At 54.7% G+C, this 68130-nt stretch overlaps 4 protein-coding genes across 5 annotated transcripts in view; 1 reads left to right on the top strand and 3 right to left on the bottom strand.

Annotated features, from left to right (window-relative positions):
• Window positions 1-7836: 7836 nt before the first annotated feature.
• On the bottom strand, window positions 7837-11394 carry VRTN (vertebrae development associated). Of its 2 annotated transcripts, none has more exons than XM_050897763.1 (2): window positions 11309-11394; window positions 7837-11112 (listed from the first exon to the last, which is right to left on the bottom strand). In XM_050897763.1, the coding sequence occupies exons 1-2, from the start codon at window positions 11365-11367 to the stop codon at window positions 9084-9086; spliced, it is 2088 nt and encodes a 695-aa protein (XP_050753720.1). In that variant the 5' UTR covers window positions 11368-11394; the 3' UTR covers window positions 7837-9083. The 2 variants fall into 2 exon arrangements, with proteins under 2 accessions (XP_050753720.1, XP_050753721.1); XM_050897764.1 differs by lacking the exon at window positions 11309-11394 and having other exon boundaries at window positions 7837-10733; window positions 10874-10965.
• An 11726-nt stretch (window positions 11395-23120) lies between these two features.
• On the top strand, window positions 23121-38915 carry ABCD4 (ATP binding cassette subfamily D member 4). Its single transcript, XM_050897098.1, has 19 exons — window positions 23121-23167; window positions 23282-23406; window positions 23535-23662; window positions 23881-24020; window positions 27208-27324; window positions 27611-27736; window positions 28622-28672; window positions 31214-31308; window positions 32293-32414; window positions 33263-33354; window positions 33534-33620; window positions 33893-34101; window positions 34400-34491; window positions 34703-34739; window positions 35925-35974; window positions 36251-36303; window positions 36657-36733; window positions 37927-38042; window positions 38209-38915. Exons 1-19 carry the CDS (start codon window positions 23121-23123, stop codon window positions 38302-38304), a joined length of 1860 nt encoding a protein of 619 aa, XP_050753055.1. The 3' UTR covers window positions 38305-38915.
• Window positions 38916-39301: 386 nt separating this feature from the next.
• On the bottom strand, window positions 39302-51363 carry LOC127016873 (acetyl-coenzyme A synthetase 2-like, mitochondrial). Its single transcript, XM_050897632.1, has 14 exons — window positions 51051-51363; window positions 48942-49038; window positions 47504-47703; window positions 46855-47030; window positions 45805-45957; window positions 43553-43700; window positions 42979-43116; window positions 42684-42776; window positions 42170-42282; window positions 41577-41703; window positions 40759-40886; window positions 40134-40197; window positions 39669-39790; window positions 39302-39580 (listed from the first exon to the last, which is right to left on the bottom strand). Exons 1-14 carry the CDS (start codon window positions 51361-51363, stop codon window positions 39404-39406), a joined length of 2049 nt encoding a protein of 682 aa, XP_050753589.1. The 3' UTR covers window positions 39302-39403.
• A 3476-nt stretch (window positions 51364-54839) lies between these two features.
• The window catches only part of VSX2 (visual system homeobox 2), a 24010-nt gene continuing 10719 nt past the window's right edge, over window positions 54840-68130 (bottom strand). The window contains exons 4-5 of the mRNA XM_050898341.1: window positions 56249-56429; window positions 54840-55171 (exon numbers count right to left, since the gene is read on the bottom strand). Of these exons, the coding sequence (XP_050754298.1) occupies window positions 54840-55171; window positions 56249-56429 (513 nt within the window). The remainder of the gene's footprint in view (window positions 55172-56248; window positions 56430-68130) is intronic.

Genomic DNA, 68130 nt, shown 5'->3' with positions numbered 1-68130 from the left:
CGTCGCAGCGGTGGGATGTGATGCAAAGGGCAAGGAGTGCAGAGACGGTCTGTGCCCGTGCAGAGGGGCAGTGGTGGAGCGGGATTCCTGGTGGCTGGCGAGGGAGGATTTGGGGTTCTGTGAGCTGGGGGGGTGGAGGGGGTTGGTTAAATAGTGATGTCCTCCTACAAGGGTGTACACAGCAACCTGCTGTCCTTCCCTGCACCCCAGATTTTTCTAAAAAATAAGCACAAGAGGTGCTTAAGGGTCCCATGATATATCAGAACAAGCCCCCCTTCTCCATTCATGAGTAGTTAATTATCCATAAATTAGGACACCTATTTGCAACTAAGCTCCTTGCCAGCGGGCTGCACGTGCCTGTCTCTGCAAATGCAGGTGCTGTCTGGCACCCCCAGCACAGGCACGGTCCTGCAACCCCTTGGCCCCAGCAACCCTGTCCCATCGCCCTCCTGCCCACTGCTCCCCAAATGCCCCTACCCTGGCTCCATGGCCCCACCAGCACTCCCAGCCCTCACCCTAAGCCAGTGACACCAAGAGACAGACACAGAAAGTCACCAGAAAGCCCATTCCCTGCCCCCTCCCCATGCCCATGACTGGATACACCTCTCCCGTCTCACACACTGGCCAGCTTTTGGATTGCAAGAAGTGTGATCACCAGGCATCCCAGATGCCCTCCTGCTGTGAGGAGACGACCCTGGGGATGGAGCCAGCCCTGCTCCCTGTGACTGGCTCCCCTGCCCTGGAGATGCTCCTCGCTCAGCCAGGAGCTCCGGGCAGTGCTGTCTGAGGTGCGCTGGCCTTTGGTTTCTTTTCGCAGCACTGGAAAACATCTGGTCTTCCAGCTTGGGCTCCTTTCGTAACTTCCGCAACATCAAGGTGAGCGCTTCCCGGAAGGCATTTCTCTTCGGAGGCAGCTAAGGACGGGGCAGATGGAGCCTGTGACAAGGGCAGGGCTGGCCTTTGTGTATTGCCTCCTTCTGGGACGCAGCCAGGGAGAAAGCTGCCAAGGAAAAAAGCACCGGCGCCTTGGCCGCAGATCTAAGCAACCAGTTCATCTGAGCCACCGCCTGCTTCCCCCAGCTCTGCTCGCACTGCTCGCCCCTCGGCTAGTGCTGCGGCGTGCCAAAATGGGGCCACTGGCTACAGACGGGGATTGGGGAGCGGCAATGATGGATGCAGGGATGGGGCCATGCTGGATCTCACTCCTCTTCCCACAGGGATGAAGCGAGAGGACAGAGGAGAAGGGAAAAGAAGCTGGTGTGGTTTGTGGGGGACACAAGACCCCTGCGGGACCCTGTCCCCAGCTGAAGGGATCCACTGGGACACTGGTCCTCCTGCATCCTCCCAGCCAACCTGCCTCTCCTCGGGGTCATCCCCGAGGTGGGCGATGTGGAAACTACCAGTGCGGGACACAGGGTGTCCCTGCTGTGCTCCTTCATCTACCTGGGAGCAGGCAGCCCCTCGCAGAGGCAAAGCTGCTGCCTGCTCTCCGAGCAGTGCCCGTCGGTGGGGTGGGACTGCAAACAGTGCTGGTGGGGCAGAAATGCCTTGATTCTCCCCCCATCTGTCACAGAGTCATAGAATGGTTTGGGTTGGAAGGGACCTTAAAGATCATCTAGTTCCAACCCCCCTGCTGTGGGCAAGGACACCTTCCACTAGACCAGGTTGCTCAAAGCCCCATCCAGCCTGGCCTTGAACACTTCCAGGGATGGGGCATCCACAACCTCTCTGGGCAACCTGTTCCAGTGCCTCACCACCCTCATAGTGTCCTCTGGAGGCTGGCAAGAAAAGAGGCACAGGGAAATAAAAACAGAGTAAGTCCTTTGCCTCACTTAATGGCACAGTCAGTGTTTTCCCTTCACAGCAATCCAGTAAGGAAATAGCTAATTATCTGAGACAGGGCAAATTTTCTATTCCTGTCCCAAAAAAATTTTAAAAAGCATTTAGCAGTGCATCTCTTCGCCTAGCTTATCCTTTCGCCTTTGCTCCCCAAAAACAGCCTGCAGCAGAGAAAGCACGGAGAGGCACAGCCTGTGGCAATGCCATCTCTCCTGGGGCTGGCAGGAGATGATTTTTGCAGCGAGAAGCCAATTAAGAGCCATCATTCAGGCATCAGCTGCTGTGAAATCAGGAGGCTCATTACCTCTCCTCTCCCCGCAGATGCAGGCACCAGCTCCCTCTTCCACAGCCTCCGGTAGCCACATGTGCAGGAATGCACTGGTGGGGCCGAGCTGTCCTCACGGGGCAGGAGGACAAGTGGTGCCGAGAGGGGACAGAGCGCTAGGTGGGGACACCTTGCTGGGGACAAGGCAGATACTGTCCCCATGGCCCGCCGTGAGCCATGGGGCTTGCTGCAACATCTGAGGAGGGGTTGGTTAGCGAGGGTAATGCACCGGAGGGAGTTAGCATCATCCTCCACTGCTCTTCTGTCCCCCTGCGGTGCCGAGGGGCTGTATCCCTGCATGGCCCCCTCCCCACTGTCCCCCTCCACATCCCCACAGTGTCCAGGTGCAGGGACATTTGAGGATGTGCTGCTCCTCTGAGCTGACCTCAGTTTTGCTGTAGTTGGTGCCCAGGCTGTATCTCAGAGCCAAGGGCTTTGCAAGAGAACTGCAGCTGCCCTTTAGAAGGTGTATCTTAAAAATGCAATTTAAATATCCTCACAAGTCATACTTTGGGGGCTTTGGAGACTCAAGACTAACAAGTGCCAGAAGCGCCTGACTTGTGAGCTCCTAGGCCAGACAGGGCCTGTGTCCCCCCACCCCAAATGTGCAGAAGCTCCCCTCGGGCCAAGCTCACCCGAGCAGAGGAGCTGGTGCTGCCTCTCCAGCCATGCCAGAGGGCAGGATGGGATGGGGGTAGTGGTGGAAGAGCCTTTCTTCTCTCCCTACCCCTCAACACTCTGCATGGCCAGGATTTTTCCACCTCCTTTTCTCAGCAAGCAGAAGAAGCCACCCAGGCCTTCAGGAAGCAGTTCACATGGCTGATTTCCACTGACATTGAAAACGCGCTGCTTCGGTCCCACATGCGTGGGGCTCCTTTCTGCTGCCAGCCCTTCGCCCTGGTGCCACCGGGGTCTGCCCAGTTCCCCCTCCCTGTGCTGTCATCTCTGCTGCCTTGAAGAGGTTGAGCTGCTGGGCTCGCTGTACGGCTCGTCTTCCCCACCTCCCTTCCCCTCCTCTCTGAAGCTCCCTGGTTCATCCGAGCTTTTTCAGATTACTCACTTCCAAAAATGCCATGGTGTCCTGCAGTGACCGCTCTAGTGCTGGACACAGACAACAGAACCCTCCTGCCCCCAGTTTCTGCTCCGGAGCTTTTCTGGCTACAGGGCTGCGCTCAGCTCAATCCCATCCTTGGGAGCCTTTCGGAGGCTTCCCAGAAAAAATACCCCCGCTCCGCAGGGGCTCCCTCTTTACTTTTGGAGACAAGGCGCTTAACTGGATTTTAATCCGTTCAGTGTTTGCTGGCTTAATTTTTAAACCAATCTTGTTGCTTAATCAAAATGTCAAGCAGGACCAAACCCAGTGTCTCGCAGAAGTTGCTGTGCATCACAGCAACACCATCACCTCTGGTGACTAAACTCTCAACCTCACCTGTGAAGTTGGACTGGCAGCTTTGTGGTTCACAGGCAAGGGGTGCTTCGCCTGCCCTACACCTTCGTGTATGCCGGCATCAGCCGCAGCAGGATAGCTCTGTCTGCACACTGGGAAAAGGCTGCCTGCAACATCTCCGTGTCTTCACGGATGGGTGGACAAGTGTTACAGAGCTCCACAGGCCAACAAATGGCCAAAATCTGTGGTTTTAACTACGGCCCTGCCCGAAGCATGGTGCTTAAAGTCATCTGTATCATCTGCGATTCAAATGTGTAACAGGCATGTGAAATCTGGTTATCAGGGGTTAACCCCTCACAAGCCATAACGGCATGGAAAGGAAGAAGGCCACCTGACCTTTGGGGACACTCAGCCCTGCAAGTGCCCCACAAAGGGACGGCTGCCTTGTCCTGGCACAGAGAGCTGAGGGAGAGCCCAGCAGGCAAGGGAGCCTGAGCCAGCACCCTCCTTCCCGCTGCATAGGCAGGCTCTCTGCCTGCCCCCTGCCCAGACTCACGCTGCAGGAGAAGTGCTAGGAAGATGTAACTTTATTTTCAAGCATCTGAGTTTGGCAGGAGGTGTCCATCCCGCCGCAGCTCTCCTACCTTCCCCCAGTGCTGCGGTTACTGAACTGATGGAGGAGGGATGGGGAGAGCGGCAAAGGAAGATGCCAGGGAAGGAGAAATGAAATGCAAATAAATGCAATATCTGCCAAAATGCCATCCTCAAAGTAATATATCAAACTCTATGCGCAGGCAGTAAACTCTTGACAGTATTAGGCTAGGAAGATGGAACTTTTTCGTTCCTGAAGTGCTTTCATATCTGAGTATTCTCTCCAAAACTCTGGCGTTTTCCAGATGTTGACTGTGCTAAATTAGCATTACACATCAGCTCACTTGTTTTCTAGAAGACGAAAGGCATGGAACACTGCATCTGGACCTTGGCCAAACCACTGGGATGGTGCCACATCGACAGTTGTCAGGTGGGGGCTGGTTCAAGAAAGCTAAGACGGGTATTAACGGGTTATTAATATTTTAGAAGATCTTTTGGGCTGGAGGGCAAAATCCTTGAGGATCCGTATGAGGATTGATCTTCCATATTTTCACTAGCAAGTTGGCATAGGAAGGAGGGGTGCCGTGGTGCCATTTGCTAATGAAACAAAATCAGGAGGGTTTGGAAATTACAGAAGAAGAGTAAAGAAAGTGGGCTGCCTTGAAGGCAGGAGGGGTGGAGATGGGATGAAATGCAAGGAGACGCGATGGGGGGTTGCCAGCAGGAATTGCTGCAGCAGGCAGGGAGCTCCTTGGCCGGCAGGGACTGGGAAAGGCCTGAGCCATGGCTGCAGCGTGAAAAGGGCAGATCTGATGTGAAGATCTACAGGGCAAATTGGTTCAGCAAAAATATTCATGAAGGACAATGGCAGGGCAGCGGTGGGCCACAGCTGGACTCCAGGCGCCATTTTCAGCCACAGTACATGAGAGCTGGGTTTTAATGGGAATGAGGAAGAGAGGGTGGTAGGAGAACGGGGAACAGGGACCTGGCTGTGGCTGCTGTAACCTGCTGGGACGGAGGCAGATGGTTCCCCACAAATACCACAGGAGGAAAAGGACTCTCATCTCAGCAGCTGGGTTGGCTCAGCAGTGCTAGTTGCTAGTAGCCTGGACCTACGGAAGGAATTACGCAAGGGACTGATCCAAAAGATCCCTTTTTTCCTTTTTCTCCTCATCTTCTTTCCTTCCCTCCCCACACAGATATTCTTGATAATGAATTGCTTTTGTGCTTGTCAGCTCAGGAGCAGTTTTGAATGGTGGCACTGACTTTTCTGTCCTCCTGCCGCTGCTACCTCTCCACTCTGATGATCCCAGCAAAGCACAGGAGCTATCTTGCAAACCCCAACCCTTTCGCTACCTTGAGATGCTTTTAAGACCAACACTATTGCTCTTTGCACCAAAAACCAGCTGCCTGTGCAAAATCTGGAGGCAAAGCGGTGCTTGAGCTAACACATACCAGCTAAGTGCCCCAAAGCTTTGCTTGGGCATAATCAACTATTCCCATGGCACGGTGTCCAGGCAGGCTCCGCTGTGCTGCATTGCCCACCTCCTGCATCTGCAAACCCCCTCCCACAGACACAAATGGGGTGCATTAGTGGCAGCCCCCCAGCCTGTGCCTTTCACTTACCTTTTAATTTCCATCTTTGCTGGGGTCGGTGCTTTTAAGCACCCACCTGTGAGGGAGTTTGGGTGGCACCTGAGCTAAACCTCACTCCATGCATGCAAAGGGAGAGATTTATCGGCCGGTGCCTGGCAGTGCGATGCAGAGCAGCTGAGGCTGCCTAAAATTCATCTCCCACCACCAGCTCAACGTGAGAGCAGCATGACAGGTACGAATCAAGTGCTACAGTTTCCTCCCCATTTAAACTCTGCTCAGCCACAAATTACATCAGTAAATAACGAGCACCCACCATTTAGGTGCTGCCAACTGGCAGAGACCCACCATGACCCTGCTGCCATCAAGGCACGGGGAGGGAGAAACAGAAGGGCACTTGTAAAAGCCCTCAGGGGGATGAGTATTATTTTCCCACCATGCCCCACCCAGGCATCCAGCTAAGGGCAGAAAAACCATCATGCCCAGATCTCTTCCACCAGGGCTCCTCAAAAATGTCTTGCAAGGGGGTGGTGGAGGATGGGGGAAGAGAGCCCAAGGCCAGCACCCAGGAGAGATTCATCCTGCAACCGCACCCCGGTGTGAGGCACGCAACACTCCCAGTTCAGGGAGAGTCAGGGGATGGGAAGCAGGAGAAGCCATTCCTCTGCCCTGCAGAGCACTGGATACCTCCCACCACAGAGGCTCCCCCAGGCTCTCCTGATGCCCATCTGCCCCCAGCAGCAGCTGGCAGCCACCCACCATGCTGTGCCATGCCGATGGATGCCCCAGCCACTACCCTGCTGCCAGGCACAGTCTGCCCCAGCCTCAGGGCCACCCAAATAGGGCCTGTGTTAGCACTCACAGTCAGAAAACCCACCCTCCCTGCCTCTTCCCTCAGCTCAGCCAAGGAAGGAAACGCTCCGGGGCTCTCGCATCCACCTTCACAGCCACTGCTGCCACCAAAAGCAGCTATCTCCAGCCTCTGGCAGTTTGGAGACACGGGTAATAATTCTGGAGTAATTACCAGCTTACTCCCTTAGAGGAGTTTGCTGGTGAGAAGCTGCTGGCAGCTAATTACTCCAATTACTTCCTGACACACAGAGACCGGGCACCCAGGGCTCTCTGCAGCAGCACACAGCACTGCTCGGCAGCTCCCGGCTCCCCGCGTGCCTCCCTCCCTGGGACACCCGCTGCCCCAGATCCCCTCCTCTGGGGCCGCACAGGGTACGCTGGGGTGGATGGGTGGTGGTTAGAACCCACCGGCACCAAGGACATGGAGCCAAGTGGTACGTGAAGAGATGCCCCACTGGCTCAGCACTGCTCCTCCGGGGCTGCCCCACCACATAGCTCAGGCCCAAGGATGCCACAGGATGACCTTGACCCCCCTTTCTCTAGCAGGCTGATGCCCAGGAAAGCTCAGCAGGGCTCTCTAGCACAGGTCCCCCTCTGCCTAAGAGGCTGGTGGTCAGTGAAGCCAGAATGCATCTGGAGCAGGACTGGGCTGCAGTAGGGACTGAGAGGTCCCAGACATATTGAAGAAACAAAAATAAGTTATTTGCGAGTGAGGCTGGGGGTTGTGTGTTATTGCATCTCAACTCCTAACAAGGTCAATAAAGTTCCCTATCCCCCTGCGAAGGCCTGAGGGTAAGAAAGACAAGACTCAGCCCTGGTGTTAGACCCAGCCTCAGGGGCTGATCTTGTAGGTGCAGGGCTCAAGAGGCTCTCCCCCTGCATTTGTAGGGTGCTCTGACTCCCAGCAGCTTTGTGGCAAATAAGAGCAGGTACTGAAGTTGTCACCACGCTCCTCAATGGTAGCAGCCAGCCCCAGACCCCCTACAGCTCAATCCTGCACAGACATGCTGGCAGATGCCATAGGGGAGCTCACACACTAATGAGACAATGCTTTTTGGAGACCCCCAACAGATCCTGGGCAGGCAGGGACCCCCACAGCCCTGCACCCCGAGGTGCTAGCAGGGCAGAGGTGCAAACAGCTGGTTTCAGCCTCCCAGTACAGCACCACCACTTCAGGGCAGGGCCACCTGCTGACATCTCAGACATTGCCACTGCGTCCCTGCCATCACACAGGGCTGTGCCCACTGCATCATCCCCAGCCTCACGTCCGATCTGAGGTGAGTCCTGGCCTCTTGCCATGGAAAGCACAGCTCCTGCCAGGCCTCCAGAGCACTACTGAGCAGATGGTCCCCACCAGGTCCCAGGAAGCAGAAGAGGACCTTCACAGAAGCAGGGATTGAGGTGTGCACAGGCTCTCCCCGCCCACAAACCAGTTTTAGAAGCAGACATGGAGGGGAAAGCCTTGCCCAGAAATCACACAAGCAAGAGTAAGAAACCGCACAGGACTAGGAGTGGAAGAGTCTTTATTGCTTTGGTTTCTTATACAAGTGAGATATATGCATCTAGGCTTGCTGCAAGGAGACATCCACGTTGCATTCAGCTTGCAGCACGGCACAGGGGACACAGGGACACTGGGCACACAAGGTTCAGTCTCTCTGCCTTCTCCCAGGCACCAGGGAAGAGAAAGACTAGGAAAGTAATGCAGCTGCCAGCTGTGAGAGAGTAAAGGATTGTGTGAAAGGTTATTGCTACAAGACCAGAAAGGTCAGGGACAGCTTCTCCAGAGCCTGGAAAGGACACCAGCTCCTAGCTTAGCATTCCCAGCAGACAGACTACAGTGGGGACACAAACAAGTCCCCTCCTCTACCAGCCTCTGCTCCCTCTAGGGAGGATCAGGGCAGCCAGAGGCAGGTATTAAGAGCCAGAAAGCCAAGGTGGCATTGGTGCTGACCCCAAGTTAAGCTTTTATTCTCCTTAGCTGGGAAGAATCCAGACCAAAGATGCTCCTCCCGTGAAGCTGAGCACTCCCCAAGCCCCTCCTCACCCACAGCTGAGCCAGCGCTGCTCTGCTCACCGAGGGGATGCTGGGCACCTCCACACTCATCCTGCACATGCACATTACTCATTCAAGTAAGTGCCTGGGGCAGAGACACCGTCACATCCTCCATCTCAAGAGGCCCAGCACCATCCTGTGACACTGGCATGGTCCTCCCTCACTTGCTCACCCTCCGAGCACAGAGAGGATAACCCCCAGCCCCTGCCCATTGGGGCAGCTCAGTGCCTTCTCTTTCCACTCCTCCTGTCTCTGGGAACAGGCACTGCGCAGACGCTCCCATACCTGATTGAACCACACAGAAAAGAAAACCAGAGACTAGGAACAAAACAAAACCAAACCGGAACAAAAGTTAGAGCAGGGCCCCGGCCTGGGCACCCCACCGGAGAGCCAAAGGGCACGTCAGCAGAGGAGCTGTGGCCAAGCCGGCTGGCAACCGGCACTCAGGCATCCACGAGCGTCAGCCCATCGTGCAGGGCGCGCTTCCACATGTAATAAGTGGAACGTGCCGTGAGCGGGAAGCGGGCACTGAACTCCTTGTAGGTGGGGAAGGTCTTCGACTCAAAGCGCTGCTGCAGAAACAGCTTGGCCTGTGCCTTGAACTGGGCACTGGCGATCACATCCATCACAAACATCCGGCTGTTGGCTCCCTCTGACATGGCATAGCCCGAAATGGTGGCGTTGTACGGCGTAGCTGGTACCAGCCTGTGTAGCTGCTTGGGGGCTACCTCCATGTGGCACTGGGGCTTGAGGCCTGGCTCCACTCTCAGAGGTGCCAGGGAAGCCACCCGGTTCAACGGCCGGCTGGAGCTGGTCCAGGGCAGGCGATGCCGCCCGAGAGCCCGGCCACTGCCCTTCCAAAACCAGTAGGCTGTGGAGGAGAGAGACGGGTAGCGCAGGCGGTACTTGCAGAATGGCAGTCGCCATTGCTGGACCTGCCTCTTGGCCACATCTCGCAACTGCTTTCTCCAGCACAGAGAGGGCTTGAGCTGCAGGAGACTCCTGGGTGCTGGCCGGTCCCCGTTCAGCCTCTTCCTAACAGGCACGCTGCTTGGCTTCAACTGCAGGAATGGCTTTGCTATCACTAGAGGTTTCTGGTTATCCAGGGGAGACTGGGAGGGTTTGAAGTTGGGGTTCTCCTTGATTGCTTTTCTTCGCCAGTTGTAGTAAGTGGACCTGGAGATACCAGGGAAGCTGCGCTTGAAGCACCTGTAAGGCACCAGAGTGTTCATGGAAATGCACTTCTCCAGATAGGATTTGGCTCCTTGCATGAAGATTCCTGCTTGGATGGGGTCTAGGGAAGGACTAGGGGATCTTAAGCTCCCCCCTGAATTTGCTGGCTCATCCACATCAGCCTTTTTTGGGACATCCCTGTGAAGCTCCTGCAACCTGTGGGCCTCAACCAGAGCAGAGGCATCACCGTTGACCATGCTCTGCATCTCATGCTTCCAGGCGTAGTACGTGGATCGAGAGATTTCTGGAAACATTTGTCGGAAGTGCTGGAGGGGGATTATATTGCCCTCCTGAAAGCAGGACTGGAGGAAGTGTTTAGCTGCAAACCTGGCAGCTGCTTTCTGCCGGTGTTCACGAGACTGGCGCTTCCAGCGGTAGAAGGTGCTCTTGGTAATGCTGTACCGGTCACGCAGGTTGGAGTAGGTCAGCTGGGGGTCACTGTTCAGCAGCTCAAGGGTCTTCATGGGCTGGACAGGAGGCTCTGGTGAAGGTATTGTGGGTTCTAGCTCCTCCAGGCCAACCACAGCCACAAAGTACTGCGCTTTGAAGACCTGCCGGGAGAGCTGCTGCCCTGACCACATGATGTGGAGCGTGGAGGTTCGTGGGCCACACTTCCTGGGCCGGATCAGCCGGTTGAAATAGGGCCGGATCTTCAAGTTGCTCATGGGGTAGATGGAGTAGATGTTACACTGCAGTACTGAGGCAAGAGCATAGACGTGCCACATGTTGGCAAAGGTGCCAGGAAAACAGGTAGCTTTGATATCAGCATCAAAGATGGCCTCCAGGATAGCCATGGGGAGGCTGGTCATCTCTGGGGTCTCCTCAGTGCAGAGGGAGTAGCGGGCAGCCTGCAGCATCACCTTGGAGTCAATCATGCCATTCAAGTAGTATTGCTTGTGCAGCAGCATCTCCACCACTGTACGTACCTGCAGCTCCAGGCTGAGGCTGGGGTTGCCCCAGAGCAGCACACTAGCAGCCTCAAAGAGGTGGTTCCCCTCACCTTTGCAAACGAGAGGCAGCATGTTACTTGGGGCATCCTCAGGATAGAGGCTCCTGGCTACCCGGTCAACCTCCAGCTCCTCTTGGAACTGTCTCCCACAATAGCCAGGCAGGGAGAAAGATGACAGGGTCCTCTCCGCCTCCAGCGCGGCACTGGTGAGGCCCTCCAGACCAAAGCATTCGGTGGCTTCCTGCAGCTCCTGCAGCACAGACTGCACCAGCTGGTGCCGCTGGATCATCCTGACGGATGGCAAAAAGAAAGAAGTCACTGGAGATGAAGACAGTACAGGCTCCAGACTGCCAGGGGCCTGGCCTCCAGGTCCAGCTCTTCCCCAAAGGACAGGATGGGGGAAAAGGGTAGAGGAAAGGCCACCGCTCACCCCTCCACCCACACTCCCAAGGACAAAGGAAGAAGCCTGGGTCCCCACAGGCAGACCTGGGACAGGGACATGGGCTCAGCTTGCTCTCCAGTGACCTCCTGTGGGCAGCACACATGGCACACAGCTTCCAGAGACACTTGTCTAGGTGAAACTAAGGAGTGACTGCATTCATCAGGGTGGGAGGCCAGGTCACCTCCTACCCCTGTGCACCCGGCCTCACCCCTACACCCGTCTCTCCCACCAGTAGCTCCATCCCTTTCATTTTACCACCCCGCTCCCAGCACCCAGAGAGAAGAGAGCCTCAAAGGGGAAACGTTTGTCATCTCTGCAGGAAGGGACCTGTGACAGAGCAACACTGCGTGGGGGCGTGGAGGGACCTGGCTCAAGGTGTTCAAACCCAACAGAAACAGGGGCAAAGAGCTTGCCCCTCCCTCAGAGCAGGGCACTGCAGCCGCACCCATTGCATGCACCGAAAACTGCTGTCACAGAGCCTGGGATGGGAAGAAGAGCCGGAGCCAGCCCAAGCCACAGTTACCGCTGCCTGAGCTAACACTAGATGTCACTTGCTGCTCAGCAGACACACACCACCAGCCAAGGAGAAGCCACAAAAAGAGGGCTTCTCCTAGACGCTACCAGGCAGGAGGCAACCCAAAAGTGCAGCGGGAGCATGAGCGCTAGGTGGGTAGTTCAGAGGCTGTATGGAGCACTCTTCCCTGCATGAGCCTGTCCCAGTCCTGTCCTTCCTTCCTCCCTCTGCATGCCAGTTCCCACTCAGGCAGTCCAAAGGGTCAAACCTGCATCCCCCCCTTTGTCAGCTTTTTGACACCTATGTGGCTCTGCCCCTGCCACTCCAGGAACTTTCATGACGACTGCACAGTCCTTACCCCACGATCCAGCTCCATCAGTGCAACCCTCTTCAACACCTTTTCGCTACCAGCCAGCTCAGGCCCCTCACCCCAGCCAGCCCAGTCTCTCACTCTTAAGCCAGTTTTCCCCCAGGGACCGCAACACTTCACTCAACTAGGGAACCCGATCTCCTCCATTTTCTCCTAAGGCTCATTCACATGCCACCCTCAACATGTAGGGCATCACTTTGCAGTCTGCTCTATTCACATCCCAGCCAGAGCCCACCTTCTCACAACACTTCACAGTATCACTACGCACTCACAGCTCTGTGGGGAGATGAGGAAACAGCAGAGCCAGGCAGGAAAAGCAGCAGCTCTGCAGTAGAGCAGATGTCCTGCCTGACCTCTCCCAATTCTCAGCCCTGCACACTGCTGCAGATAAGGTTGTTACTGCCGTAGCATCTATGGCCCCTGGCCATGACCAAACAGCAAACAAAATGAGGTGCCACAGAATCACATGGCCGCATCCCAGCCACTTCACCACAGGGAGCCTCTGTGCTGCTGCTGCCCCTTGCCTTTAATCAGGCCACAGCTAGTCACCAAATCGACTCCCTTCCCCTGCTCCAAGCTCCTCCACCACCTCCTGCATGTCAGGGGCCAGGGCCCTCTCTTACAGCTGCTCCCACAGCTGTGGGGCATCAGGTATCAGAGACAATGCAGGAGAATGCACACAGCTGTGAAGCAGAGGAGATAAACTTGTCCTAAAATCCTGGTCCGAGCAAGCGTGGGGTTGTCACTTCAGGTCAGGTCTGTATTGTTGTTCTCCTGGAAGTTCGTAGAAATTTATAGAAGTTTAGAGAAATTTTGACTAAGCCTGTGGCAAACAACATGTGCTTGAGGAGCTGAAGCAAAGGCATCCCTCAGGAGAGCTGCAGGGCTGGCAGAGCCCAAGTCCTCCTTCTCTGTGGCCTGCCAAGCCATTTCAGGGCCGGCCACCTCCCCCTGCAGCAGCTGCCGCCCGGCTGAGCGCTCGCCTGCCGGCAGAGCCAGGAAAGGCAAGACAAGCTTTTTCCCTGGAAGGGGTGAGAAGCTGACACAGGCTATGGAGCATCAGCAGCAGTCCTGGTCTTTATGGCCTGGTGGGCATTTCCCATCCCCTTATAGCTTGGGGTGAGAGAGAGGGAGAGCTGGAGGGCACAGGATTTAATCCCTTCCTTCAGCGTTAACCCCACGGCCTCAATGTCACTGCCAGCTCATGCTGCCCAGAGCAACAGGACCTCGAAAGCAATCCTAAGGCAAAACCCACTGCTAAAGCAGCACAGATGAGCTCCCGGGGCAGGGCTGAGAGGGGCTTGGGTAAGCCAGGAGCAGAAGTCAGCCAAGCTGGGGGCTTCGGTTCATCACCAGATCAAACCCAGCAGCTCTCAACACAGAGGACCTGCTGCAAAGGGAACATTTTTCCTCCACACACCCCCAGCAAAGCCAGCTGAACACGACAGACAAGTGCTCCCTAAACTGCCTCAGCACTAAGACTCAACCAAGGGAGCTTTTCACCACTGATAAAGGAGGCTTTACCTAACCTGGCTGCTTTTGCATTGTAACAGATAAGCAAGTACTTGCAGATCATGTTCCCTCGCCTAAACTGATGGGCTGGTGGCATCCAGTAGTGCAAGTTCCCTGAGCCAGCCCCAAAAATGCTCCCGCCAGCAGGAATCCAAGAGACCTCAGCCCCTGCCGCCCTGGCAGCCCAGGACCGCCAGTGCCTTGCAAGAGCAGGGGTGTCCATGCACCCCAGCCCAGCTGGGTTAGGTAGCTCACTTCCCAGCCCCAGCTGCAGGCTCGGGCCACCCCGGTGGTAAAGGCTCTCATTTGAGAGGAGGAGGCTTTGAACCACCATAACGGCACAACAGAATCGGTAATCTCAAGGAGCTATCTAGGCTAGAAATATCACCACTAGCAATCCCAGCGGGGTTCTGGTGGGTGAGCAGCACTGGCAGCCCAGGCAGCAGGAGAAGCCTGCTCCATCTGCCAACATCCACATCTCCACTGAAGCCCAGAAATGGGGCAACACTCGCCTGGAGAGAGAAAAGCCACAGACCCGCCTAACCTAGGCCAAAGCGCTGCAGCTAAGCCTGGTTTCAGCCGTCTCTCGGGCAAGGACACTGACTGCTCGAGCGCAAGCGGCGCCTGACAGCCGCCTCCAGCCCCGTCCACCCGTGAGCGCGCACCCGCGGCCGCCCCACGGCCGCTCACACCTCTCCCGAACGCGGCGGAGGCGGCTCCGTGCGGCCGCCCCCGGGACGGGGACAGCCCCGCGCCCCGGGTGGGAGCACGGGCGGCCGCTCCCCTCGCCGGGGAGACAAAGGGACGAACAGCCCTGGGGCGGGGGAGAGGTCGCCGGTGCCCGGGCAGCCGCCGAGCAGGGACGGAGGGCAGGGCGGGACGGGGCGCCCGCCCGCCGGGGGAAGGTGCCCGCTGCGGCGGGGCAGCCCGCGGGGTCAGGGTTAGGGAGGGACGGCGGGGTACGGCGGCCCCGACGGCGCCCGGCCCGGCTCCGCACTCACCTGGCTCCGCGGGTCGGGTCGCGCCCCGCCCGCGCCCTGGGCCGCCCCGCACCTTTAAGGGCGGCGGCAGGAAGCGGCGCGGACCCGCCGCCGCCGCCGCCCCGGTGCCAGCCCCGCAGTGACCCTCGGGAGCGGGCGGCCGCGTGCGGCGCCGGGCCGGGCCGAGCCGGGCCGGGCCGCCCCTCCCCGCCTGCCCCCTCCCTCCCCTCCCCCGCCAGGAAGCGGGCCATCCCCGCGGCCCCGGCCCAGATGAAAGCGGAGCGGGCCGGGGGTCACTTCCAAAGCTAAAGTGATAATGGCCATTGTCCCGCCGCCGCCGCGCTTAAAGGGCCCGCCGCCTCCCGCCGCCGTGCCCCGCTGCGCCCCGGTGCTCCCCGGCACCCTGCCGCCCCACAGCATCCTCCTGCCCCATACCCTGCTCGGGCCTGCAGCCCCATGGTGGGCGAAGGAGCCCACTGGGGCTGCGGGGCGGGAGCTGGGCGCCTGCATGGGGCACCCCTCGTGTCCCGTGGGGAGCAGGCAGGTCCCGAGTGGGTGTCACTGCAGCCCACGCGGTTGGCACAGCCCGTGCGTGCATCTGCCCCCTCTACCCGCTCGCTCCTGCCGAGGCCACGGTCCTTCCACCGCGCTGCTAGCTAGGAGATAGTTACCCTTTCCTCTCCCCTCCCTAAGTGGCGCCTATCCTTCCCCCAGCAAGGCAAGGCTAGTGGGACCCCCGGGCTCATGGGGCTGATGAGGCTCAGCTGTGCTGCCCTTCAAAACCTTCTCATTTGTCTGTGGGAGGCACCCAAATGACAGCAGCCTTCCCCATGCCCTTGGCTCTGGGCAGCCTGCTGGACAGGCTTGCGTCTGCCTGCCCATGCCTGGCCCCTCCGTGGAGCAGCCTTCCTCCCCGCTATCTCTGCCCCGCTGCCTCCCCAGCCTAATCTCGGGGCCGAGGTCCCCCTCCTTAACTCCCGCTCGCACAATGGGTTCATCCCGTCCCTCGGGCATCACGTGAGGCTGTGCAAACAGCCCGCGCCAGGCACCTCGCTCCGGCATCGCTAAGCTGCCAACGCCAGCTCCACCCCACGTCCTCTTCACAAGTCCAGAACCCCTAGAGCTTCCTCCAGGACCTGCCTCACCCCAAGCTACACCACCCCAAAACGGGTCCCCGAGGACCCCATCTGCTCTTGGGTATGAGGGGTGGGTACAGTTTAACGACAAGGGGCACAGCTTGGTCAACACGGAAGAGTTGGGCTCTTCACCAACTGGTCTCGGTGCTTCATGTCCCCTGTGTTGTGTAGCTCCGGTCGCAGGCAGCATCTGGTTTCCTCTCCCTAGCCTACCCTTGGGGACCAGCCTGAGACCTGCCACAAGCCCCCTACCCAGTGAGGGGCACAAAGTAACTCCCGATGTCAGAGACGGCAAGGGCTTCCTTGCCCACATGCCACCACCTGTGGGGAACCTCACTGCGGCACTCGTTTCTGCTGCAGCGTTTGGCAACGAGAGGGCAGGAGGGCTTCTGGAGACACCACGTATGGGATTCTTGTGCAATTCGGAAAGAAAACTAAACATGGACCTTTCAAATGGGAAATGTGCCCAGCTCCCTCTTCTGCTGCCCTCCCTTCCACATTAGTCCAGGAGCAAGCATCACAGCACACATCAAGGCACACCTTCGCTGCCGTGCATCCTACCTCCCCCAGAAGCACATACCCCAGAGCATTTTTTCCCACTTCTCTTGTCTCACATCTGAGCCCAGGAGCGAAGAGGGAGGTGGGCGAGGAGGGTTTGACAGGAGGAATGGGCTCCCTGGAAGCTGTGGACTGGCTGCTTGTGAGTCCTCCCAGCATCAGCTAGGACCCACCACCCCAGCTGACACTGAACCCCAGCCTTCAGTGCTCACAGGGGTCACCCTGACTGGACACAGAAAAGCTACAGTGTAAGGAAGAGAGACCTAAAGCATTCCCTGGTAAGCTTTTTTCCCCCTCAGGCAATCTTTGTATCTCCAAAGCCAGCTCCACTCTCACTATCAACCTGGCCAGTCCTGGATCTTTTCCCTGGCAGGCTGGTGTTCATATCCACAGCTGCTGAGCTCCCCTTCTCATCCTTCATCCTTTTAACTTCTTTAGTTGCAAATGCAAAGCAGTGCTCACAGGGCAGTGAGACACTGGTAAATGCCGGAGTCAGCAGGGTCAGTGATTAACATAGGAGCTGGAAAACACACAAAGAGACAGCCTGGGCAGTTCTGTTATGCAGATGACTGCACACACCGGCTTCCAGCATATAAACAAGTAGTTAGCATTTTTCTGTTCCTTGGAGGAGTTCCGTGGGGGACCAGAGTGCTCCCTGATTTAGTGCAGGATGCTTCAGCATGACAGTAGGCCATGGAGACCTTTGCAGTTTAGCTCTGGCTGCCAGAAGCTTTTCTGCCTGTTGTGCTTTAACCTGCCTGCTTGCAGCCCATCTGCTCTCAGACGAGTCCCAGAGCAAAGGCGCAGAGATGTCCAGCTGCGTGTGCGTCTCAGGGCACCATGTTTCCAGCCGCGCTGGAAGGCAGGTTTTACTGCTCCAAGTTTGGGCACGGAGTCTTCTCCCAGGTCATGAGCAACCTCCATGTTCAGCAGATAAAATTCTCCTTGGTTTGAACCTGGGAATTCAAAGGAAGGGTGTCCCAAAGACTTGGTGCTGGGTTCTTGTATAAGGTAGGGCTTCCTCTGGCTCTGTCACTGGAATGTGACAATCCCGACAGTGCCACCCGTGGGGACAAGATTCAAACACTCGGTTATCCCACCCAGCAGGAAAGCTCCCCAGTCCCTCCTCCACTCCCACCTAGGGGACCTCCAGGAGTGGAGGGAGTCAGAGCACCCTACCCACTGCAGCGCTGTCCATGGCTAGACCAGAGGAGACCATTCAGATAGGATGGGATATGGCTGAAACACTTGGGGCAGCCAAATGCCATTCAGGGCAGGTCAGACTGTGGGCCAGTTGCCGAAACCACCTCTGGCATTGGAACAGGTTGACCTAAATGGGCTAAATTGACATGTCCAACCCTCAAAGCCATTGCCAGTGCCCCGGCTTCTGTTTTTTCCATCTTTCTCCCTCCAGAGAACTGCAGAGTCAGAATCTTCCTTCTGGGAAGTTGAGGGAGCTGGGACTGCTGAGGGGCTGGCAGGACTGAGAGCATGGGAGCTTCCAGGAGGGTCCTAAGTGTCTGCTGTCTTGGCTGGGTTTCTCCCCTGTGCCTGGCATTGCTCCATGAGGAAAGTGCAGAGCTTCTAGCCTGAGACGGCAACAGAAATAGGGTTGCTGCAGCTGCAGTCTGCCCACCAGTTTTAGGGGGAAGGAAGGGCAAGTGGTTCTGGTGTAACTATGCCCAACAGAGACCTGGACAACATGAAGTCCACCACAATTTTTGCATTAACTTGTTCAAACTGAATGACAAAAGTCCTGTTTTGGGGTTTACATTGTCTGGTACTTCTCATTCCCAGCCCTGAAACCATCTCTGAACCCACTGCCTCGCGCCTGTGCTGGAGCCCTTAAAGGGATGCTCAGATAGATGGACTGCTGGGCTCTGCTGGGCTCTGCAGTGAGGCACCCTCATGTCTGTGCATGCCCCGGGATGATGCTGGGCGCTGGCAGACAGACGATTATGATTTTGTTCAGTTCTGCTCACATCACACTGAGAGGGAGAGTGACAAACTACACGGAGTTTTTAGTCAGGAGCAATGGTGCTGGAGTGATTGAATTATAGGAGATGGCGCGAGGAGCAAAATCTATTTAGTGGTGCTGAAGTGAGAACTGGCGGGCAGGGACATCCGAGTGCATCAACCTCAGTGAGCAAGAGCAGTTAACAGGGGTGACTTCACCTGTGTGACTGAGGACAGAGCGACGGCACAGAAGGCAGAAGAATGTGGCCTGAACTTTAGGACAGCTTGGCAGCAAGGCCCAGCCAGGAGTTTCATCTCCCAAGGGAAGTGGGGAGCTGGCCTGGGCACGAGGTCCCATCTTGGACAAGAGACCAGAGGCCCCTAAGGCTCTCCCACACCCTGTTGCCCTCTTCCTCTGCAGTGACTCAGAGCTCGGGGTTGTTCCCCTTCCTCCAGCACCCCTCAGTGCTGCCTCCTTCCCATCCCGCAGAGAACACTCAGGGCCCCCATTGCTGTTCTCCTCTCTCTGACTTAAGATCCCTCCTTGTGGGACCAGGGGACCTCATTGCTGTCCCCTGAGAGTCATCCAGAGCACCCTGTCCCTCTCCTAATGGTTGCTGCCTCCCAGTTCGTCTTCTGGGTGATGTTCAGGACTGACCAGTCTAATGCACCAGGACTGCACAGGAGAGCCAGGTCTGCCTGTCCCCTGCCCTGGGGTAGCGGAGCCCTGACAATAGGTCCCATCTCTAATTCTCCTCTGCTCAGCTCATGGCTCTTTTCCCTTCTGGCTTGTGTCCAGCTGGGCTCCCTCTTCCTTCCCGCTCTGTGAGATGGGAGGGAAAGTTTGAACTTGGTGCCGGCACTGTGCTCTTGCTCCCCAAGGCTCCCCGAGGCTCCCGGGCACGCAGGAGGGAATTAAACATGAAACACTAAGCACAGTACCACAGCGCTGGGCGAGGACCGGGAGTCTTGGCCACATCCTGGGGTCCTGGCTGTAGGTGGGAGGGGTGTGGGAGAGCGGGGAACTGCAGGAGATTCAAAGTCAAGATCAAAGCGTTTCCCTCTGAAGCCCTAACACTCTCCTTCCCTCCCACTTGCACATAAAAGCACTCTGCCCTCAGCAGGCTCTCCGCTGGGGAGGGTGGGTGGAGGAGGGGGCTGCTTTCCCCCTCGCTTTTCCTGTGTTACTAATAACTCTTCCCAGAGGTGAAATGGTGAAAATCCTTCCACCCCTCCTCCCCCATGCCTGCTTCTTGCCCAGATCCAAAGGGCCCGAAGCCATTTCAATGACTGTGAGTTCATGGCAGTCCTGGCCTGCTTTGGGGTGTTACCAGCTGATGCCAGCACGGGGGAGATGCACCGAGCAAAGCCTTTGAAGTGTACAGTAGAAAGACACTGTTAGAGGCAAAGCACGAGGAAGGAGGATTGAAAAGAAAGCGGAGCAGTTTGGCCTACAGGAGGGGGAAAGGCTAATTAAGGCACAGAGCGTGGAGAAGGAAAAGGCAGAATCATTAAGATAACACAGCAGGAGCCGGTGGTGCGGCTCCATGAAGGTTTAAGCCACGCTGAGCCTGGCCTCAGCTTTTCGCTCCCCCTTGGTTCTCCATTCCCACCCTCTGCTTTGGGGTGGCACAGGAGTGTGGGGGACTCTGTCAGTCAGTTCAGGTTGCTGATCCAGCTGAAAATGAGTTGTTTTAGTTCATACCCTAATACAGACAGAGCTAAAACTCAGGATGGGAGTCTCCATTACCCCTTCCTTACTAATGATCAGAGAGAGGGCTAAAGCTTGCAGGTGATCCCAAACTGAAGAAGCTGCAAGCTCCGGTGAGGATGGGCACATACGAAGAGGCTGGAGACTGGAAACATGGGCAGGAAACGGCGGATTCAGTTTTGGAAAGCCCGGGAAGGCGGTATTCTTCTGGCAGTGCTTCGTTACGCAACATCGCACAAACCCAGCAGCATTAAGAAAGACCTGGGATGGGAAACCCGAGGGAAAGCAAGCTGCAGAGTCAAGGCTGCAGTTTTGTGTTTCTTTTGGTGCTCACGGCAGCTGCTGCTTGTTTCAGAGAGCACCCAGGGCCACTTACCCCCCAAAGGCACTGAAAGATGGGTTTGCCAGGCTGCTCCCTACATCCCAGCTACAGGCCAGCAGGCAGAGACGGACTGGAGGGAAGGGGCAGCACAGGGGGGCAGTGGGGGCCGCCGGGAGGCAGGGGCTGGGAGGCCGGGGGTGCGGGAGGATCTGGACAGGGTCTTCCCCCACCGGTCCCAGGCAGGGGGAAAATGCATCGGACAGCAGGCAGGGGAGGACGGGGGATGGGATATTTCACACCTAGCAAGCAGGAGCAGATGGGGCTGGGTTTAAACACCACAAGGAATTAACTTGCACTGCCACAAGGAGCCCAGGACTTGGCAAGCCATGCCCGGCTCTCCCTTCCCTGGATCCACAGCAGACTGTTTAGTGACGGGTTAGCAATGTGGAGGGGGTTGCTCTTGGGTCTGTAGCTAGTCAGGGAGCTGAGATATGGCCCTGCAGTGTAAACAGAGCCATACAACCCTGCTCAAGTTGTGATTCCCCAGTCCTTTCCCAAGCCCTGCCCCCAGGCACACTCTGAAATGGCCATGGTGTTTGCTGGGGGAGAAATGTGAGAAGTAGAACTGGAGTGCTGTAAAAGATGTAAATGTTTCTGTGCTGAGAGGAGCTCTGAGTGTCTAGGGCACAGCCTCGGCGGGGGGATGGAGAGGCACCGAGAAGGCACTTCTCTTTTGTTCTTGATCTTGGCTGCCTTAGGAGGCGTCCCAGGAAAAATCCTGGAGCTGATTCACTAAAGGGAGCTCACAGCATGTGCTTTATCAGGTGGTGGTCGTGGGGTGACAGGGACAGGACAAAGGGCAGGGAGGAGGAGGAGGTAGGAGGAAGGGTTTGGGATAGACAGTTGTGGCCATCTCATCTCTGTGTCAGATCCCCTGGCTCCCTTGGTGCCGGGAAGCCATTTCATCAGCAGAGGAGAGAAGGGGAGGAATATCCCCTCACCATAAGGTGGGTGAGGGAGCAAAGGAGTCAGTTCAGTCCTGGTAACCACTGACAAGGTGACACACAGCTGCAATACTGCACCGTGAGAGGATGTGACTGCCTAGGAGCAACCGTCACCCAGATCTGATGCAACAGCTGAGAAAAAAACCAATCCTTCTAACATAAAAATTAGTCATCGCTGAGGTCAGGTTTTCAGAGGGCTGATCTCTGCCCTCTGGAGCTTAACCTTTAGGTATGACTGATAGCATTGTGAATTCCAGCAGTAAAAGAGCTGAGAGAAGGGAGATGAGGGCAAGGAGAAAGGGACACTGCTTAGGGACAGGGCCGTTTGCTGAGGAAACAGACTGATGCATCTTCTTTCATCCCTGAGCGCATATACTCTGATTTTGTGTTTTGAAGTGCCTGGACCCCTTAGCAGGTAGCAGCAGAGCAAAGACGAGGGAGATGAGGATGAGGGAAGAGAAAGAAGGCTGGGAGGCAGGGAACTGGCAGGAGAACAAAGCTACTTGGTGTATGGGAAGAGGGACCCACAGGGTATGTGCAGAAGCTCTGCAGAAGCAATGGCATGAACAGGACGGTAGGTGTGAGAGATGCACGAGGAAGGAAGGGACTCCAGCTTGTAGGATCCCTCATCTCTTATCATCAGACTTGTCCAGAAATTTACTTGTGCTGAAACATTTCATAACCCAGAGTTCGGGTGACTACCCAAATCTGGAAAAAAAATAGTTGGTTTCTGTATTAAACTTGGGATCACTGAGAAGCCAGAGAGGGTGCATTCACAGACAGAGCCCATTGCTGCTTTCTTGGAAGTCCCTCCCTACCCTCTGCCCGGGGTTTCGCACTGCCCCACTCCTGTTCGTGCAGGAGAGCGGGGAGCGCACGCTGCCATTCACTATCATACTGGGGATCGCTGCCTCATCCTGAGGTGCCAGCCTGAGAAATCCCCCCCAGACAGTAGCCACCACAAGTTGCGCGTCCTTTCAAAGCAACCCTCAACTGCAGTGCCCGCCCCAAAGTAACCCAAGCGTGCAGGAATCACCCCTGCTCCTTCTTCCCCTTGTCCCCTGTGACAAGTGGGCAATGCCCGCTGCCCGCAGGGACTGTCCCACAGCCTCTGGGGTCCCCGGAGGGAGCAGCTCGCGCTTGTCCAGCTCCTTCCTCAGGAGAAGAGGCGGCAGTGCCCTACTTCTCCGGCCCTGCTGCCTGTGGCAGCCAGGACGCGGCTCGGCCCTGGAGCCTGCCCGGCAGCCATGGCCCTGCCAAGCCGCAGCCTCTGGGCCTCTGCCCCGGCTGGCGCTGAGCGCGGGCGGCCGGCACACTGCAGCTCAGCCCGCGGGCCCGCTGTGCAAGCAGGCAGGCGGCGAGGAGGCGATGAGGGACGCGGGCACGCCCCGCAGCCCCGGGGCCGCCCGCCGGGCCCCGAGCGGGGCGGCCGCGGCTGCCTGGGGAGGCCGCGGGGCCGGGCGGGGCCGACCGCTCCCCGCCAGCCCCCGCCCGCCCGGCGCCGCCAGGGGGCGCTGTGTCCCGCGGGCAGCGCGGCGCCTCGCCAGGGGGCGCTCCCGCTCGGTCGCCTGCGGGAGAGGCGGTGCTGGCGGGCGGGATCTCTATGGTGACGCCGCACCCGGAAGCGCTCGGCAGCGCGGCGGCGGCGGGCGGGCGGCCGCCTCTGCCCAGGCGCGCGGCGCGGGGCTCATGTGCGGCGAGGAGAGGTGATGAATATTCATGCCGTAGCGCCCGCGGGGGCGGGGCCGCGTCCGTCTCCGCCCCCGCCCCCGCCCGGGTCTGGCCGGGCGCTGATGGCGGGAGGCAGCGCCGGGGCGGGGGGCGCCGGTGTCGGCGGCCGGTGAGGAGGGGGCGGGCTCGGGGGTGCCTCCGCGGCCGGGGTCCCGGCGGGGCGGAGGGGAGGTGGGCGCCCCCGCGAGCTCACTGCCGCCCCCCGCGTCTTCCTCCGTTGCAGGCCTGGCCCCCGGCTGGACGGGCTGTTCCTGCGGCGCTTCCTGCGGCTGCAGGCTGTGCTCTTCCCCGGGTGGCCCTCCCCGAGCGCCCTGATGTTCCTGACGCTGCTCTGTGTCGCCTTGCTGGGTGAGCCTAGGGTGGTGGGGATGGGGGGCTGCCCCCCACGTCTGCTCCCCCTTCCCCCGTGCTCCCCCCGCCTTTGCCGTGCCACCGCTGTCCTTCATTTCCTTCCCGTGCTTGCCTCTGTCCTCCAGAGCAGCTGGTTGTTTACCAGGTCGGCGTCATCCCCAGCCAGTACTATGAGGTCCTAGGGAACAAGGACTTCTCCAGGTTCAAAACACTGACTGCCACTGCCCTGACTCTGATTGTAGTGAACTCCACGGTAAGACAGGCCAAAGGCTCCTGTGTCTTGGGAGGGGAAGGGAAAGCTGCCTGTGGCTCCCGGCATGATCCTGGTGATGAAGGATCTAGGTCTGGCCTAACCCTGTTAGGTTGCTACGTATGGGACGGATCACTGGTACAAACTTAGTTTTTATTTCATTTTGGGAAATGCTTGTTCTCACTCATCTCTTCCCATCTGTCTCCTTGCCCTCGTTCCAGCTAAAAAGCTTCAACCAGTTTATCTGCAACATGATGTACGTGAGCTGGAGGAAATCCCTCACCGAATACCTCCACAGCTGCTACTTCCAAGGCCAGGTCTACTACAGCCTGCACGTGCTACGCGAGGACATCGATAACCCGTAGGCTGCCTGCGGCTTCTCTCAGCCTGTTGCTTGGCTTCTCCTGGGCTGCTCCGCAACTTTTCCTGACTTCTCTGTGTCTCTGGATAGGGGCTTCAGCCCTAGAAGCTTTTGCCATCTAGGCACAAATACCCTCTTCTGCCCTGGGTGGGAGGTGGTACCTGTTGCTGGGAACTCCCGTGACTGCTGGTCATGATGGTTTTAGGAGTAGGATGTTTCTGTTGCGAGGAAAATGGAGGCCCAGCAGAACAGGGATCTAGTGCTGCTATAAAACATGCTGTCTGCAAACTCAACCCTTGACACTCAGTGTGATGTTGCAAAGGGCCTGGCTGGAGTCGGAAAGCACTGCCTCTCCCTGCCTTCACGCAGTCAGCACATTAGGGCTGTCCCTGTTGTTCTATTTGAACTTCAACCACCAGAGTCTCCAGCTGAACACAGTTTTGTTTAGTTGGGGTTTTAGTGGTTTTGATAACCCATGGGAGCCCCGTCCAGGAAGGGCTTCGTTTTGCACTGTATGAGGGCTGCATTTCCCCTTTCCTGTTCCTAGGAAGGAAATGTTAGGGGTGACTTGAAATATGAGAGAAGGAGGGGCAGCATTCAGTCCCTCCTTGCTTATCCCAGCCCACCCCGAGATCCCCTTCCAGTTTGCTTCGTGCTCTGTCCTGCTTACTGCAGAGCTGCTGATCTACCCCAGCTGTGCAGCGAAGGTCGAACACCTCCCTTCCTCACAACTGCGTGCCGACCCTGACCTTCCAGCTGTCCCTGCACACAGGACACTGCTGTCATAGTTACGCACTTTGAAGAGTTAAAGATCCTACATTAGACATCATGTGAGAGAGGCTTTTTTTTCCCTCCAGAATTTAAAGAAGTTATTATTAAATACTTGCTGAAACACTAGAAACCAGGGGATAACTTTTTCCAAATTGTGTGGCTTTATACAGTTGTTCTGAAACCCCAAACTCTCCTCCCCAGGAGGGGGCACCTCTGGTCTAGTCACTGCACTGGTGCCATCTCCCACATTGATGGCACCAGAGGAGACCAACCCCGGGGTCCCTGTGAGAAATGGCTGTCTTGCAGGGACTCCTAACTGTTGCTAATAGCGGTGACCTCAAGGAACTGAAGCAGCCTCTGTGCTCCTGGCTGCCTGTCTTTGCCCCTGCGTTGCACAGCATGGTGGTCTGTGTGGCTGCACAGTGAAATCGTGCTGGGTATCTCAGATGGTGTTTTTGTCTGTATGGTGTTTTCAGCCAGACCTGTTCCCTGGCTGCTTCTGCTGGCCCAGTGCTAGGAGACAGCCCGACTAAGAGCAACCAGATGTGCATTGGGGATGCAGCAAGCAAGGAGAGGGCTTAGCTTGGGTCATACAGCCGTACTGCCAAACATGAAATCACAGCTTCATGATGCTGATGCACTTTCTAGCCACTGTCGGGGTTACTCCCACCCTTGTTAAATGTTCATTTCTGATAGTGTTTTGCAGTGGTATGGAGTTGCAAGGAGAGGTTAAAAAGCCATGCCTGTCACCAAGGCATGCAGCACTTCCCAGGCAGTGTAGCACATTGGCCGTGGCCAGAAGCTCCTGCACGCCTGTCTTTTCCTTTGGGGCGGGGTGGGGGGGAAGGGGAGGACAGAGGCTCCTCACCACATGACTGTCCTGCTCAGGTTTATTTTTAACCAGGGAATGTGTTCACATTGTGCAGTGAAATGCATGAGATAACTGGGTCACTCTGCTCTGCAGCGATAGAGCGAGCTCTCCTGACCTTAGCAGACCGAATGTGTGGGATTGCTGCGGAGTATTTTTCATTACCACCTTGCTTCTGCTCAAACATCCAGTCTTACTGTTTAGTGTCTTTTTTGGTGCCACTACAAAAGTTCTCTTTATCTTGCAATTCCTTGATGAGAATTTTTTCCCTGCACCGGGTACTTAGAGAATGAACTAGAGCGACGAAGTGACCTCCCATTATGCAGTGTAAATCAAACTGAGTGTTAGATGCACGGTGTCATCCATCTAGAAGGAATGAAGAGTGGGTTCTGAGTGGCATACAAACACTTGCGGCTCCTAGCGGGGCATTTGAGTTGATGTTTATGTGTTATCATTACATGTTGCTTAACAGCTCGTAAAAAGCAATATCCTGCCATGAGTCTATAGCACGACTTAAATTATAACTTTATGGGAACAATTACAGTCTGAGGAAAAGGAAAAATGATGACTGTAAGGTCAGTCAGGGTGAGAGCTGCCCCAAAATTAAATCCGTTGCTGTTCCAGGACTGCAAAAGAGTTGAGAGATGAATGTCCTTGTCATCGTATCTGCACTGATGGCTAAACAGGAGTCCAGCCTTGCTTTTCATTCTGGACTCCAGCATTCACAGTCATGGCCTTTCCACCTGTGCTTAGCGCATCAGACTGAAGCCCTCATCCACGTGCTCTGGACAGATGAGGTGCCGAGGGAGTAAATATGTTTAAATCCTTTCTAGTTACCCCAAGTGCAGCTCCTGCTCAGCAGTGGGACGGATGGGACTTGAGGGTCTGTCACCCATGTGCCTGCTGCCGGTGGGGTGAGGAGGCTTGGTGCGCTGCTGCCTGCTCTTGTGGGATGGGGGTGGGTGGAAGCACTTTCTTCCTCGCAGCAAAGGGACCAGAGGGCACTCCATGCAGAGCGGAGGGACCAGCTACTGTGGAACGGTGGCTTTGATGGAAGCGTTTGCAAATATCCAACAGCTAGTGAAGGCCTGGGCTGTGCCCTAGCCAGTCCTGGTGGCTCTGGTGCTTGAGATGCAGTACCAGTACTGAAGGTTTGGGGGAGAGTCAGTAGTTTTTGGTAGTACAGGGGTGGGTTCGGGAGACAGTAAAGGACAAGGATGCAGAGACCTTTAGCACAGAGTTGGACAATGTTGTTTAAAGTGGAACAAGGGGTTAATACAAGGAACAGGGTGAAAGTAACAGCAGGAGCTGTTCTTCCTGGGTGCCAGGAAGGCCCTTGGGTGACCCAGTTCTTGCTGGGCCATGGAAATTGTCTCCTATGGGGGAACAGGAGTCACAGCTTGCAGGTCCCTCCCAGGCAGGGTTGTTCACCTGTACCCTGTGCTAAGTTCAGGCAATGAAACAGCCTGGCTTGTGCCCTATTAGGGAGTTAGTACTGGTTCTTGCTCCTGGGCTTTAACAGTATCAATGGCTCTTTGTGTTGAGCAGGGACCAGCGCATCAGCCAGGATGTGGAGAGGTTCTGCAGGCAGCTCAGCTCCATGGCCAGCAAGCTCATCATCTCGCCCTTCACGCTGGCCTACTACACGTACCAGTGCTTCCACAGGTAAGGACCCATCCTGGCCCTGCTTTCTCGCCTCTTTCCTATGCTCTTTTTTGGAGCCTGGCACCCTCGTTACAACTCCCCAGGCAGACGCTTGTACATGTGGGTGAGTGGTCTCTGCACTTCAAAGGGAATTCTGCCTTGGGGATGCTGGAGTGTGCAGTGCTGGCCCCTAAACCTCTGTGAAAGCCAAGAGAGGTGACAGTTGAGGGCTCTGACTGCTTGAGCCTGAGGGTGCTGGGGTGTCCTTTTGCTTGGATTATTAGCTGACCTCTCTCCTCCTCTGTAGCACAGGCTGGCTAGGCCCGGTGAGCATCTTTGGGTATTTCGTCATTGGAACGATCGTCAACAAGGTATTGATGAGCCCAATTGTGTCTAAACTTGTGCAGCAGGAAAAACTGGAGGGGGATTTCAGGTGAGTCCCAGCAGAGCAGCTTTTTCACTGCCTCTTGGCAGCTCCTGCGAAAGCTGCGTTTTTGTCCCTCTTCAGTGCTATGTATGCAGCTACTTCTCTACTTCTCTTGTCCGTGACTTTCCCCACAGTCAGAGAAACCTACCTGCGCAATGTTGCCCCAAAGTCTGTGTACTGAGCCCCCGCCACCCCTTTCACTGCCCTGTGTCACAGCAGGCAGTGCCCTTGGTTCAGTCTTCTGGTTCAGTCTCCAAGCTGCTTGCCTGGTCATTGCTGTTGCTGGTGCCTCTCCTAGGGCATTGGATGTGTTGAAGAAAACTGCACATGGAGCTTCCTTGGGTGCAGATGCAAGTTCAGTGAACTGCACCTACTGACAGAAATCAGGTTTCTGCTTCACCACCACCTTCATGAAGTGCCCAAAACAGCACAGTCTTTCCATATGCTCTGTAACTCATCTCCTCCCCTTCCCCTGCAGGGTTGGCTGGATGTGTGGCAGGGGCTTTGCAGCTTTCCCTGGGGCTCAGGGCATCCAGGGACAGCAGCAGAAGCTGGTGTGGCACAGGGAGCCCACACCAGGGCAGTTGGTTGTGGTGATTCTGTATGGTGGAGATCCTGTGCCAGCAAACAGGAGGCCCAAGGGCTGAGAAGATGTGCGCAGAGAGCGGGATACCAAACAAACACGCCACTGAGCTGGCCCAGAATGATGTCACCTTGTGCTAAGGCTTGGTCTCTGGTGCCTTTTTGAGCCTATTGAGTATTTCTGTCAAGAGATGCCTCAGATCAGTGTTCTGACAGATGCAAGATGAGTTTCCTCTAGCAAGGATGTTGGCTACATAATTCACTGGGCATTTGTGCAGAATCCTGATGATGTTTTTTTGGGTTGTCCAGGTTCAAGCACATGCAGATTCGTGTCAATGCGGAACCAGCTGCTTTCTACAGGTTAGTAGCCTTCATTTCTTTACGTCCTCATAAGGGTCCACCCAGCTTGGGGCATCCTTCTTGTATTCATGTATCCCAGAGGAGTCCAAGTCTTGTTGCTGCAGCCGGAGCTTTCTGTCCCCTCCATCCTGCTCCAGCACCACACACTCTGTTCTCCTTTGCGTTCTGCGCATCGTCTGCAGAAATACTCCACAGCAGCTGGAGACAACTATTTTTTCTCTGCCTCCCTTCTAACATCCTCAGAGGCCTGATGCAGATTCAGTGCTGGCTTAGAGACCATTGCTGATGTTTTGGCAGGTCCTTACCTGGAAGTTTGCTCGAGGTCTCATTGCATCTTGTTAGGATGTTCCCCTGGGGACTTGTTGCAGGTTGCTTCTGGCCCCATCCTTCTGCTAACCTGTGTGTCTTCTGTGGGTATGCTAGCTGTTGCCTGGCTTCCTTACCTCTGCTTGCTCGTCTAGGTCAGTCTGTGCCCTGACCCTCCCAACGCTGTGCTGCTACTCTCTGAATTTGCTCGGTGCCATTTACCCCAGAGCTGAGCACACAGTCGGGAGCCTGGCAGCAGCTCCCCGCTTAGTGATGCCCTGAAGTCTGTTGAGCTGCTGCTTGGAGCCTTTAAGGTGTTTCACAGAAATGGCTAGAACCCGGGAAAAGGGCCACAATTTTACTGTAGCTTGTGTTGGGGTGCCTGGTCGGTGGCAGGAGGTCGTTGCTCCTCTCTTGTCAAGTGTCTGCCTTTGCCCTGCGTGTTGTGAAATCGCGCTTCTTCCAGAAATTTAAGCAAGCAGCAGCTGTCCTGTCTCTGGTCTTCCCTGCCTGTGATCTGTATTTGGCTCCTTCATGCTGTAACAACTGAGCATTTCAAGTATTGTGGTGCTGTTCCCGAAGTGGTTTGATTCAAAATCACCAATTTCATAAAGATTTATATTGACAGGCATGAAACTCTGATTTAAATAACTGAAATCAATCTTGGTTTGCATTGGCAAGTTTGAGTTACTTCTTTGTGGACTGGTTGATTCTTATTGGTTGATGATAATTTTTCTTCATGGAGAAGATACTCTAATTACGTGCCCTTATTTAAGCTGCAGTACTTTTTTCGCAATTTTGAAGTTTTGTATTCTATTACTAAGTAGAAAATGGAAAGTGAATTATTATACCAGAAAACGGAGTGTCTTACTTCAGTACAGTTCATTAGTAGAAAAGCTTCACTTGGTGGGAAACTAGAATTTAATTGAATTGCACAAAAACAGGCATTTTCATGGTATGAATCTTAATTAAAAATAAACGAGTTTTTTATAAGGTTGCATTCGTAGAATCCTGCAAGAGGAGGAGCACGTGGTGAGTGGCTGGTTTGGATTGCTGGGCTTCTCTAGCTTGTAGAAGCTGTTAGATCTTGTCCTCTTGCACCTGCCTAACCATTGTTTTGGTAAAGGAAGAAACAAAACCTGAGCACTGTCACCTTTTTACTTCTTTGGTGTCTAAGGCTTTGGCAGACTTGCTTTAAAAGTGAACCGAATGGGAGGAAAAGCCGAAACCAATACAGCAATCTCTCCTCATCTGCAAAAGAAATAATAGCTCTGGTCCCCAGTGCCTTCCTCGCCTTTAACCCCTTGTGTCCAAGGCTTTGTCCTTTCCGAATACTCAGCAGCAAAGATTGCAGCTCAGTAGTTACCTGAGATGGGTTGTAGGGCAGTAATGCCAAATTGAATTCTAACCGGATGTATTTTTGCGAAAGAAAATGTGTTTTTCTAAGAACCGAGAATCTTTAGAACTGAGACTCTTCAAAAATCTTGATTTGTATTTTTTTTTTGTGCAGCTCCTAGCCCTATCTGCTCGGGCCCTAGTGACTCCCCCGTTGCGTGGACCGTGGTGGGAGCGTGGGTGTGTGCTGGGCACAAGCGTGCGTGGGGTGGCAGGGGCAGTAGCTGCCGTGGCAGGTGGGAGTCTGGAGCGAGACGTGGCGCGCTCTCTGCATTTTGCCACCTGAGGGCAGCCCAGCCCTTGTGAAGGAGCAGAAGGAGCTGCCATGCTTGCTGAAGGTGGTGGTTTAGAGCCGAGATGTGCCTCCTTGCTGCTGGCTCAGCCTGGCCGTGGGAGGACCACCACTGGCTCGGCTGGTGGGCGACCCCCTGATGCCCACAGAGATACCCCTGGGAAAGGGGGGGCTGTGGGGCTGGGGTCACCCGCACTGAGGGCTGCGCTGCTCAGGGCTTGTCTGTGTCCCACTCCTCCGGGGGTGTGCATTGCTCCAGGCTGGGGCCTCGCTGACAGTGTCTAGCCTTGCCTCACCTCCTCCTGTATGCAACAGCAGCATCCACGGGCTCTGGGAGAGATTTGCAGGGCTGCCTGTTTCAGCCAGAGTTTCTCGGTGAAGCTCTTCAGGAAGGCACTATTGGCTGTTCAATTCCTGCTCAACAAAGAGCTTGTTGCTTGGAGGCTAAGGTGCCAGACCTTTTCTAAGCCCCAGTCCTAAAGCCCATGCTTTGATGTCATTGCAGTGCTCCTGGGATGTCTGTGGCATGTTGCAATCTTATTTTACAGGGCCGGGCGAGTGGAGCACATGCGCACGGACCGGAGGCTGCAGAGCCTGCTGCAGACCCAGAGGGAGCTGATAGGCATGGAGCTGTGGCTATACAGTGAGTGGGGAGTTTGGGGGTTGAAGTGGGGCATGTGATAGCTCCATTGTGGTGGCCCACAGGCTTGGGAACCCTACTGCTAGAGCAGCAGTGCTGGGTTTTCCTCTCCCGCCTCTTGCTGGTGTGTGAAAGCCCTTAGGGTGAACAGAGGGTGCCTCCTGCAGTCCTAAATGGGAATCCTGTTGTGAAAAAGCCTCAGAGAGAGCAACGTTGTGGAGGACCCAGCTGAGTCAGAACGGAAGTCCCAAAAGGGGAATCTGCAAGAATCTGTGCTTTTTGTGGGGCAGGTGTTCAATGGCCAGGAAGAGAGGGAAGGGCTTGAGCTTTGGGGAAGGAGAGGACTGTATATGTGGTTGGGGGGCTGTGGAAACTTCTTCCCTGGAGAGCCTGTCCCTTGAGCATAGTTGTCCCCTGAAAATCTCCCTTCTCCCATTGTCACTGGGTCCAGGTTTGGGCGTTAAATGACCACTATCAAGACAACTCTTCCTCATCTCACCAGCGTAGTGAGCTTCTGAGCAATGTAAGGGAGGGCGAGCCCTGAATGCAGGTGTCTCTGTGGGAGTTTGGGGTCTTAAGTCTTTCTGCCTGTCCTGTGCTCCAAGACAGACTTCACGGCCAACCATCTTGCCCCAGAGCTTCCTTTTTGTCCTCCCTCCTGTTTCTTGTGAGTCAGCTAGGCCCCTGAAGAGTAGAAACAAACAGGCAAAGTGGCTTTTGCCCCATGGTGGTTCCTGAGCTGTGTGTCTGGATGATGTTTCTCTGCTCACAGGCCTGCCCCAAAGTGCTCTTTGCTTGGCAAATGGATTTGCACCCTGGTGCTTGTGCTGTCCTGCGAAATGGGTTCTTCTGCTCTGGTGCATCGTGAAGGGCTGAGACAAGACCATGGGTCTTCCTCTGACCGGGCTCATGGGCTGCACTTGAGCCTGGCTGGGACAGAGGTTCCCACCCTAACTCACTGTCTTCTCTCAATGTGCTTCTGCCCAGTTGGGACCAACACCTTTGGCTACATGGGCAGCATCCTGAGCTACGTGGTCATTGCCATTCCCATCTTTTCTGGGGTCTACAGTGACCTCAGTCCAACAGAGCTCAGCGCCCTCGTCAGCAAGGTGAGCTAAGGGTGATCTCCCGGACCCCATTGTGGAGGGTGAGTGGGCACTGAGAATACAGGTTTTGTGTGGGGCTGGTGGCATTGGGGCTGGATAACCTGCAGCAGCTGACCTTCAGGTTAGACTATCCCTGCGCATGGTGGCATGGAAATGGGAGCTTGGAACCAGCTGGTGTATGATTAACCTGGGGGTGAGAGCTGTCAAGGACACATCTACGTAAGTGTTTCCTAGCTCAGACCTCTGTGTCAAAAGAAACCAGGAGGTCAGAAAGCCTCTGGCTTTCAGCGGTGTGTGTGGGGATTGGGTCCGCACAGTGCTGTGGGTCCAGGTTATGCCCTGGGCTGCTGGCCACCTGCAAGGCTGAGCTGGCTTGCATTCGCCTTCCTGCCCTGACTCGTTCCCAGATACTCAAAACTGGCTTGTGAGAGAGAATGCAGAGCTAAAAACAGCTAAGTGAGCACTGCAGGCTGAGACACCCTGCTCTGAGCCATGTACGGTGCTGGGGCAGGGCTGGTGGCATGGATCTGTGTGACTTAGATGGGGCGAGTGTGCTGGGCCCCAGGCTGGCCAGCAGGCACTCTGCAGACACCATCCCTAGGTGGCAGGAGATGTGTCCACCTGGCAAAAACTGCTGTACTGAGCAGGGAAGCCCTGCTCCATCCAAATATGGACATCTTCTCCTTCACTCCCGCCACCCTGGGTGACTTCTCCACCCCTCCTTCATCTTGCTGGAACTGCTGACGTGGCCAAATGTCTGGACTCCTTGGCCGTCTCCTTGCAGCCATCGAGGAAGGGGCAGTGCCCCAACTCAGCACTGACCCTTGCTCTGGCATGTGGTTTCTCCCCAGAATGCCTTTGTTTCCATCTACCTCATCGGCTGCTTCAGCCAGCTCATAGATCTCTCCAGCACCGTGACCGATGTAGCTGGCTACACGCACAGGTGAGCTTCTCTGTGGGCAGGTCTCTGCAGGACAGGGAAGTGCGGGACAAGACTCTGCCCAGATCTGTGCTAAATAAAGTAAGAAACAGTTGCTTGTGAGCAAGCACGGACAAGTTTGGATATTGTGAGGAGGCTGCTGGAGTTGTCCCTGGCATTCATGCAACCTCTTGTTTGTCTAGGATTGGTGAACTGCAGGAGACCTTGCTGAGCCTTGGCAGAAAAAAAAATAACTACTCAGAAGCCAAAGCCAGCTGGGATTTGGACAGGTGAGTCTCCTCTCAACAGCTAGCTGGCTGGCTTGCAGCTTACGTGCCAGAGTGCGGGGCTATCACGGGATGGAGGTGGCCCTTGGTGTCACAGCCTGTTGCATGCAGTTGGTTGGAGCAGGCAGTGCTCACTGTGATTTGTCATTCCTGGGGTGCATGGGGCAGGGCTGCTGTCACAGAGGCACAGGAGGTCTAAGGTGCCTGATCTTTGCCGGTCTCAGCGTGATCGCTTACCCCCAGATCTCTCCTCCTTTGTCTTGGTGGTGGCCCAGCAGCCATTCTGGTGAGGACCCAGTGCCATTGGACACAGCTTTCCTTCTGGAGCGAGTGACGCTCTCGGTGCCTTCCTCTGGCAAGCTGCTCATCAAGGACTTGAGCCTCAGGATCTCACAAGGAAACAGTGTGATGATTGTGGGCAACACTGGCACAGGGAAGACATCTCTCCTGAGGGTCCTTGGGGGACTCTGGGAGAGCACGCAGGGTAAGGACTGCTGCTCACTGCAGCCTTCTCTTTCTCAACCAGGGCTGCCCTGAGTTTGGAAGGTGGCAGTGTGGGGTTGTGAGGCCAGTGCCACCTTGTGATGGTGAATGTGTCACTGATGCATTGGAGCCACCCATCTCCATCGCATACTCTGCTCTGGCTCTCATTGTTTTGCCCTGTGTTGCAAATATACCTTTTCGGGGATTTGTTGGCTACTTCATGGGGCAGGACTGCACAGGGGGTGGTGGGGAGTTGCTGGCTGGCACTGCAGGCTTGGCATGAGTGTGTCTCTGTGCAGGGAGCATCGAGATGCTGACCTGCTTTGGCCCCCGGGGAGTGGTGTTCCTGCCGCAGCGGCCCTTCTTCACTGACGGAAGCCTGCGTGAGCAGGTGAGCCCAGGGGCTGCCTCTACTCTGGCCCCAGCTCTGCTTCCAGCTATGGTCGTGCCCTGCGAACCTGTGTGCTGCAGAAGGGCCTGCAAGAGGGAGGATGCCTGTGGCTGCTCCTTCCCTTGTGCCTGAGTTCATGCCACCACCGTTGCATCTCTGATGGACTGTGTCCAGCTCCCTCTGATATGGCTTCTTTTGCTCTGTAAAACAGGTGATCTATCCCCTGAAGGAAATCTATCCAGTTTCAGGTATGTGGAGATTCATTAGAGTAATTAACCAACCCTGTGGTGTCAGCTCCCTGTCCTGTACCCAAGTTGCAGCTTCTCCCCTACCATGCCCTATCAGGAGCGTTCATCCATTTCGCTTTTGTTGCGCTCTGCTTTTCCCTGGAAGATTTACCTTAGTGTAGGTTAAACTCAGCTCTGTGTTCCTTCCCGTTTGGGAGGGAACACATTCTCTTGATAAGAACATGTTCTCTTGATGCAGTGAGGACAAGCTGGCAATGCTCTGCATGTTGTGCTAGACGTGTGATATACATTGAGGCACCTTGCTGTTGGGATACATCTGATCTGTCTGGTACAACCTGCCTTTGGGCAAGCCATGTTTGCCTTCATCTCATTTTCCATTCACCTCCATCTTTCACTGTTCCTCTTTTTTAAATTATATCCCAGGGCCTTGCATGCTGTCGAGGTCAGACTACATGGATCCTTTCTCTCACCTGCCCTCTTCCCAAGCCAGACCACACGTGGTCTGCTGCAGCGTGCAGATGTCCAGGTTTAAGTTTCTGTCCGAGTGAAGCAGTGTTACGTGCTGCTTTCAAACACTTGGGAGTCACAGTCTCACAGAGAGTAACTGCAGCCATCAGCTACTGTTGTGGCTCTTCAGCAGCTTCAGAGAGGTCCATGGCAGATGCACAGCCCTTCTGCTCAGCTTCCATAGCTGCTGACTGTACCAGCTCAAGTGTATGTTCTGCTCCACAGCTGGTTCACCCTGAGGTTTTTCCCATCCCAGGTAGGATCCTTTTGCTGGCTGTTACCCGAGCCCTGCTTCCATGACTCCACTACCTGCAGCGTACAGCGGGCAGTCAGCCATAAGAGAGCAGCTGGTGGGCAGGGCCTTGGCAATTGAAGCCTGGATCCTTGTATTCTGGCTGCGTCTGTCTGTGACCATGGACTGAGCCAAGTCTCAGGTCTATCTGTGGAGCCCAGCTACCTCCTGGCGTGCTGCTCACAGGCATGGTTAACATTTTTAAGGAAGGTCAGTCTTTGGGAGCTCTCTGTGGGAGCTGAGGACCTGATATAGTTAAGTGGTCGAGTCAGCTACGCTGGACCTCAGGAGATCCTCCAATCCTTCCCTCCTGCCCCACTGACTCCTTGCAGCTGTGGCCTCAGCACACATTGCCTCTGCTTATGCTTTACTGCTTTCTCCCCTAGGGTCTGCAGATGATGAGAGAATTGTGCGATTCCTGGAGCTGGCTGGACTGGTGAGTCCCCAGTAGTGTTGCTGCCTTCTTTCCTGGTGCTGCCAGCAAGGGAAGAAGGGATGAGGTTTTGTGGCAGCACAGTGTGACCGTGTGCTGGGCACATGCGGGGACATTGTCTGCAGCTGGGACAGGACTGTCCATGGGCCAGGCAGAGGAGGAGGGATACGGAGCAATTTCAGCTGAAGCAGGAAAAGAGAGAGTAGCAGGAAGGGGTGGTTATGCTCAGGGCTGACAGGGTTGGGGGCTGTGTTTACAAGTCTGCTGTGCTCTCTGCAGACTGATTTGCTGGCAAGGGCTGGAGGACTGGATGAGCAGGTGGACTGGAACTGGTAAGGGAGCTCGCCGTCTGCATGAATTTCGGTGATCCCTCTGGGTGGGGAACACTTCTAAGCAGATGCACATTGCTGCTGGACTTTTGAACATCTGTGCCCTGTGGGAGGTGGGCAGTATACAGGGGAAAAGTGTTCATGCCCCAAGCATCAATGCCAACAATTACCAGCCATGCTGCTCTGCAGGCAGCTGACTGTGCACAGGGGTGCAGAGCCAGTCCCAGCGTGGAGGGGGGCACAGGGGACACACAGGGACAGTTGCTTGCTGGGGTCTCTGATATCAGCAACCATAAGCTCTTTGGCAAACGAGCTCTTTTTGTTGAGGGAGATTTTGAATCTTGACCCCGCTGCAGGTACGACATCCTGTCCCCAGGGGAGATGCAGAGGCTCTCATTTGCACGGCTCTTCTACCTCCAGCCAAAATATGCGGGTGAGTGAGTGACTGCGAAAGAAAGGCGCGGGGCGGGGGGGTGGGAAGGCAGGGCCTTTGGTGTAAAGAGAAGCTGGTACAGAGACAGCTCATGAAATCCCTTCTTTGGTAGGAACATGCTTCGTCTGGCCATTATTTTAGCAGCGTAGCACACCGGATTCAGGGGTGAAAACATTTCATTATCTTTGTGGAGGGTGGTAAATCAAGAGGCTATATACAAGACATTATCTTCTTAGGGAACTAGTGATTAATGTTCTTGGTCCAGGTCTGATGGCACCTGAAGAAGCCCCCTCTAAGCACGCTCACCAGTTGCTATGTAAAGAAGCGTGCATGCTAGGGAGCGTGGCGTCAGCTGCCATATCTGAAGCTCATGAACCTCTCCGGGGTTGTGGAAGCAATGTGGGAAATTTAGCTGTAATGCAGCAAAAGAAGACAAGGAGCAGTGGGAGAAACAGTCCTGAGAGATCACAGAAGCTGCTCCCATTAGCAGATGGGGCTAATTCCTTTGCACACGTAGATTGCTAGTGACTGCTGGGGCCTGCAGGGGCCTGTTGGAGGACTTGTCATGAGGGCCAGGGTGGATGTGGGTGAACAGAGCCGGTGTCAGTAGCAAGTAGCCACGTGTAAGTACCTCTCTTCCCCTGAAGCCTGCGGCATTGCTCGGTGCTGTCTGGGCAGGAGGAGCCTGCGGATTGCAAACTAAAAGCTGTAGAGATGATGTAAACCAAATTGAGTTTATCTGCTCCAGATCTGTAGTATTTACCCTTAACTGACAGGAAGGTGCCTTAGGCCGTCCTGGATGCTCCAGGTGGGGTCTGGGCCAGAGGGGTGCATAGGCTGCTGCTCAGCCTGGCGCTCTGGCACATGGCCTGCCTTGAGAAGGTTGCGTCTTGGCTTTCACAATGGTGGCGACGAGGCAGTGGCTGGCAGCTGTTGAGGGAGAGGAATGAGGTGAACGGCGCTGTTTGGGTGGATTCGAGGGCTTGTGGGGAAGGGCAGCTTTCCCAGCTGACTGACACCAGCTGTGCCAGAGGAAAATCAGAGTCTTTAGGCTTCTTCTCACTTGCCTTCTGCAGATGCTCTTGATGAACTCTGGTTAATATGTGAAATGTTCTCGGCAGTTGCTGCTCTTTTGCCTAGGGGGAGATGACTGGTCGGGAGAGGATTTGTGGGGCTTACAACTTTTCTCTCAGTGCTAGATGAAGCCACCAGCGCCCTCACAGAAGAGGTGGAGCATGAACTGTACCGTGTGTGCCTTCAGCTAGGCATGACGCTGATCAGCGTGGGACACAGGGCCAGCCTGGAAAAGGTGAGATGGGGAGACAGCGCTCCACACCTCTCTGGTGGTGGCAAGACAGGGGAGGTGGAGAGGGTCCCTGGCGAGCAGAGGGGAGTGACTGAGGCTGGAGAACCTCACTATGGGAGGACATACCCTCGTAGAGACATCCCTCAGTCGTTGTGTTATTGAATTGCAGTTTCACAGCTGGATTTTGAAACTTCACGGGGAGGGAAGATGGGAGCTCACTCGATGTGAGAAGATGAAGCGACTCCCAGCTGGGGAAGCATGCTGAAAAACATGCCCTTGTCTGGCCAGCCGCAGAACCTGCACACGTGTGGGAGAGCTCTGAATAGTAGACATGGAGCTGCCGAGCCAGCAGCTGTCAACAAGGGATTCATCCAGTGCAAGACCAGTTCTGGATTTTGCTGATGGACACAGAGCCAAGTCTGAACTCATGGTGTGGGGTTCTTCCAGGAGCAGACACATCTATGCCATCCTTCTCCCAGCCCCCTTCAACTGCTTCCCTGCCTCTCATGGGGGAAAGGGCTGAGCTGCTAGGCTGCCCGAAGAGAAGATGCTGCCTCACGGGGCTTGTAGAAGCAATGGACAGAGGAACCTCCACTTGTCCAGGACGCAGTGGTGCGAGGCCAGGATGCAGCCTCCTGTTCTGCCCTCTGTGCCTCACGGGGACCTCTGTCTCTTTGATACACAGCTCTGCAGAACAGACTTCTGTACCTGTGGCTCTGTTAAGGGTTATGCTCCCCAGCAAGAGCCGAAGGGTGCACTGTAAGGGGAGGAGAATGCTGGCACAGAGAAGGGGCATGTCTCAGCTTTCCTTATGACACAGGGTTACAGGTCAAAGGAACATTTTTGTATTAAAATCTGGGGCCTGTTTTCCAACAATTTTTATGGAGAAGAGTCAGTATTTGTTAACCAGACTGCTGCATCTTTTCCTTCTGGGGTTTGGTTTGGAGGAGATGCTTGTATATTAGCAATGGTCCTGAACTAGACTATCGCTGAAGAGCAGAGCAGGGGTAGGAGTAATATACCTATCCAGGGCTGGGCATCCTGTCCTGCTGCTACCTCCACAGCTACTGCAAGGCATAAGGAACCCCAAGGAGGGCTTTTGGCCCTCTGCTTTTAGGGGAGGAAACAGAGCTTGCCTCCCCTTACTGTTCTGCCTGTGATGAGTCATGTTGTCTCCCCTGCCTCCCATAGGTGTGTGGAGACAGAGGTTTTGAGGGTCTCTGTGTTGCGGAGAGGTCACTCTGAGACTGCAGTGGAGGTACGGTTTCTAAGCACTTACTGGCCACCAGTTGCTCAGTGACATTTCTGGACATGGCGCTGGTTCTGCAGTGGAGGAGCAGGAGGTGGCTGCTGGCAGAGCCAAGCTAGCAGCTCTTCTGCCTCTCCACCAGGTGCTTGCATCCCTCTATGATCTGCTGCACGGCTTCATGGTCATCCAGGGTGGTTAGGTCCCCAAGCTCACTGGCCTTGTCCTCCACGATTTTCCTTAGCACCCGACGCATAATCTTCCCCGAGCGTGTCTTGGGCAGCCGGTGTGTGACCTGTGACGGGGAGGAGCAGAGCTAAGGCTGAGGGAAAGGGGTTGGCCAGGCTGCCGGGGTGGGTGTTGGACCAGCCTGCACGTGTTACCTGAACGTACTCTGGTGCCGCATACTTAGCGATCTTCTTTGAGATCAGCTCCCGTAGCTCAACAGCGAGAGTCTCCTGCGTGTAGCCACTGTCCTTCTTCAGCACAACAAATGCGTAGGCTCCTGGCAGAAGGACCACCAGGTTACTGAGGACCGTGCACAGCACGCTCCTGAGAGCCTGCCTGGATCTAGTGCCAGGAGAGGTCCCTCTCTGCTGGTAGCCTCAGGGGATGCTCTGTAGCCTGAGCTGTAAGTGCTTTTGGCCATGGTGCTGCTGCTGCTGCCTTATGCAAAGCCCAGCTGGTCTCGTGTGTAGGTTGTGATGGCTGTGCCGAGATCCCTGCTAACATGCTGTACGGCGTTGGCACAGCGTTGCTACCAGGAGTTGGTGTGACAGTGCCACTTCCCACTGCAGTGCAGTAGCCCTGGGAGAGACGTTTCAGGGGCAGGAAAGCAAGCATCTTACCTTCTCCCTTGATCTTATGTGGGTAGCCGATGACAGCAGACTCTGCCACTGCCACGTGATGATTCTGGAAGAGAACAGGGCTGGGGTTTGGCTCAGTGCTTTTGGCAGGCTGGCTGCCATGTGGGAGCTGCCCTGACCCGGCTTGGCTGCTGCAGCCCACAGTAATGCGGAGAGATAAAGGCAGGCCTCAGATGGCCTCTGCCCTTTTTCCTTCTTCCCTTGGCAGGTCTGTCTGCAAACACAAGTCTTTCCCCCTGCCCCTGGCTACTTTAGGCTTGCACCTTCTAGACCATGTTCTGTGCCTCCAGGTTGCTCCACCAGGTCCCACAATCTTTACTGGCCCACAGATGCTCCTCCTTAACATGCCCGGCTGCCGCTTTGGGATTCACCCACTTACAGCATCAACCTTATCAGGCTTTGTCCCTCCTTTGCTGCAGAGAGCCAGAATGGGAGGGGAGAGGGTGGGACACTGTTCCCACAGACAGCCTGTGGGTCCAACACTGTTCCCTGCTGCTACAGCAGCAGCATGTTTCTGTCAGGGTATTTTGAAGAGGCTTCCCTGAGCACCACCAGTGCGCCTTTGCTATCCCCTCGGATGGCTTTACCTCCCACCCACACCTCTTACCACAACATCCTCCACCTCTGCAGTGCCCAGCCGATGTCCGCTGATGTTAATGATGTCGTCCAGCCGTCCTGTCAGCTGGTAGTAGCCCTCACTGGTACGATACACGCCATCCCCAGTGAAAAAAAACCCTGCAGTGGCCAGAACCATGCCATGGTCACTTGTTGCAGTGAGCATGTGAGATGCTCGCCAGCCGTGCTCTCACCTCACCCCCTTCTCTGTTGGCACCAGGGCTCATGTACTCTGCTCCTTCCTCAGCGGCTCAGGGTGAAGGTGCCTACCTTCCTTGTTAGTCTTCTGCCTCTGTTGATACCTGCTGTATCATCAGGCTCCTTCCCTCATTCTGCAGTGCACTGGCTAATGCCCAGCCTGCCTCGTCACCACAAGCCAGGAGTCCTTTGCTCCAGTGCAGGTGCCTGTGGTCCTGCTGCTTCTCCCCTTTGCTTCACGTTAAGACACACACACATTCTTGGGCTTGCTCAGTGCCTCTGGATGAGTGACAGAAGCCAACAGGGTTTGCAAGAGATGCACCAAGAGGCCTCTCTGTGCTCGAGGGGACTCGGGGCAGAAGGACAAATCCACTGCCCTAAAACCACATGTGATCCAATGGGGAAGGTTGGTGAGAGAGACCCATTCCCAGGGCAGCGCTGAGGTATCAGGCATGGGGAGATGAAGGGCCTCAACACTGTGGAGGGTCTGTGGAAGAACGAAGCAGCAGTACCAGCTCTCCTGAGTCCTGCCCCCGTGCAGAAAACCAGCAGGCAGACCCAACCATACTGAACCAAACACCTCTGCAGTGACCTGCCACGCGTTTTCCTTACCTGGATATGGAGTCAGATAGGTTTCCAGAAATCTCTTGTGGTCATTGTAAATGGTTCGTGCCATACCTGGCCAGGTTTGTGAGATGCAAAGGGCTCCAGAGGTGTTGTTTTCCAGGAGGACATTTCCCTGTAAAATAGTTACCTTTTAGTAACCATGGCTGAGGGTACTTGGGATGTTTAGTCATTGCCTGTTTAACAACCCTGTGATGGAAACTGTGCCCCCAACTCCAACAGGCTCAGTCTCTCCCAGCAGATGTCTGCAACCAGCTGCCTACCATGGTGGGATGCGGGGCCCCTCCAGGGAGGCTGGCTGCCCCTGCCCAGCTACCTCACCTTGGAAAGACATGTGCCAGGGAGCCCAAGCACAGCCCATCTTGTCAGGACAGAGCAAGCTAGAAAACAACTCAGCTTCTGCACTAGTTGGAAGAACAGCTTCACTGTTAGTCCCTTTCCAGCAAAGAAGGTTGCCATCTAGCAGAGGTGAGCAGCAAAGACGCACTTAGAGATCTCCACTCCCGTCAGCAAGTACACACTGCATGCGCCTGGGGTAAAGCGGGCTGAGCCAGTGCCTGGGCTGCAGGTTATAAATGTACCTTGTCATCCAGGAGGGAGGGGCTGATCCCAAAAAAGGGTCTCATAGCCATGCCTGGAAGGATTTCGGCTCCAGGATTAGAAGGACGGGGTGAGATACAGATGCCTCCTGTTTCTGAAGCAAAAGAAACTGTAATGCTCATCAAAGTCAGGGACAAGAGAAAAGCCAGGTAGCACTACTTGGCCAACAGCCTTTGCCCTGGCCCTCACTGCACCCTGCTGGACCACAGGCTGGGGCTGGGTTTGCCAGAGAGCTGGGGAAAGCTCTTTGCAGAAGGCTGATCCTGCTCATTTAGTTCAGCAGAGATCTGCTCCCTACCATCAACTCCCCCATGTTTCTCTGGGTTAGCTTTAAAGGCCATTTCTCTCTTTCATGTTTCGGTGCCTGTGGCCCCTTACAGCATTGCTCATACAAGAGTGTCAGTAACAACCGTTCCCACTTGGCCAACAAAGCAGCAGGTCACTCCTAAAGCCTGAGAGAGCAGAAGCTGGAACGAGGGGTTGTACGCATCTCACCAGTTTGCCACCACGTGTCCACTACTGGGCATCGTGTCTCGCCGACGACACGGAAGTACCACTCCCATGCCTCCTTGTTGATGGGTTCCCCCACTGCAAGGGGAAAGACAAGGAGACAGAGCTGAAAGATCAGGTCAAAGACACAGCTTCCCAGGGCCTGCTCGTGGAGCCACCCCCAAACAGTGCAGTCTCCCGACTTTCTGCTCTCATGTGCTGCTGCTCTTGGCATTTGTGGGAAGAGGCACAATCTGATGCCCAAGGATTTGCTGCTCCAGCCCATGCCACCAGCAGTTACCTGAGCCAAGCACTTTGAGAGAAGAGCGGTCGTACTTCTTCACCCATTCATCGCTGTATCTCATGAGCAGGCGGATGGCAGTGGGTGCCACGTAGAACTGGTTAATTTTTAACCTCTCCACTGTTTCCCAGTAGCGGCCTGGAATAGAAACAGGGCCAGTAACCGTCCACACAGGCCGAGACCAAGATAGAGGGAGAGGAGGTGAGAGCAAGGGCTCTCTAGCAGTGCCTGGACCTTCAGCCAAGCTAATCCCATGCTGGGAAGGACTAAAGCAGTCCAGGAGCAGCAGCGGCCCCTTTTTCTCCACATCACCTAGCTCTGCTACTCTCCCTGCTGCAGGAAGGGACAGGGAGAAACAGCTTCACCCCTGGAGAAGCAGCAGTGGCTTCCTAACCAGAGGAAAAGACTCTTCCCCTCGCAGCTGTCCACTGGGCACAGCCCACGGTCTGCTCCTGTGGCAGCAGAACCATTGCTGCCTGTGTCCTGGCATCAAGCCTCCAGCTCTCTGCCTGCTGCGGGTCTTGCAGGGTGGCTGTGGCATGTCCCAGCTTCCCTGAGACACCTTCTCACTCACCAGGGTTAGGATGAACGGGAGTGCTCTCAAAAAGGACTGTGGTGCCGCCATTGCAGAGGGGGCCGTAGACCACATAGGTGTGTCCTGTGATCCAGCCGATGTCTGCCACGCAGCCAAAGATGTCCCTGTCCTGGTAGTCAAACACGTACTGCACAAGAGAGGAGAGACAGTGAGGGGTACAGCCTGGGCCTGCCCTCCTGGCAGGGGGGACAACCAGGAGTAGTGTACCCTCTCTCAGCCCTAATGTTATTGCATCCTTCCATCTTCTCACCATGCCTGCAGGGACACTTTCTTCCTGCAGAGAGTTTTTTAAAACATTATCAGAAAAAAATAAAATGTCAGGTGCTTTATGAAGGTGCAGGAGGAGAGAGACACTTAAAAAAAAAACCAAACCCACAGCCAAATTTGCTCTTTTCCAACAGAGAGAGCTACAGCCTTTCCTTCCTTCTGCTGGTGTCTAGACAAGGCTGATCCAAGTATCCTGTAGCATCAAAACGGGAGAACTTTCAGGGTGAGGATGGTCCCTCTGCACCTACATGACGATATGGAAGGAGAGGAGTTGTAGGCAAGGGCAATGTGGTGGAGGACTCCATGAGCCATCCCCAGGAACTGCTGGGTGCCAAATGCACAGTAAACACTCAGGAAACCCTGAGCTCAGCAAGGAGCCCAGCGTAGAAGCACTGAGGCAGCAAGCAGAGGGACCATGAGATGCCTCGGCCCAGAGCCGCCCCAGCTTGCCCGCAGGAGTTGGCACCTCTCCGCCTCAGCCGGGTGAGCAGGCAGGCAGAAAGCAGAACAAGCTCTTCTTCCCGCTGCCGCATTTATTCCTCAGGAGACCCTTGGCTGCAAGGCTGGAGTATGAGGGAACAATGCCTGCCTTGGGCAGGGCAGAACTGAGTGCCGTCAGACTGGCAGCAACACGTCCAGCTTCCTCAAGCACTCTCCTTCATTTCCTTTACTCAGTGCCAGGAAAGCTCCCCAGGGGCCGGTCTCCCACTAGCCCATCACTTCTCACCTTCTGCTCTGGCATCTGCTATTTCAGACCTTCTCATCTCTTCCTGCAGCTCCCTGTCTGCAGGCTGCCAGCTGGGGACTCCGGGGCCTCAATTGCTCTGGGGTGCTCATAATGGCAACTTCCCCTGCTTGCTCTGTCTCTTTTTAACCGAGCGGTGAATTATGGTAGCAGCGGTCTGCCCCATCCAACTGAGAGATCTGAGCGTGCCAGCCCTGTGTCACAGTTTCCAGCACCTCTGAATGCTAACATGGCCACATGCTGCTCGCTCTCTGCATTGCCATTCTGAGATGGCAGCCCTGGCTCTCACAAACCAGCTCTGATGGTCTCGAGAGGGTCATGTATCGTGCTGGGCACAGCTGTACAGACAGCTTAGCTCACAGGAAAACCAAGGGCTTCCACTAACCCTCTGCACAGACCCTGGGAGGTCTGGCCTCTAGCACTCATGGCTGACAGAGAAGACCCAGCCAGCCCTGAGCTTTCTGTCTTATAGGATGCATGGTCTGAGGCACTACTGGAACTTCAGTCATGCACAGGGAGAGCCAGACCCAAAGCTGAGGGACTGTTCAGAAAGGTACTCCCTCTTTGAGAGGACTCCATATAATGTCTTAGGAAATGTCCCTTGCAACCATTCCTGCAGCCAAGTGCAGCTCCATGCTGTGCTCAGTGCCCTTTTATCCAGCTCTGTTAGAATTTGCTTTGGGCATGCTAGGGGTTAAAGGCTTTCCTCTTCCCAAAGATGACCCACACTCTTCAGGTGCAGACCCTTTGTCTTGAGGGCACTCACCAGCTTTTACAGATATCCTCAAATGTGCCCCTCCCAGAAGCACTACCTTCGATCTCCCACCTGAGTTGGGGTAGTTACACTTAGGGAAAGCAAGCCAGAGGTTTTAGGAGAAAATTGGCTTCTTCCTCCTCACCCAGTAATATAAAATTACCCTTGCAAGGCTGAGTATCCCACCCAATGATTCAGTCTAGGATAGGGCAGTGAGAGAAAGAAGAAAGCCAAGAAGGTAGTTCAGAGGAGTTTGTGTTTGGAAGGTCCTGCTCTGGAGCATGCATTGCTCTTCCCCACTACCTGTAGGCAGATGTGCTCTAGTGGGCTGATGCCCTAGGAGGGCTTCCCAGAGACTTTGCTCTGGATAAAGATGAGCTCATGGTGCAACAAGGCAGCACATCTATTCCCTGCACTGCCTATGAACTGCTAGCTCATGAGTGCTCTGTGGCTGGGATCCGTTACCTTGTGCGTGAGAGCAGCAAACAGCAAGTAACCAGCTTGGGAATGAACCAGACCCTTGGGTTTGCCGGTACTGCCTGATGTGTAGAGAAGGAACAACATGTCTTCACTGTCCATGGCAGCAGGCTCACAGCACACATCCTCCTTCATCATCTCCTGCCGGAGAGAGCACAGCAGTTCTCTCCTGGGGTCTCACACAGGCTTCCTTGTGTTGTCCCTACACCCACTTGTGCACCTCTCCCCTGAGCCTCCCTCTGAGCACCTGCGCCACCCTGCTCCCCCCATACCATCCTCCCTGCCTCTGCACCTCCACTCCCCTTGCTCACCAGCCTGACTCTCGCCTTGCTGAGCTGGAAAATGCTCTCCTCAGCCAGAGCAGACCTGCTGAGTAAGAGGCAGCTATTTTTATGCTGCGGCTGCTCTGACCAGCACAGAAGTCTTCCAGTAAGCCTTTCTAGCACTAATTGCTTGCAGATGGGATGAGCAGAGGTGGCGACACCTCTGTGCAGCTCCAGGGAGCTAACAGAAATGCACGGCAGGGGCTCAGCTCTTCAGAAACAGTGCTCCATGCTGGCAGCCTGGCCATCCTGTGTGCCACAAATAACGGGCACACGAGCAACCTCACTGCCTGCTTCCTCAGATACTGGCTGCCAGCGGCACTCACAGAGGGTGCAGGGTCCACCAGCAGAGTGGTGTGTGACAGTGCAGTAGCAGTCCAAGGCAGAGCTCACAACGTGTCAGCCCGTGTCTGGGGTGTTTCTAGCCCCTGGTCCACCCTGCTACGAGCCCTGGTTTGCACTGCCTGCCCCTGACAATAGAGGGCTGGTGCTGTGGGAAGAGCCACCAGTTACCCATCCTAATGGCTCCTGGGACTGTCCTGAACTCATGTGCAGCACCAGCTGCCGCTGCTGCTGCAGGACAGTGTCCCCACATCGTGTCAACGCCAGCAAAACTGTCATGGCCAGCCAGGACCCTCTCTCCACCCCCTGTCCCTGCTCCCAGAGCAGGCATATTGCCCAGGGGAAGCCGCAGTAGTGCCAGGCAGCCTCTCACCTCCTCCAGCAGCACATCCAGGGCTGTCATGGGAACCTTGCTGTCGGTCCTCATGGAAACCAGAACCCGTTTCACTCCTGGGCACTGCTTCACAGCCTGGTCCACTGTCTTCTTTAGCTCAATAACCTTGCCGCCTCTCAGCCCCTGGTTCACTGTGATCACCATCTCCGACTGGGCTGCAGAAGGCGGAAGAGCCACATAAGCAGCTCTGCCCCTCTCCATCACTCACACAGCAGTTTGGCTGTACCATGACCCTGCACCTCTCTACTCTGTCTCCCAGCCCCAGTTATTCATGTCCTCCATTTAGCAAAAACAGCAGCTTTGCATCTTTGTTTCCCATTCATCCCTGCCTGTGTTGCATCCCCTCAGAGGAGATGCTGTATCCCAGCCCTTCAGTCCCTTGGATGAAGGAGACAACCAGTCCATCCCATGGGCTGGAAGATATTTAGTGAGCCCGTGCCATTTCGTGGGGTGCTAATCCCTGCTCCATGGCCATACACCATGGCAGGACACCCTCAGTTAGCCCAGGGAGTCTTACTCAGAAAACCTTTGCCATCAGCACAACCCTGAGCCCCCCAGCTGCCAAACCAACAAGCTCAGCACTGTCCCCCAAGGGAAACACATGTCCCTGTAACCCACTGGCTCTTACCATCCCGGATCCTGTCTGCTAGGGACTCTGCACTGAATCCAGCGAACACCACAGTGTGCACAGCCCCGATGCGGGCACAGGCCAGCATGCTAGCCACCGCCAGTGGGCACGGGGGCATGTAGATTGTCACCCTGTCACCCCGTTTCACCCCGTGCCGTTTCAAGGTGTTTCCCAGGCGGCACGTCAGCTCCAGCAGTTCCCTGCCCAAAGAAGGAATGGCACAGTTAGAGACTTTCTTGCAGATCTCACCTGCGTACATAAAGATGGGGGGCCTCAGAGTCACAGGTACGCAGTTTACATCCCTATGCACCCTAACCCCCCACGTTGGAAGACTGTGGGAGAGCTGTAAAATGTCAGTGCAAAGGAAAGGAGAAGACAGTCACTAACATGGGCTGTTATTTATGGAAAAGAAATAAATCAGAATGGCCTCTGTACAGAGCCTGACGCTCTCACTGGCCAGCATGAGGAGCAAGCCATAGGGCCAGCAATGGCCACTGGCAATCCCTCTGGCTCAGCAAGCCCACAACAGCTCAGCTGACTTTCCCAATGACAGCCTCCACATTTCTTATCAGCCTGTACAACTGGAGTGACATACTACCCTGCAAGGCTGGAGGCTACACGTGAGGAGTTGGATATCTTCCCCCATGAAAAGAGGGTCCCATGCTTTGCTAAAGCTGGGAAGGTCAAGTCCTCCAGAGCTTGCGCCCACCAGCGAGAACAACAGCTGTAGGAAAGCGGTGAGCAAAACAATGCCTCTTCCGAGAAGCGTCCCTCCCAGAAACCATGGCTTGGCTGTCAGTGACTCATTTCATGGAAGGGCATTGCATGCAGGGAGATTGGCAGCGGTCGATGGTCATGTTTGTCGCGTGAGGTTTGGAGCCAGAGAGGACAGAGGCACTTGTTCTGTGTGCAGAGGGATTTAAGTGGATTCTGCGGCAGAGACTCAGCAGGCAAATTGAGCTGGAAAGTGGGCGGCCCCAGACCAACCTAGCAGGGCTGGACAGGCAGTCCCCCCAGAGAGCCAAACCCAGCAGCGTTGCTGACGTGCAGATGAGCATGGGACTTCCCAACATCCATGAGGCTGTGAATCTGACCTCTCTTGCAGACCATTTACCTGCAAGTTTAGACAACAGGAACCTTGCTGGGAAGGTACACATGTGACTTTCCCATGTGGTCTTGCCTACAAGCACTGCAGTGCTGCCACGAGGGGCTTACATCTGCCTCCCCAGCTGGGTAGGGACCCCTTGGGGCCCAGAGGGTTAACCAGGAGGTAGGCTGAAGTATCAGATCAGCACAGGCAAGCCAACAGCCACCATAGTGTTGATCTATGTGAAGGGATGCTGCATCCCCTCACATGATGCACGTCAGCAGATGAGCCCTGTGCAGTGTTCATGCACACTGCAAGATGTCTCTCGTACACTCAGAGGTAAGTACTGACCTGTACGTGACCCGCACCTCCTCTCCTGGTTCATCCTTCTCCCAGATTAAGGCCACTTTATCTGGGGCTACATGAACATGTCGGTCCAGACAATTCACTGGAAAAGACAACCCAGTCTCATTGCCAGAGCAACCCTCAGTAGCTCTTAACTCCCATAAAGCCAGCACTGGCAGTCATGTTTTCAGATCAGAGTCAAGGCTGTGTGTGAGTCTTCTCAGCATTAGCCTTGTGCATCCACTAAAACAACCTTTGTGGATACCAGCCGGCAGATCACAAGCACCATCTCAAGCCCGTTACACTCCTCACCATTCCAATACCTACCAATCCCCACTATCAGCTTCCCCCTTAACTGCAGCCTAACGCAGTCCAGAGCAGAAACTGCCTGAAGTCCCTTTGGAGGTGTCCTGGTTTTGGCTGGGATAGAGTTAATTTTCTTCTTAGTAGCTGGTATAGTGCTGTGTTTTGGATTTAGTGTGAGAATACTGTTTGAGAATACTGTTGATAACATGCTGATATTTCAGTTGTTGCTAAGTAGCACTTATCCTAAGTTAAGGATTTTTCAGTTTCCCATGCTCTGCCAGCAAGCAGGTGTACAAGAAGCTGGGAGGGAGCATAGCCAGGACAGCTGACCCGAACTAGCCAAAGAGATGTTCCATACCATGGAACATCATGCCCAGTATATAAACAGGAGGGAGTTGGCCGGGAAAGGCGGATCACTGCGCGGGCATCGGTCAGTGGGTGGTGAGCAATTGCATTGTGCATCACTTGTCTTTTCTTGGGTGGTTTTTTTTTCTGTTTTATTCCTTTTCATTACAATTATTATATTATTATTATTCTTAGTTAGCAGTGCATTTTATTTTACTTTAGTCATTAAACTGCTCTTATCTCAACCCACGAGTTTTACTTTTTTTTCCTTTCCTCCTCCCCATCCCACTGGGAGGGGGGAGGGGGAAGTGGCTGCGTGGTGCTTAGCTGCTGGCTGGGGTTAAACCATGACAGAAGGTCACATCCCCAATGCCCTCAGAGGGCCTGGCAAACATTAACTCAGCCATCACTCCACCCAGCACTGCCTTGCAGCTGCCTCTGGGGTGGACTAGGGCAGTTTTTTAGTGGCAGTGCTCCTAAATAACAAATGTAGGATGAAGCGAAGCTCTGCGCAGAAGGCTGCAGGGTGAATTTGTCCAAGATGGAAGTGAGCCAGGGCCAGGAGTGCACAGCCCCTGGCTTTCCAGGGACATGGTAGGCTGAGGCTTTGGCTTTAATTCTTCCGAGAAAAGTTTCCCACATTGCTGGGAGCTGCAGTTTCCTCAGAAGCCTTGTTCCACTCTGTGTTTTCCTTAAACCTGCTACTGAGGTCATAGGATGATGCAGCAGCCCCAGTTTGCATATCAAAATGCCTTTTTCTCCTGACCATTTGTAGTTTTACAGGAGAGAAAGGAACACACACGAAAGGGGGAACAGTAAGATCTCAAATCCCAAAGGCAAACAACTCCTGCTCTCCTGCCCTCCCGCCCAAATGGACTGTGTAAGACCTGATTTCTGAGAGGTCTGTCTCGTATTTTGAACACTGGGACCAACAGCGCTGTGAGCAGGACACAGTGTCACCAGCCCCTATGTTTTCCCCTGGTAGCCCCACTAAGGCAGTAGCCCCAGCCCACAGAAGAAGAGCCTCCCACAGCTGTGGGGACTTCCAGTATGGCTCATTGCTCCTGTATTTTGCTTTCTGCAGATACATACTGCCTTTGCTGGGCAGAGATAACCTAGTGCAACACTGCCTGCTGAACACACAGGGTTCGGTGCTGTTGCCTGTGGTTCTGCAGAACGGAGCCGCTGCGCTGCTGTGGGATCCATGGAGGCTGAGGGAGAGCAGCCCAGCTCCCAGCACACCCCGATCCAGCTGCAGCCCCTTCAGTGAGACCCAGTTGCTCCCTCAGGACCAGCCACATCCATACACTACAGCCACTGCAGGACCAATTGGACCTTTTGGGAATCCCCCTCACTCCAACCCTTTAACTCTGTGCTCCTCTGATCTGCTCCCAGGGCCGAAGCCCTTCACAGAGAGGCACTCGCAGGCACTTGGTGGGCTCCCGTGTCCGTCTCCCTCCTTACCTGCCACGTTCAGCTGCCCACCCAGGAACCAGGAGACCTTGCCCTGGCGCAGGTCACAGTCCTGGACAGAGTGAAAGGGGGTGATCCAGGTGAGCCGGCTCCTCCCTAGTGCTCCCCAGAAGGTGTCCCCCTGCTCCACTGACACCTTGTACAAGCCTTGGTGGTCCTTGGGTCTGGGGAAGGCGACGGCTTCGGGCATGTAGGCGGTGAGGGGCCCGTGGCTCCAGGCTCGGGCAGCTGCCAACCCAGGGGGGCATCTCGGAGCCTGAGGAAAAGCTTTGGGGTAGCAAGCCCTGGCCAGCAGCCTGGCCATCATCGCAGGGTGCCTGCCTCTCACCGAGGAGATGGGTGCCTGGAGCTCTCGCAGCCGCTCGGGACACCTGGCCTGGGCAAGATGGGCCCCTGTGGGTGCTGGGGCTACGTCGCCCTGGGCTGACTGGACACCAAGCGGCTCTCCTGTGCAGGAAGCCTGGGCGCCCCTTCTCCCCTGCCTGGTTCCTCTCCTCCTCTCTTCCAGAGCACTATGGGGAAAAAGAAATTCAATCCCTTTAAGGGAGGGGAAAGGGGCGGGCTGTAGAAATATTTGACTGAAAATAACCTTCATGCTAATCTGAGTCCTGAGGGCTGCTCTTGAACCAGAGCCAGGTTCAGCGGGTGCCTGGGCTCCCCACGGGGGCCAAGGTGCCCGGGCCAGGCTCTACCAGCACACTCCTGCTCCTGCTTTCCCAGGGCTGCGCTGCGTCCCTGGACCTCTCTGCTTCGCCCCCACTAGCCTCCCTCCCACCTCCCTCTACTCATCCCCATCCCCTCGCTCCCCACAGCCCCCCCGCTGCAGCCCCTGGTCCTCCACCGGCCATGAGGGCAGCCTGGGGCAGCTCATCTGTAAAAGTTAGGGTCCCCTCCATGCTAGCCTTGGGTGATGGGACCATCCCCTTCCCAGAATTAAGGCCCATTCCCTGCAGAGTACTAGGCTGTGCTGTCTCCCGTAGGCCAGGGAAGGTTTTTGTCCTGCGGCTGTCTGCTGCAGGAGGGGGATATCGCATCCCATCCCACCTCACTGCTGGGCAGCTATCAGAGCTGTCCCCTCCGGCAAGCTGGGCTGGGCTCTCTGCCTCCTCCCAAACACTTCAGACCAGTCTGTACCACAGAGTGGACTGAGAGCGCTCAATGAGGCCATGGTGGAGCAGGGGATGGTGGTTTGGCATGAAACACTGCAGCCCATCACCTCATGCTTAGACCTCCCACCACCCACTGTAGCAGAGCTAAGCTGCCTCCCTGCCTGCAAACAGCTTTTTTTCTGCCTTCCTTTCCTTCAGGCCCGATATAGGTAGTGTTTTTTAAGGCAGAGCTTGGAGGTTTCCTTAATTTCATTGACTAGGTTCCCCTCCCTTTCTAGGGGGCACAAGAGAAGAGCAGAAAAAGGCTCTCCCTGCAAGCAGGGCTGTTCTCAGCCAGGCACACTGATGCGATCAACAGTAGAGATGAGAGGAACACCACTCATGGTTTGCAGGGCTGATATGTTTGGTGAACAGGCTGGACACCAGTATGGGAGACAGGCACTATTTGACGGCAGGGGCACTCATCCCAGACCACATATCTGGTTTGTATCAGAGCTGCCCCCAGAGCTAGGTGAGGACCTATGAGGGCTCCGTCCCCCCGGGAAAACGCAGTCCTATGGGCTTACAGCCCCTCCACAAAGTCAAGCCCAAGCAGCCTCGTCATTCCACAAGCAAAGTCCCTCATTTCCTATGCACATCTGCTCAGCCTCAGCCTTTTTCCCCTGTAAGACATCAGGTTTTTCCATCAGACCATCCCCAGATGCCCTTAGCAGGGTGGGCAAATCTCAGCTCCTTCTCTGATAACTCAGTATGGGCTCCTGCTGCTCTCAAATCAGAACTCGCCTTGCTGGAAATCCCTGTCAGTGCCCTTCCCTCTCAACAAGCTCCCCTGCGCTTGCAGCATCTGGCTGCCACCTCCGCTCCTCAGGCTGGCTGGGCCCTGCAGCCTGCTCCTGGCAGAGAGGCTGAGCCTGCCCAAAGGTCTGCCCGGCTCTCTAACACCAGGGCGTGTGTGATATGGGGTGACCCAAAGCACCAGGGCTGTTCTGGATGCTGAAGTGACTTGTTCTCTGACCAGTTGTATGCCATGACGCCTAACTTCTGCCCCAGGTACAAGCACACTCCTTTCAGCTTTGTCTTTCACTGCAAAGGGACAGCAGCACCAAAGCCCTGTCTTCTCCATGCCTGGGTGGGGAGGAAGGTGCAGACCTCTCTCTGTGCCACTTCAGAGCTCCCACCCTCTCCGGCTACGGCCTGACGTCCAACCCCCTCTCAGCTTTGGCTGAATTGACCCTCCTTGAAGATCGGTGACCGGACTCATACATAGTATTCCCGCTTAGTTTTATTCTTGTTCATATCTTTACAGAAAATGGCACATAAATCACAGATGCTGGATGACTAGAAGTTGTTACAGCTCCATATCTCAAACACCTCAATACTGAATTCTTTTCTCACTGTATATACATTATTTACACACCATGGGCTATCATCTAACACATCAAACAACTGGGGGACAAAGACAAACAGGGGCTGGATGGAGGGGCTTAACCTTTGACGGAAGAAAAACAGTAGCTCTGGGGAAAGGGTGCTCACAGCTGAAAGCAGGACAGAAAGGGTCGCCTGGAAGTCACTGTCCTACAGCTTTCGGGGGGGAATAGCGCCTTACCAGGATGGGAAGGTGAGGGTACCACGGAGCGGGTTTGGCTGCGTGGGTCTGTGTGTGCTTGTGTGGGGCTGGTTGGGAGACGTATGTACACGTTACAGGGTGTATCAGGGTGGATGTGCATGGCTGTCATTCCCTTTAACACTCAGAGGGCGAGCTGGACAAATTTAATTCAATAAATACATTGGGCGGATGTTGTTGTCTCGCCTGGAATAATGTATTCAGTAAATAAATTCACCATTCGGCCCCTCCACAGGGGTGCAGGGCTTTGGCGTTTGGGGCAGAGTCAGACCTGGCTGTGGCGGCCAGTCCTGCAGGAGCCGGCGACGTGGGCTGGGGTCACCTCAAGGTGCCAGGCGGGACCAGGGTGTCGTGCCCGCGGGGTAAACCTGCCTCTCCCTGCCAAATGGAGGCAAAACTCAACCGCTCTAAAGCTGCAGCCCCTTCCCGGCAGACCCCAGCGCCAGGCAGGGAGAGACGGGTGGAAGGTGCAAACCACCCTGGACGGAGAGTCGCCATTTCATGCAAACACTGCCATGGGCTTGTCCCGCTGTGGCCTGGGCCAGAGGCAGAGGTGATGGCCAGGGGAAAGTGGTGGGTCTGCCTGGGTCATGGCAGGATGGGGCACCAGGGGAAGGGGCCCAGGCAGCACTGGGGAGAGACGTGCACCAAGGAGGGGCATGGCGGCAGGGGACAGGCTTGCCCCAAGATGTCAGATGGGGTCTGGGGCTGGAGCAGGAGGAGAGAGCCCCAGAGCTGGTTGCAAGGCCAGAGAGACCCAGAGCCTCGGTGTCCTCTCAGGTGGCGACGATGATGGGACACTTCCTCGTCCCCCAAAAGGAAGGGGTGAGGGGGTGAGGAAGGCCTGGCGGGGCAGAGGAGCGAGGGGCAGGGGTACGCTCGAGGGGAGCAGGTGGGGGGCACCCCTGCCAGGCAGCCCCAAACGCAGAGACCGAGGCCCCGCTTTCCAGGCAGGGGCAGCTGGGGGGGCCTGGCAGTCCGAGGGGAACACTGCCCCTGGAGGACACAGTGTCTGTCGGGGCTGGCTTCAGCCGCCTCTTCCCTCCCCTAGATCAGCTTCTCCTCCTTCTGCGACGAGTTCAGCTTCTCCGTCTGTCTCTCATCCTCTGCCGCTGCTGCCTCCTCCCCTGTCTCCGGCTTCCTGCCCGGGGCTGGGGTGTCCCCAGCAATGGTCCCCAGGACTTTGGTGCTGTGCTCCTGAGCTTTGGCCCTGAGGGCAGCAATGCTGTTTTCTCTCAGTTCCTCCTGGGAAATGGTGGTTTTGGGATCCGGGCCCCTCTCTTCCTTGTCACCTTTGTCAAGCTTGGGCAGGGCCTGGCGCTCCACTTCCGTCTTCCTCCCCGCCTCAGCCGCTGCCTCCAGAGACTTTTTGTGCATCCCTAAAAAGAATTGTTGGTATTCGGGTTTAGAAAAGCGCCTGGGCATGGGAAAGCCATCTTGAACTGAAAACAGCAAAGATAAAGAGAGGCCAGAATTAAGGAAAAGCAGAAACCCTCGCTTCACGCAGCAGTTATGGCGAGCCGCTCACTCTGGCCCCCGCGCGAGGGCAGCCCAGGCAAGGCAGCTGCCTGCTTGGGCAGCCCGGCCCTGGCATCCATGGCCTCGGGGCTGCCCCCAAAGGCCTACAATTATTCTCCCCTTCATTTCTCTCTATGAACCTAAAGCTAACTTGTCCCCGCATGGGGACGAGGGTCTCAGACAGCAGCACAGTTATCCGAGCTTCACCGAGGCTGGGGGGAGAGATCCCCCATTGCCTATTCCTGTATCAACCCACCCTTCACACAACCCACCCCTCTGCCTCTCTCAGTTTCACACAGACAGAAGGACAGGACAGCCCGTCATCAAGATACCAGACACTAGTTTTGGGGCAGAACCAGCCTGAAAGGTCAGAAAGCAGGAAGCAAAGAGCAGGAGTGTGGTAGGGTAGCTGCTACCTCCGTGTCTGCACAGAAAACCAAGCGAAACCAGGCAGAAATGCAGCTCCCCCAGGTGCCGAGAGCAGGAGGAGGCAGCAGCGTGTTCCCTCTGGGACTAGGGGCAAGGAGAGTGCATTTGGGCGTCCCGGCACCCCACACAGCCTCACAGGGCTGTGGGATTCAGACCAGCATGACCTCCTGCCTTGGGCAAGCGTTGGAGCCCCTGCTCCAGGGCTGGGCACGAGGGATGCTCACACCACAGAATCAAAGGCTAACACCAGCCTAAGCATGGGGGGCAAATTCCTGCCCCGGCCAGATCCTGCAGGTCAGGATCCAAGGACCAGCAGGGATTTGGGATGAGCAGTCAGACCCTATTGACAGGGCCACTGGGGGATGGCGGGGTGGAGGGCAGCGGGGCGGGGGAACCTCGCCCTGCCGCCCTCCACCCACGTTTTCGACATGACTCCAGTTTCTTCCTCGCATCCTCCCGCTTCGTCTCGACCCACTCGCCATCCCCCACGAAGGCGGCTGCTCTCTTACCCAGGAGCCAAGGGGCACAGGACTCCATGATGCCATCCTTGGCAGACTTGAGGATGGACTCAGGCAGTGGGATGGAGTGACGCACCATGGCACCGTAAAGCCCGTACTCAGCCATCACGCTGCTCCTGCCCCAGCACTTCTCCCTCTTCCGCCATTTGGCCCGGCGGTTCTGGAACCAAACCTGGGGCGGGCGACAAGGAGAGACATGGGTTTTTTGCGGGGAGAAGGTGTGTCTGTCCCCTTCCCACATGGGAACACACGCGTGCTTGTGCAGCGGGATGAAGGCTGACGCGTGGATGCTCATCCCGAAAGCACTGCAACCTCTTACCCCATGCAGCAGCCGCCGGGTCTCTCTCCCTCCCTCCCTTGCAGGAGTGGCAAGGGCCAAGCGTGAGAGCAGGTCCCATCCCTCGCCGCAGGATGTAATTAATTTGCCATCGCAGTGTCTTTTTCTAGCGGCTTTTGGCTCTTAGGCCTGGGATTTTCTTTCATTATTTACTGGGTGTCTGAGCTGCAGCACAGGGCTGTGGGTAGCAGTGCCTGCAGGGAGGGCTGGGATGGGGGCGGATGCTCGGGAGAGGCAGGAGAAGGGGGAAGCTGATCTGTGTGCTTCACCCTGAATTCCCAGTTTGAAAAGCCCCTCATCTTCTCAGAAAATTGGCAGAATAATCTCTGAGCTGTGACCTGGGGGGCAGCGAGCAGAGAGGCGGGCAGCGATGGGGGGTGGGGGGGGAATGCTCGCAGAAATCTATTAGAGCTCTCTCCGATTTCCATTCCTCTTGTCTCCCTCGCCCTCCTCCCTCCCCAGCTCCCCTCCCTTCCCGCCGAGCAGAGGCATCAGCTTTAGATGAAAAATTGCTTGAGGTCTATTCAGAAGGAGGCAAAGGAAGAGTCAGCCCCAGGGGCAGCCCAGGCCTGATTGAAAAATAAGTTAATTTCAGTTTGAATCGATGGGCCTCAGGCACTGAAATATCACGGGAAATTAAAGCAGCTGGTCCCCAGGGAACCACGCCATTGACCTGCGCTAATTAATGCCATGGAGTTACCAGGCCCCTCTCGGAGAGGCAGCCCCTCCCTCCCTGCGGACACCCCAAACACCTCCTCATTTAACTAATTAGACTCACAGAAAATTGGGTGTTAATTTGTTTAGGATTTTTTTTTCTTTTCTTTTTTTTCCCCTCCCTTTCCCGGAAAGTACACAGCAGAATGGAAATGAATGGCGGGGTCTCGCTGGCAGATGGATGCTCGGGGTCACTCCGCAATCTTCTCCAACTTGATTGCTTGATTAGGTCGTTAGCACATTAAAAAAAAAAATTGCTTGCCGTCTGGCGCTGGCCTGATGAGTGGGATGAGGCGGGAATCGCCTGGGTAATTTATCTTTTTATACTGCAAAGAATTTGATTTCAATCTGCAGATATATGGAGGTGCCTTTGACACCTGTTTAACATTACAGAGCTGACAGCTTAACCCTCTCTTGTCCCCACCGCCTGTAGCCATGGGGGAGCTCAGGTTGCAGTGGGGAGCACTGGGGGACTGGGGCAGACCCCCAGCTCTGCCGTAGGGACCACGAGACTGACGCCACGGACTGATGTCCTGCTCTCAGCTGGCAAGGCAAGCTCACCTCTTCTACGTGCACAGAGACGAACTGCTCAGCACCAAAACCTTACAGGGACAGAGCTGCAGGGTAGGTGGGTGGCTTGCTAGCACTGGTGACAGCCAGCCTTCGCTGATCCTGGGAGCCTGGCCAGCCTCGCCCGGCAGGGAGCTCTGCAGGGTGGGTGGGGTGGTGGTCCCAGCAGCTGTGATCCCAGCTTCTCCCAGCAGAAGACACTCTGTGCATGTCAGAGGGGATTTTACAGCCAGGCTGCTTCACCACACATCACCTTCTCTGCATGATAAACAGTCTGAATTACACTTTCGTACTGCCGATATGTAACCCCTGGACCATGGATGGCTGCGAATCCACCGGGGCCTGAGCAAGGACCCTCAGGAGTGCACAGCTTCCTCCCTCCGCCTGCTCCTCCATGCCTGCGTGACACACGGGGTTGCTCGGTCCTGCAGTCAGCAGGATGCTGGCAGGGTCTCTCACTCGAGGCCACACGCTCCTCCTGCTCCCAGAGCCCAGAGGGCAGAGCTGGAGGGGACTGGCTCACTCCCTCTCCAACCTCAGCACAAACCCCTGTGGTTCCTTCTCACCCACCAGACCGGGGCGGCAGGGCAGCGACCCCTCACACCTCCATGCTGCGAGGGGGCAGCTCGACCCACCAGGGCCAGGAGAGGGATGCTGCCTGTTCTGCCCTGGATAAACCAGTACAGTTACGTCCCTCGCCGCAGAGCTCCTCTCTATCTCCCTTGGATTCAGGGAGAAATTCCTGCACAATCCAAGGGCTGGTGCCTGCAAATCTGCCATGCTTTGGGGCTGCAGTGACACCTTTCCATGTACCCAGAGCGGCTTGCAGGGCTTGGCTCTGCACAGCTATTTTTGTCACCAGTTGCCACACCTGGGATCTCAGCCAGGAACGGGTTTTTCCATCAAGTACCAAGTGGGCAACTTTTTAAACTCTCCTCAATCCTCTTTTATCCAGGTACCTCTTCACTGATGCTTTTACCACCTCTCCCTTTCCCCTCCCTCCTGCCTTGATGCCCCAAACATCTGCCCCCATGCCTCATCCTCCCCTGCCCTTCTCTCTGGCCAGGTCTCAGCCTGCCCCAGCACTGCCCGCTGCCACTAAACCTGCTGCCCTGGAGCATCCCCTTTCCCACGGCAGGGCCACACAAATGCTGGAACCAGCAGAAGCTTTGCCAGCTGGCAGCCCAATTTTGACTAGAGCTGGTGGAAGATTTTCAATCAAAAAATGCTGATTCAATCGCACAGGAAAAACTGCATCCGGCCAGTGGAAGTGTAATCAAAATTATCTATGGCTTTCTTCTGAATGCTGTATTTTAATCTCGGCCGCCTAAGACATGCAAAATCTATGCTTTAAAGCCAAATGGGAAAATCAAAATTACATCAACACCTCAGTAAGATCATTCTGAGATTTCCCAAACCAATTTTTGTCATTTCATGGGAATTTCCTCTTGGTTTTGACTAGGAAAAAGGAAAGCTTGAAATCCAAGAATTTCTAGCAGAACAGAAATCGGGAGGACTGACCATCTTGCTTTAATACCAGGAGCCATATCTTCATCTCAGGCATGGAGTCGAGTGAAACCAATGGTGCTCAATACTGAATATTGCTGGGATCAGACCCCAGCCCAGGACCTCTGCCACAAGCCTGTCCTGAGGAGCACGGAGGGAAGAGCTCCAGCACAGCACTGGCAGCCCCCACGCCATTTCAGATCAGCAGAACTATTCCTCGTGGCCTGTTCTCGGGATTTTGCCCTCATTCAGATGGCTCCATCAGTGGGACTTTCTTCTGGGAGAAGATCTCACTGCTTTCTTCAAATTTCTTGACATGTTACCAAAATTTTCCTGTGCCTTGATTCTGAGCTGAATTACGCACTAGTTTTAGTAATTCTGAGGTATTTTCGGCTGTGTTGGTACATCAGCCACAACTTCCAAATATGCAGTTATTTATTATTGGCACCTCACTTCTTCTGGAGAGGTCTTCACCCTTACACTTACATTTACTCGCGATTTTGGTATTCTGTGTCTTCTTTGGCTGCTTGTTGTCTTTGCTTGGAGATAGCTACTCTGTAACTTCCTCCGGCTCTGTAAAATTCAGTCTGCTTCAAGCAATGTTTAGGTTTGTCCACATTTCCTCTTGCCCCTTCCCATCACATGGATCGGCTCAGCTTTGTGAAATGCTTTATTGACGTGGCTGTGTACCACGCACCTTCCTTCTCACTTGCTTTCATCTGGTTCTCCATTGCACAGCCCAGGGTATGGTGAAAAGATTGTGTTTGTGCTTCCACACTTCACGAGCAGTGGTGAAAACCCCTGATTAATTTTAGACTGAAGCACGTCAGATGTTTGTGCAAATCTATCGCAATATCTGATGCGCAGAGGTGTCTTTTGGACAAATGTGCTACATCTCAAGATGATTTACATCTTTTTATTGTCACATAAGCACCCTCTGTGAAACATGGGAAGCTTGTTCCAGGAACCCTATCCTCAAAAAATGGACAACAGAGTAAAGAGGACAAGTTTGTCTTGCTATCCACCAGATGTGTTAGCATCTAAGTTCAGCCCATGCATGCATGTTTGCTGTTTAGCAGCCCAAAGCCCTCTCCTGGGCTGCTCCTGAGGCTCCACAAGTGCCGCCCTTGGCACACCAAGGGCTGGACCTGGGATGGTCACTGTCGCGGCCAAGCTGGGGGCAGTGGCCAAGCTGGGGGCAGCAGCCAAGCATGCCTCTGACAAGGCTGCCAGACACTCTCCGTGCACCGGCAGCAGGATAAGAGGATGCTCACTGCTCACTGCCCACTGCACGCTGCAAGTTGGGTATGCCTGCACACCCTGCAGAAACTGCAGGCTCTTCCATATCCATGGGGTTTGGTCCTCTAGGCATAGAAAAGCTGCAAGACCAAAACCTATCACCTTGCAAATCCTGCTCTCAATATGAAGCAGGCAAATAGAGGGTGGTAACATAACACCTCGCTCAGAGAGGATCTGTCCATCAACGCAGTCCCTATCATTTGGTCACAGCTGAGCATCACACACTCTCTAACCCCACCGGGCATATCACACTGACACTGTCTTCTACAAGAGCAGCCACAGCCTATGAACCAAGATAGCAGCAAATGCCAGCACCTTCGGTGTCACCTCCCGGATCCTTGTTCCACATGCCTGTTCTTCTTAGGCCCCCTTACCAAAATCAGCAGTATTGCAAAGCCTTATGAATGGGGATGTTTCTAACCTTAATCATCATCTAATTCTCACCCTCAGTGCCCACTGCCCAAAGCAGTAAAAGTTGAGGCACTCTGTGCCCAACTGCAGGGTTGCAGCATTTCGGAGTCAAGACTGGCAAGGTTATTCTTGCCAGTTTCCTCCTCTGAATCACAAATTATGACCGATATTTCTTCAGATTATTGATGATGCAGAAGAGCAAATTGTAGTAGGAGGAATCTCTCATTTTGCAAAGGGACATGAGACTCAATGTGTCCTTGTTATCCGCATTCATCATATTAATTAGTTTGTTTACCTAATCAGCTCCTGAAACATTGTCTGCTAGAGAGAAATCTCCCCAAGGTTGGCCATGAGCCAGGAATCTGAATTAGCAAAGGGATATTTTAAGGCATCTAGGGTGTTACTGTGTATTGGTTTTGTATTGTTTCAACCTAAAATTTTCACTGGTTACACTCATTTTCTTGGCTGCTACTTTCCAAGCTGGGGCACACAGACAGGAGAATTGGTAGTGGCCTTTTTTGTCTTTCTAATAAAAAAATGTTATTTTCCCTGCCCAAGCATTCCTCATCTCTTAAAGGAAAATTCCAGGCTAGATAATGGGGAATTTTTGCTTCACTAAATCTCACATACTGCCTTTGACATAGCATTTCAACAGGGGTCTTTCAAGTAACAAGCTTTATGGAGCAGATGGTCCCAGCCCAAAGCAGTGCATGCTGAAATGTCCACTAGATGGCCACAAGCAAATGCACGTCCACACATGCACGGACACACAGACACAGACACACAGACACACCAGCACTTGCCCCACCAGCACATGCCTTTGCCAGGCTGCAGGGAGCAGCCGCACACGGCTGTTGGCAAACCAGCAACTAAGGCAAAGGACAAAATGTCCAGTCCCCCCAGCAGCAACGCTGAGACCATCTCCCCCGCTCGTGGACTAACAGGCGTATCTTCTTCGCTCTCTGACAATTCCCCTGGTGCAAACCTTCAGCTTTGGGGAGACGAACTGTCGCTCTGTACAATCCCTGCAAAGAAGCCATTTCTGATGCTGAGCTCTTCAAGTGAGGACACAGCAGAGAAACCCTGTCCTGCCCAGCCAGGCAGCCTGGGAGCTTTCTGGACTTCTCCTGTGATGTTGCCTTGGGTTGTAATCCGCTGTCATCGTCCCACCTGACGTGATGGTGCTGGTGGCTTTCTGACCCAACACACTCATGTCCATCCAGTACCACGCTCTTCTCCCAGGGATCCAGCCACCTCAGGCTGAACTGTGGAGAAGCTGAACTTCTCATGTTCATCCACCAGATCTCTTCCCTCTGTGGCATTTACTGCCATGGGAAACATCCAGCCATCTACACCAACACCCTGTAGTTGCTTATATCCCTTTCCCCACCACGCTGCTGCGGACTGATCCTGTCACCTCACTGTATGCACAGCAAAGCATTGGCACAGAGAAGCTCTGTTTCTCAGTGCAAGCTCTTCACACCTCTGCCTGCATACTGGTTTCCTCTCTCCTGGACTAGAAAAACCTCGTCAGGCCCGCTATCCCCCTCACAGCAGAACACTGCTCCTAAAATCATGCCCAGCGGCATACCTGTCACTTCTCCACTTGAAGCCCTTTGGTGGGTCCAGCTGCAGGCCAGAGAACACCTCCAGCTCACCTCCACGCCTGGGGCCCTGCTGCCATCCCAGCACTCAAGTTCATCCTGACAACTACACACCTCCCTTTCTACCTTCTTCCTTTCCAACCCAAGACTCTACAATGAGAGGAGTCAAAATGAAAACCTCCTCTGAAAAAATAGCGATGTCCTCACCCTCGTATTGGACAGGGCCAGTGGCCCTGGCTGGGTTCAGGCTGAGGATGTGAAGACTGCAAAGAATGGCCTCAGTCTTCCTCAGAGCATGTCCCCATCCGCACTCACAGGCCCTGGGGCTTTATAATGAATTGCCACAAGAGTGTAAAGTCTGACCAGTTCGTGGGGCTTCCCCGAATCCCTCCCCTGTAGCGATCACCCCAGGAAAGCTTCCTGTCCCCAGTCTGCTGGTGGAGACTGCACCACTTGTGTAAGCCTGGAAATGGTTTATCGCTGTCTTTTCAAATGTAATGTCAAAATTATTGGCACTGTTTATGGTGACATCAGTTTCTATGGCTGGTGTAAAGTGGGTATGAAGTTAAATGAGAGCAGTAAAGGTTGCACATGGGCTGCATGGCTGATCGCAGGACTCATCATCCCTCCTCTTACTAAACACTGGGAAAGAGCTTTCTGAGCTGACATTAGAAAGAGCAATTCCTGTATGCAGCATGGCAAGAGCCCTTCCTGGTAATAGCTGGAGTTGTGTCCGACCCACTTGGCTAACAGGTCCAACCAGACGTACTACGATGAGCTGTGAAATGGTACTCATCCCTCTCGAGCAAAGACATGATGGTTCATCCAAGCTTGGGTCTCCTCTAAGCTAAACTAGCATAGGGCACACATTGAGTATGGGCTCAGTACGGCACCCAGAAAAATGTACATGCTATTACCATGCCACCAGTCCTGCAGGCCAGGCCTGCCTCCAAATCCTGCTCTTAAAAGCACTATGTGGGCCACGTATAGCTACTTGTTGCAATTTATCTGAATCCCTCTTGACCAGGGAACACATCTTAAACTGTGTCGCCTTGGCAAATCTGGGGTTTTCACCTGGCCTTGCCACCTCATGTGGTGACATGTTTTCTCACTTGTTGTAACCGTCAAAAAGTGGAGAACTTCTTCATCAGGTGCAGGGCTCCCATCTTCCCCAAAGAAAACCAAGTGTGCACACGATGTGCATGCTAGGTACAGTGAGATCAACGGTTCAGCACACACTCGATCTGTGCAACACATCTGCACAGCAAATGCATCCCTGAGACATTGACTTCATCATGGCCAGACCATGATGCCAGCTGACCAGCAGCTTAGCTGGAGCTACAGCTCCATATAGGCTGCCAGATGCTGGGACATGGCAGATAAACATCCGAATTCCTCTTTTCCTAACACACTGATTGAAAAACAGGAAAAACATCAGGGTCATGGGTGCATGATAGTCGCAGGAAAGCTGGCAAGAGTGCGCCCATCATCCGAGTCCACACAAACTCAGGGAGACATTTGTCATTGCCACAAAGGGTGATACTGCACATCCATCCTTTGGGTGCTCACAATGCCTGGCTCCATTAACCAAGCGGCTATCCTGCCTGTATAATTTCATTTTGCCTCCTTTTCCCCCACTAACACTGCTCTGCAGGTCCTCTGGCACAGAGGAAACCTTAGCATAGGTCTTCATAAACATCCATATGCAATGCACTCTGTGAACACGCGGGGACACACCAGATTATCACCGTCATGCTAGAGCAAGGCGAGTCAGGGCAGTCAGAGGAGAAATGTCACATCCCATGATGCCTTTCAATGGGCACAAAAATCAGAGCTTGGGACGCCAGCCTTCCTCAGAGGCTGTGGAGTGCTGCCTGTGCTCTGGGGCTGCCCCGTGCATGCCAGAAGCAGCTGTATGTTGCCGTTTCCTTTACCAGTACACAGAGAGCAAAGGGCAAAGGTGCGCTCTGGCCTTCTCCAGAAAAAAATGTAGGAGCCAGCGGCTGTGCACCAGCAGGAGATGGTGTCTGCAGCACTACCTGGTGCCCACCGTTTCCTGAGATAGATAAGGCTCAAGCCCATCCCTGCGTGCATGGGGACAGCCCGCAAAGTCCCCTGAGGGCTACAGCGCGGGCTCACCAATGCATGGGTACTCTTGGTGTCTTGAATCATTAGCTGGAAGATATCCACGGAAACGTGTTATGTGTTGTAAAACGTTGTAACACATTGTAATAAGTTTCCATGCAGCAGCTTGAACTGAGCACCAAAAGGAGAAAGTTGCAGTCATTTACAATCTCCCCTTAGGAAGATACACGGTAAGGACGGTGTTTGCAATTCCTTGCCTCATGCAATAAGAGATATCTAATCACCCAACCTCAGCAAATCCTTCACCACGCTCTCTTGAATCTGAGGAAGGAGTAAGACCACCAGAGTGAAAGAGCAGGCCAGAACAGCGGTCTGTCCCCTGACCACCACCCAAGACGTCAGGACTGGCAGTTACGTTGGCTGCACTGGGGTGGCCCTTCAGCGCTCTACTCCTACCACGTGTCTGCTCCTGGCTCTACATATTCCTCAGCTCTGTGTACCCTTAACCTTCTTTGGGTAATTCACAACTCCAGGAGTTTTCACATGACACCTTGCAGCTGCAGAAGGCTTGTGCTCCAGGCACTGGGGGCTGCTGTGCCACTGACACCTGCAGCCAACATTGTCAGCTCGGGCTAGTGCACAGCACAGCTAATGGTGTGACCTACAGAGCTGGTAATGCTCAACCTGCTCATGGATGCTGCTCGCACCAGGGCAGCACATCCGAGCTCACCAGGACATTCCCAGGTATCCCCCATGCTTAGTCCACCCCAGCTAAGATCTCCCAGGTAGAGACCCTCCCTCAGTTGTCACTTAGCCACCGAAGCCTTGATCTCAGTCACGGTCATCATATAAGCTCAACAAGTTGATCCAATCAACTAACAAATGGCAGGATGCTGCAGTGACAGTCTTGGGGGACTCCGAGTTGGAAGGATGGCAGTGAAACCAAAGATACGAAGGGACCTAGAGATATCAGAAACACCTGATGGACATAAAAACAAGTTATCTTGGAGTTATCTGGACATCACCAGCACATCTGGCTAAGTGCAGTGACCGGCACGGATACTCATCATGTACGTTTACATAGATGGGTTGGCTAGATCCTTCCAAGGGGTTGCTTCCCAACAACACTCACAGTTCAGCCTCCTCTGGGTGAGCCAAACAGTGCCTTTAGAGAGGAAAGGGTAGCACAGATGAGAAGGTATTTCCCCCAGTGGCATACCCTGCGGACCCCGCAGCTGCACGTGAGCCAGAGCTTCCCAGAGGCATGGGTGGGCAGCCTGGCTGCACTGGCCTGGCTGAACAACACAGGTACGGGCTAACCCAGCCTGGCAAAGTGCTGCTGCTTATCCACATTGTGGTAGGTCAGCTCCAACCCCCAGGCAGGAGTCAGTCAGTACGTTACTTCTAGACCACGGAGGGGACATGATCCCCGTGTTTATGAATGTGCAACATGCATGCCATGGGCCTTTATATAAGTCACAGGAAGGTGACCGGGTATAAGCAATGCTTCACTTGCATTCCCTTGCTATGAATTTGGAGAGAAAGCTGCAGCTGAAAGCTCTAATAACTACCAGCCAAAGTTTCAGCTCTGCCTTTGGTCAGACAGTTGGGAGCCTAACAGAAACCCACTGAAACAGAAAGCAGGGAAAAAACTGTGCTTCTCACACCAGGCAGGTCCTAAACTGAACATCTTTTGCTGCTCTGAGGGCAGTGCTGCTCAGAGTGGACAGAAGAGCGCCTAATGCTTTCTCACAGCCTCTGATGAAGGTGATCTCTGGAAGCCACCTTTGCTGTGGGATATTGTAGCGACAGTTTGTTTTCCAACTCAGTTTGTCTTTTCTGCTCCACAGAAGGACCTGCCAGCCTCGCACGTAAGGAGATAGGGTCATCTGTATGTCTGTTGAGGACTAGGCTTCTCAACAGCTTGGTGCATGAGGCAGATGATAGGGTTTTTTTATATTTCTGCACAGGCCTGTGCAAAACCTGGCTCACGGAACACCCACAAAGAAGGACAATGAAAAGGCAGAGGAGGTTCGTGCTGCCAGAGAAGAATGAGAAGAACTTGTTGAGATCTATCAGGGTAAAAGATAAACAGCACAGAGAAAAATAGATCCATTAAGAAATAAAGGGGAGAGTAAATTAACCGTGTCTCTAAAGTGCCTGTGTTATTGAACTGTTAAAAAAATCTCTATTCAAAGTCAGGAAAGGAGGAAAACTTTATGATAAAGGGTCATTAAAGGAAAACCTGAACACACAAACATCAGCTGGTCCCTCTGTCAGGCATCCTAAGGCTGGAGGGGAATTAACTATTGAACTTGCTGGGCTGCCCAATTATTTTTTTAAAAGTCAGTTGTGGAAAACTGCAGCAGTATCATAGCAGAGCAAAGAAAGTTCATCATTAAAAGGAGTGAATGCAAGTGTTCCCAGCACACAGATTTAGGGTAGCGTTTCCAGAAGAGCTTAAGTGATCGAGGAACCACAGTGCCTAGGCTAACTCAGAGAAGTGTTACCCTTAAATTACTGTTGTTAAGAAAACGGGGATAAATTCAGGGAAGACAGTCTGAGCTGTCACAGCCTGGCATTAAGCCTGCAGAGCCATTCCTCATTGTCCTGGCCACAATGGGGAAAGTCCTTGCCAAGACCCTCCACAGCAATGGGCTACGGCATATTTTGTTGCCTGCCTGTCTTTCCTCTCACAGGGAGCTTAAGTGCCCCAACACTTGAAGGTATCTGACCCCCAGTGATGGTCTCCCCAAACCATGGAGAGAACAAGGACAGCGCTGTCACTGCAAAGCCCCATTTCCCTCCCAATACTGTGGAGGAGCACACCAAAACCACGCCGTCCCTTATGCTGTGACAGCCTTAAACATCTTGCAAGGAACACAGCAGAATGCAAGGACAGGCAAGTTTGGTTTTATTTGCGTTTCTGTCCCATTTAGAAAATTGGTCAGTGGCTGAAGCAACTCAGGGACTGAACGTAGAGGGATAAAGCAGTACCTGGGTATACAAAATATTCATAACTCTATACCTCCATCTCTGCACTAAAAAACACCTTTTAAACTGCACCTACAGCCCCAGCTGTAGCAGGGTAAATCCCACAAGCTGGGCAGGTAACCTGCATGGTCTCGCAACAAGCAGGAGAGTCCCCACTTCACAGTAAGCTGAAGAGATGTTCCCGGCCCTCCATTTTCCTTCCTGTCTCCTGCCACATTTTCTTCCTCTGTCCAAAAGCATGTGGTCTAAGACTTTTCAGACAGTAATCCTTCAGGAAAGCTTGCCTGGGCCCCTGCTCTTGCCCATCACCCAGCCCTTCTGTTTGCAGCTCTGGTAATTAACTTGTAAACGAA

The sequence above is a fragment of the Gymnogyps californianus genome, chromosome 5, assembly GCF_018139145.2.
Source record: "Gymnogyps californianus isolate 813 chromosome 5, ASM1813914v2, whole genome shotgun sequence".
NCBI classification, from domain to species: Eukaryota; Metazoa; Chordata; class Aves; order Accipitriformes; family Cathartidae; genus Gymnogyps; species Gymnogyps californianus.
The sequence above is the reverse complement of the archived record's forward strand: the minus strand, read 5'-3'. Positions and strand labels throughout refer to the sequence as shown.

Excerpts from the sequence above, each read along its gene's own strand:
- LOC127016873 (XM_050897632.1), bottom strand. The coding sequence starts at position 51,363 with ATGGCCAGGCTGCTGGCCAGGGCTTGCTACCCCAAAGCTTTTCCTCAG. Across the intron at positions 40,887-41,576 it reads CTATCTGACTCCATATCCAG|GGTTTTTTTTCACTGGGGAT; the intron begins GTAAGGAAAACG and ends TGGCCACTGCAG. Across the intron at positions 39,581-39,668 it reads CGGCACCAGAGTACGTTCAG|GTCACACACCGGCTGCCCAA; the intron begins GTAACACGTGCA and ends TCCCCGTCACAG.
- VRTN (XM_050897763.1), bottom strand. The coding sequence starts at position 11,367 with ATGTGTGCTGCCCACAGGAGGTCACTGGAGAGCAAGCTGAGCCCATGT. Across the intron at positions 11,113-11,308 it reads AGCCCATGTCCCTGTCCCAG|GATGATCCAGCGGCACCAGC; the intron begins GTCTGCCTGTGG and ends GCCATCCGTCAG.
- ABCD4 (XM_050897098.1), top strand. The coding sequence starts at position 23,121 with ATGGCGGGAGGCAGCGCCGGGGCGGGGGGCGCCGGTGTCGGCGGCCG. Across the intron at positions 31,309-32,292 it reads CATGGAGCTGTGGCTATACA|TTGGGACCAACACCTTTGGC; the intron begins GTGAGTGGGGAG and ends GCTTCTGCCCAG. Across the intron at positions 36,304-36,656 it reads GAGCAGGTGGACTGGAACTG|GTACGACATCCTGTCCCCAG; the intron begins GTAAGGGAGCTC and ends ACCCCGCTGCAG.